Source organism: Thunnus maccoyii, chromosome 12, assembly GCF_910596095.1.
Source record: "Thunnus maccoyii chromosome 12, fThuMac1.1, whole genome shotgun sequence".
NCBI lineage: Eukaryota > Metazoa > Chordata > Actinopteri > Scombriformes > Scombridae > Thunnus > Thunnus maccoyii.
The window spans coordinates 32,108,382-32,180,470 of record NC_056544.1 but is presented as its reverse complement, the minus strand read 5'-3'; the positions used below and the strand labels follow the sequence as shown (position 1 = coordinate 32,180,470).

At 39.1% G+C, this 72,089-nt stretch overlaps 1 protein-coding gene, 1 long non-coding RNA gene and 5 gene segments (V, D, J or C); 5 read left to right on the top strand and 2 right to left on the bottom strand.

Moving 5' to 3' along the window:
• Nucleotides 1-10,601: 10,601 nt before the first annotated feature.
• On the top strand, nucleotides 10,602-13,330 carry LOC121909132 (myosin-10-like). Its single transcript, XM_042429560.1, has 9 exons — nucleotides 10,602-10,878; nucleotides 10,962-11,003; nucleotides 11,172-11,234; nucleotides 11,429-11,470; nucleotides 11,556-11,618; nucleotides 11,852-11,914; nucleotides 12,025-12,087; nucleotides 12,298-12,426; nucleotides 13,012-13,330. Exons 1-9 carry the CDS (start codon nucleotides 10,623-10,625, stop codon nucleotides 13,293-13,295), a joined length of 1,005 nt encoding a protein of 334 aa, XP_042285494.1. The 5' UTR covers nucleotides 10,602-10,622; the 3' UTR covers nucleotides 13,296-13,330.
• A 4,261-nt stretch (nucleotides 13,331-17,591) lies between these two features.
• On the top strand, nucleotides 17,592-20,130 carry LOC121909142. The gene is made up of 3 exons (XR_006099372.1): nucleotides 17,592-17,710; nucleotides 18,390-18,488; nucleotides 20,055-20,130. It is a non-coding gene; the product is annotated as an uncharacterized LOC121909142 (long non-coding RNA).
• Nucleotides 20,131-32,398: 12,268 nt separating this feature from the next.
• On the bottom strand, nucleotides 32,399-32,904 carry LOC121908847. The segment is given in 2 exon segments: nucleotides 32,399-32,736; nucleotides 32,853-32,904. Coding segments are annotated over 2 exon segments (390 nt in total).
• Nucleotides 32,905-33,100: 196 nt separating this feature from the next.
• Nucleotides 33,101-34,815, top strand: LOC121908846. The segment is given in 3 exon segments: nucleotides 33,101-33,122; nucleotides 33,399-33,476; nucleotides 34,328-34,815. Coding segments are annotated over 3 exon segments (429 nt in total).
• Nucleotides 34,816-42,380: 7,565 nt separating this feature from the next.
• Nucleotides 42,381-47,529, top strand: LOC121908845. The segment is given in 3 exon segments: nucleotides 42,381-42,518; nucleotides 42,641-42,941; nucleotides 47,526-47,529. Coding segments are annotated over 3 exon segments (360 nt in total).
• A 16,589-nt stretch (nucleotides 47,530-64,118) lies between these two features.
• On the top strand, nucleotides 64,119-65,026 carry LOC121909138 (the record flags this gene model as incomplete). The annotated part of the segment is given in 2 exon segments: nucleotides 64,119-64,405; nucleotides 64,701-65,026. Coding segments are annotated over 2 exon segments (369 nt in total), but the record flags the coding sequence as incomplete, so codon positions are not given.
• A 6,649-nt stretch (nucleotides 65,027-71,675) lies between these two features.
• The window catches only part of LOC121908843, a 486-nt gene continuing 72 nt past the window's right edge, over nucleotides 71,676-72,089 (bottom strand). The window contains 1 exon segment of the V gene segment in view: nucleotides 71,676-71,998. Coding sequence covers nucleotides 71,676-71,998 — 323 coding nt within the window.

Below are 72,089 nucleotides of genomic sequence, written 5' to 3'. Positions count from 1 at the left end.
CTACAAATACTACAAACAACCAACTGGTATTGATGAGTTTTACTGGTATCGACAATATCCAGGAAAACCACTAGTATTCCTCATCTCTCATTCGGGAGCTGGAAGTACAATAAATGCTCCAATCTCTGGACTGGAGATTTCAGTGGAGGGAAAACAAATCCATCTGCAGATCTCCTCTGCTGCAGTGACAGACTCTGCTCTGTACTACTCTGCTGTGAGGCCCACAGTGACAGCAAACCCACAGTCTCTGTACAAAAACACAAGCTGACACACTGACAAGCTGCTGGAAGCCTTTTTTCCACACTGTTGTACTGAACTTTTTACCTCCACTAGAGGGCCACATTATCAAGTAGGCGGTGCACTACTTCTGCACTGTGTTCAACCATTCTGTCAATAATAACTGCTGCTGTGAAGAGAACAATTCTCAGACTGAATGTTGAACATCAGATAGTTTCTCCTGTTGATTTAAACCTTGTTGTAGAGATGGAACATTGGCTGTGGATTATTCTTGCTGCTCTTTTCTTTGGTAAGACAGAAAGCAGAATGTGTTTCCTTTCTCAACAGTTTTTAACACAGAACTGAGCTATAAGTGCTTTAAATGTCCATCATGGAGGGAACAAGTTATTTCTGCCACCATTTATAACTTTTTTAGAAAAAAAGATGTAGTTCAGTCTGACAGACAGCAGTCAGTAAAAAAACAGACTATTCTAGATGTCTCAGTGTCTGCTAGGTAACTCTTTAAAGCTGCCGATTGTTCTCCTTTAATCAATCATCTTTATTGATTCATCTCTTCCTCTGCATGTTCTGTTCTTCCCCAGAGTGTAAAGGACAAGACAGCGTGACCCAGCCAACAGGAGATGTCATTGATGCTGAAGGAGACACAGTTACACTTGCTTGTACATTTGAGACCAGTAGAACAAGTCCCACTTTGTTCTGGTACAAACAAGAAGTAAATGATTTCCCAAAGTATATTTTGCGACGAGATACCTTTGGAACAGGAGATAATGCTCCTGAGTTTGTGAGAGAAAGATTTAATGCTACAATCATCAAAACATCAGTTCCTCTGAAGATCCAGAAGCTGCAGCTGTCTGACTCTGCTGTGTACTACTGTGCTCTGCGGCCCACAGTGACAGGAAACACCAAAACTCTGTACAAAAACCTTTGGAGCAAAGACAACAGAATACTCCACAACATCCACTAGAGGGAGTCACACACTGTTAAACTTCAGTGGTTTCTTATCAAACAGTCTAGATTCTTTTCCCTCATGAGACACAGTTGTGATGAAGAGTTTTACAAATGAATGTCATTTGACATATGAGTCTCCTCCTACTGACTGCAGAGGTGGCTGCATGGCAGAGAGCTGTTTGATTCCAGCTGTGAACATCAGACCAAACACAACTCACAAAACAACTCAACACTTATTCAAACTCAACATTCACTTACAGCATTTCACTTGTGTAACCATGGAAACACTGGCTGTCATTTTACTGTTTTCAGCTCTTGTAGGTACGTATGTTTTTGTCATTGTGTGATATTTTCCAAATGATGGATATTTGACTCTGGAACAGAACTTTAATACAACATGTTTCCTTCACTAGGTAACACCTTGGAAGATGATTTCTATAGAAATCAGTCAAATGAACAGTTGATCAGTTTGTGTCCACAGAGTAACACTGTACAGTTGACATTTTCCACTGTCTTCTCCTCTCAGCCTCATGAACAATGTTAGTCTAATGGCTTCATTTTCTCTACTTTTTCCAGGACTAATAGCTGGAGACACAATCTCTCCTGTAAAAGATGAAGTCAGTGGAAGAGAAGGAGAATCTGTCACACTCACATGTACCTATCAGACAAGTTATAGCAAGCCTGTGCTTTACTGGTACAAACATCATTCTGACCTTCAGGCACCTCAGTTTATACTCTGGAAACAAGAAGGGAGCAGAGCTGAATATATTCCTGATAAACAATATAAATCCAAAACATCAGCTACAACAACTGAGCTGACCATACAGAGTCTAACCCTGGCAGACACAGCTCTCTACTACTGTGCTGTAGACACACAGTGATAGAAAGTGTAGAAGAGGCTGTACAAAAACCTGAACACAGATATCTGACTACTCTTCAAAGAGGAGGGAAGTGGTATTCAAACCACAGCTTCATATCAGATGGTTTCTGCTAATTCCTGTTTTATCAGAGTCACTGTGGTTACAGCTGCTAATGAAACACTGTGGGAGGATTCACATGAGCAGCAAATCCACATCAATGACAAACCAGCTGGATGATGCTTCAAACACAAGACACCATTTCAGAGACAAAAAATATTAAATGAAAAAAACAAATAATAATAACAATAATAATAAACTTTATTTATATAGCACTTTTCAAAAACAAGTTTACAAAGTGCTTCACAGACATAAAACAAAATACACAATGCAATTACATATCGAAAAGCTAAAAGACAGTAAGAAATGGAAACAAAGGACCAAATAAACAAATAAAAAGAACAAAAAAACCTAATTAAATGCACTTGTATAAAAATGAGTTTTTAAAAGAGTTTTAAAAGAGGACACTGAGGTAGCTTGTGTGATTTCCAGAGGAAGGTTATTCCACAATTGGGGAGCTCTAACAGCAAATGCCCTTCTACCCCGTCTCAAGCTTTGCCCTGGGGACTGAGAGCAACAGCTGGTCCACAGATCTTAGAGAACAAGCTGGGGTGCAAGGGATGAAGGTCAGTGATATAAGATGGGGCTAGGCCGTTCAGAGATTTAAAAACAAGCAGTAAAATTTTAAAATCAATTCTAAAAACCACAGGTAACCAGTGCAATGAGGCGAGAACAGGGGAAATGTGATCATATTTTCTAGGTCCTATAAGAACCCTAGCCACAGTATTCTGTACAAGCTGTAGGTGGTTGATTGATTTTAGGGGCAGTTCAGCAAATAAGGAGTTGCAGTAATCTAAATGACTAGAGACAAAAGCATGAATGAGTATTTCAGCATCACTGAAAGAAAGAAAAGATCTAATCTTTGCAATGTTCCTGATTTGAGTGATAGCTGATTTGGTGATTTTGGTAAAATGTTTAGAAAAATTCAAGTCTGAATCAAAGATTACACCCAGATTTCTGGCCTCATGGGTGCACTGCAAACCCTGGGAAACTAAGGTCTTGCTTATAGAGTCCCTGTGTGCTCTGGGCCCAAACACCATCACTTCAGTTTTGTCATTATTGAGCATTAAGAAATTATTGGACATCCAAGATCTAATACTTGAAAGACACGTTGTGAGTGAGGTAAATGAGGTAATGTCTGATGGATTTATGGATAGATATATCTGTGTATCGTCTGCATAAAAATGGAAGGAAATATTGGAGTTGTGAATGACTTGACCCAGTGGTAACATGTAAATGGAAAACAGTAAAGGGCCAAGAACTGATCCTTGAAGAACGCCGCAGCTGATAATTGAGAATTTGGAAGAGACATTTCCAATTGAAACTGAGAATGTTCTGTTGTCAAATAAGACTTAAACCAGTCTAGAGCAGTACCAGTCACGCCGATGCAGTTTTCTAGTCGATTAATTAATATTCCATGATCGACTGTGTCAAATGCTGCAGAAAGGTCTAAAGTACCAGAACAGTCCAGCAGCCAGAATACAAATTCATTCTAATGTCATTTAAAACTTACTTTAAAAGTGCAGTTTCTGTGCTATGATGAGTGTGAAAACCAGCCTGAATCTTTTCAAAGAGAGAGTGGTCATTCATAAAAGAAATAAGCTGAGAGTAAACCACTTTCTCCAGCGCCTTGGTGAGAAAGGGTCATTTGGATATGGATCTAAAATTATTCAGATTAGTGGTGTCAAGATTTGATTTTTTGAGAAGGGGGTGAAAAACAGCAGATTTAAAAATCGGAGGCACAATCCCTGAAGACATAGATTTGTTAAAAATTGTTAAAATATCTGAGGATAAAAAGGCAGAAAACTCCTTTAAAAATCTAGTGGGTAAAACATCAGAGGGAGAGGTGGAAGATTTCATGCCATTGATTATCCTCAGTAAATCTAACTTAAAGAATTAAAAAACTGATGCACTTCACAGTGTGGCAAAATAAGCAGAAATGGTATGATTTGGGCTCTAATGTTGAAAACTTTATTGACAAAAAACGAATGAAAACTCACACCTTTCAATTGAGGAGACTTCTATGGAATTGGGAGTTAATGGTACTAAAAAGTAACTCGTTGGGGATTTGCAGCAATAAGATGAGGGAAGAGTTTTGATCTTTTGTCCTTTACAGTGTAATTAAATTCTTTTAAAAGCTCTTTCATGGCATTAAAATCGTGTCTTAATTTGGAAACTTTCCATTTCCGTTCAGCACGTTTACATGCCCTTCTAATGTTCTGGACACACTCATTAAACCATGGAGATGGTTTTGTCAAAATAGGACTTTAGACAATTGAACAGGTGCTACAGTGTCCAGTGTAGCAGCACAACGTTGCTAATATTTAGAAGCCAGCTCCTCTACAGAGCAGGAATAATCTAAAGGGTCAAGCTGCTGTGAAGCATGATGGGTATTGCAGAAATTCTCACAGGTTTGTGGCGTGATGGGTCTAAAATAGCGAGGGCCTCTAGTGTTAGAAACCATAGGCACTAATGGGATGTTAAAAAGGATAGCTGCAAGGTCAGAAACATGCTTGTTTAAGGACTGTAGATTTACTGGATTAATGCCATAGGTAATAATTAGGTCAAGAGTATGACCATGTTGGTGAGTAGAGCCAGAGACATGCTGAATACAGTCAAAAGTACTGATAAGATCAAGGAATTCAGATGCACGTTTGTCACTTTGGTTGTCAAGGTCTAAGGTTTGACCACAGCTGTGAGTTGGTTCATTGACATGTTGTATGAAGCTCAGATCTTCCAATAGATGTGAAAAGTCAGAAGCCTTCTTGTCTGTGTTATTGTCAGTGTGTAAATTAGAGTCAGCAATGATGATCATATTGTCATAGTTAGAGCTGATGATAGATAAGAGCTCAGAGAGATCAGACAAGACATTTGGGCAATGCTTTGGTGGTCTACAGACAATAACTGCAAAAAGACATTTCAGTATGACAGCATGGTACTCAAATGAACTAAAATCATCTAAAGAAACATCCCTCAGCCTCAGAGCATCGATACATATGGCGGCTGTCCCTCCGCCCCTCTTCCCTTGTCTAATGGAGTAGGAGAAATTATAAGTTTGCAGGTTAAATTTCATTAAGAGCATCTGTGTTTAGCCAGGTTTCAGTTAAAAATAGACAGTCAAACTGAGGCTCTACAATAAGATCATTCATTTAAAAGGTTTGACTGCTGAGGGACCTGATATTTAAAAGTGTTATTTGCAGATTTACTGTCTTGCTTTGATCTGTAAGTGGTTGGTAACAGCTACTGGATGTAGGGATGCATATGAGGTCTTATAAGAGACTGAGATTTGTTGAATTAGATTTTAAAATGGTCTATGAGGTCTTTCAGTTGCATGGACTGGAATCCTGCCTGGTGAGCAGATAGATGATACATGATGATCAGATAAACTTGAGGATATGTGTGAAGTATTTGTTGCAGCAGAACAAAGTCTGTGAAAAGTCTGATGGTCAATTTTACAGTCAGAGCCTGAATAAACACTGTGGGAGGATTCACTTGAGCAGCAAATCCACATCAATGACAAACCAGCTGGATGAGGCTTCAAACACAAACTGTGATGAAGTTCATGATGTCATTGATGGTTCAACAACCTATAGAGGTGATTTCCTGGCCCCGCCCTCTGAGGTTCAACTCAACCAATGAGATTCTTTCTGTCTGCAGAGCAGAAATGTTTGAGGAAGTAAAATCCCAATCAGCTTGATGCTGAGGAGAAGGGCTGTGCAGCAGAGAGGCTGTTTAGTTTCTTCATTCTACTGCAGTGGAAGAACATTGATCATCTGCTGTCTGTTTGGTTTCAACAACTCCAAAGACATGTTGCTTTACCTCTTTATACTTTTATCTCACTTTATAGGTGAGTGTTAGAAAAGAGAGGAAAGTCTCATTTTACCTGATGTATTAACCAGATATCTGTTTTTCATAGTTGGATGATTTTATGGAAGTAAATTCACAAACAAACCTGCTGATTGTTCTCATTTAATCAATCATCTTTATTGATTCATCTCTTCCTCTGCATGTTCTGTTCTTCCCCAGAGTGTAAAGGACAAGACAGCGTGACCCAGCCAACAGGAGATGTCATTGCTGCTGAAGGAGATACAGTTACACTTGGTTGTACATTTCAGAGTGGAAATCCAACTTTGTTCTGGTACAAACAGGATGGAAACAACAGCCCCAAATTCATCCTGAGCCGAGTTAACCTGGATAAAGGGAACACACCAGATGAGTTTAAAGAAAGATTTTCATCCACACTGGTTTCCAATTCAGTTCCTCTGCAGATCTCCTCTGCTGCAGTGTCTGACTCTGCTGTGTACTACTGTGCTCTGCGGCCCACAGTGACAGGAAACACCAAAACTCTGTACAAAAACCTTTGGAGCAAAGACAACAGAATACTCCACAACATCCACTAGAGGGAGTCACACACTGTTAAACTTCAGTGGTTTCTTATCAAACAGTCTAGATTCTTTTCCCTCATGAGACACAGTTGTGATGAAGAGTTTTACAAATGAATGTCATTTGACATATGAGTCTCCTCCTACTGACTGCAGAGGTGGCTGCATGGCAGAGAGCTGTTTGATTCCAGCTGTGAACATCAGACCAAACACAACTCACAAAACCACTCAACACTTATTCACACTCAACATTCACTTACAGCATTTCACTTGTGTAACCATGGAAACACTGGCTGTCATTTCACTGTTTTCAGCTCTTGTAGGTACGTATGTTTTTGTCATTGTGTGATATTTTCCAAATGATGGATATTTGACTCTGGAACAGAACTTTAATACAACATGTTTCCTTCACTAGGTAACACCTTGGAAGATGATTTCTATAGAAATCAGTCAAATGAACAGTTGATCAGTTTGTGTCCACAGAGTAACACTGTACAGTTGACATTTTCCACTGTCTTCTCCTCTCAGCCTCATGAACAATGTTAGTCTAATGGCTTCATTTTCTCGACTTTTTCCAGGACTAATAGCTGGAGACACAATCTCTCCTGTACGAGATGAAGTCAGTGGAAGAGAAGGAGAATCTGTCACACTCAGATGTACCTATGATACAACTTCTAGCTATCCTTACCTTTACTGGTACAAATATCATTCTGACTTTCAGGCACCTCAGTTTATACTCTGGAAAGGAGGAAAGAGGAGCACAGTTGAATATATTCCTAATAAACGATATAAATCCCAAACATCAGATACAACAACTGAGCTGACCATACAGAGTCTAACCCTGGCAGACACAGCTCTCTACTACTGTGCTGTAGACACACAGTGATAGAAAGTGTAGAAGAGGCTGTACAAAAACCTGAACACAGATATCTGACTACTCTTCAAAGAGGAGGGAAGTGGTATTCAAACCACAGCTTCATATCAGATGGATTCTGCTAATTCCTGTTTTATCAGAGTCACTGTGGTTACAGCTGCTAATGAAACACTGTGAGAGGATTCACATGAGCAGCAAATCCACAACAATGACAAACCAGCTGGATGATGCTTCAAACACAAGACACCATCAAACATAAAGTCACATAAAACTGTGTGTTGAACAAAAACCTGAAGTTACTCGTCGGGTTAAAAAGTGAATGTAATGAAAATATGAGAATGTTTGTTTCATACTGTCAGTTTTTATCATGAGTTGTTTCCATTAGACATTCAACAAGGGTGTCTGCTGCCTCCACTGTTTGAACTACGAGTGTGAATGAGATATGGTCACTGACTTCATGTTGTCTTCAGGTATTTACATTTGTTGACATAAGAACTGTCAGTTGTCAGTGTTTTACTATTATCTACCTGATAAAAGTTTTAAGTTATGTAAACCAGGACAGAAAAGACACAAACTTTCACTGTTTCCAGGTTTTCAAGCCTCTCATGAGCTGTTCTGGATAAGAATGTCAGCAGAAAAGACTGTTACAAGGATGTTTAATATAGAAAAACAGGGAATTCATCTTCATCTTTACCCAAAGTTGTGGGATATTAAATATGTAGATGAAGTATTTCTTACCTTTCTGTCCACTGTTTTATCCTTCAGGAGTGTAGCAGCTGTGAAATATAGGTGATCCCTCTGGAAACTAAAAATAAACTAAACAAGACACATAAATAAATGACCAAAAAACCTCTTCCATGGACGACCTGAACAAGTTCTGCTGTGAAATTATAATTTGACTTTAAAGTCAATCTTTGTCTTTTGATCTGAAAATCAACTTTTTAGGTAAATTAAAGATGTAAGCAGCGTTGAACGGGCCCTTGCGCCTCCGAGCACGTCAGGCTGCAGTGCAATCGAAGGGCTTCTGTCACGGGCATGTAGATGTCTTCAGACAGTGCAAGAAGGAGATAAACATCACTTCCTTTGTCCACTATTTTGCCTGCTGCTGGGGCTGCTTCACTGAAATTTCATAGGGGGCGCTATTCATCCAGTTTGCATCACTGATGGAATATTGTCATATAGACGTGTTCAGGCCGGGACTCTTATCAAACATGTAAAGTACACATGTCAATCAAACTTTGACCAGGTTGTGTGGATTAAAAGTCTTTACTTCTCTAAAAATAGACTTGATGAAAATTAGGAAGTGAATTTGTTTTACACACAAACTCATCAAGAGTTTTCAATTTACTAATTGAAATTCAAGTGAATGGACCCAAAACTTGCATAATTTTGATGACACAGGTGTGAACAAGACAGACATGTCTCACCCTGCACAAAATTCTCATCCTGTCAATCATGTTAGTGAATGACCACAACTCCTACAGTGACACTCTGTGGATCATCTATGCACCTTAGAGCTTTATATGGTGCAGCAGAGTCTTTACATATTTGGACACTACATGTTTTTTGTTGTGTTGGCTTTACTCTGCAGCACTATTTGCAATAAATTCTTTAAAAACACACTTTAATACACATCAGATGAGTTGTAGCCCTTTACAACCTGAGTCTGGGAAACAAACACAGTTTCTCTGTGTCCTCTTAGAAGGTTTGAGCCAGGTCATTGGTACTTTGCCAACATTGACACATGTGTGTGATATTGTGCTGTGCAAATACTTTTCACTCAGTGACTGATAAGGCTCTGGCGGTGAAGTGAGCTTCTCTTTTATGCAGTTTTGTAAAACCTTTTCAAAACCTTTTCACAGATATTTCTGTGTAGTTTCAAAAAAACAAGAAAATTATAGTCAGAGGAGCCTACTACTTCACATTCTCTGCATGGGGAAGACAGATAATGACTTGGATTGGTGCTAATCTCTACCACAATGGCAAGAGAGGGACATGGAATTCTAATTACAATGATGAACATGGCTATATCAGTGTGACTAATGCATTGGTTCTACAGCTGGAAAAGGAGGATGTGGTCTACATGGTTTTACCTGCAGACCATGGTATATGGGATGATACCTATGATCGTACTACCTTTAGTGGATTGTTTTGCATAGTTTGTAAAAAAGTCATACAATATATATATGTATATGAAAGGGTGCACATTGTTGCTGTGTTGGCTTTGCTCTGAGAGATTTGAAACAAAAGAATGACTATGAGGTTAAAATGCTGACTCTAAGCTTTAATTTGGGGATATTGAAACCTGAGTCTGGGAAAAGCAACCCATACACACAAAAAGATCAGAGACTGAAATCCCACTTATCAGTTGTTTAGTTCTGATGAGGATCTGATGATCATTCAACATTAAAGGTTCACAACTTTTCAAGTCTGTCTTAAAACAACAGTCAGGTGTCCATATGAGCAGTGAAAGAGGTTTTCCTCGCTGTAATCATTCCTCCTGTTCATACTGGATATGAAAAGATCCTTCAAATGTGCTTTCAATGGAAGTGATGGAGGCCAAAAGTCATTTTGTGCACAAATGTATTTAAAAGTCTGTGTGAAGCTTCTATTCAGCTTCAGCAGTCTGAGTTAGTCATATCAAGTGGATATCTGACACATTTACAGTCTTTGTGTTTCCCTGTTGAGCTGCAGGTGGAAGTATAGTAACAAAAAGAGGAACTTTGACACTAAAAAGACTGTAACGTTGAAAGATATCTACTTGACTTGACTCATTTGGACGCTGAAGCTTCATATTAGCTTCAGATAAACTTTTAAACATATTTCTGTACAGAAGGAGGACTGTGGATTTTGCCCCTATCACTTACATTATAAGTGCATTTTGAATTGATCTTCTAATGGTCAGTATGAACAGGAACATTTTAATGTTCATAAGGGCACCCGACTGTTGTTTTAAGAGAGACCTGAAAGATTGTGAGCCCGTCCTTTAATGTTGTTATTTTGAAGGAAAGAACATCATTCTAACTAGTTGTAGTCTGCAGTTCAGTGTTCAAGGATCTTTGGTGCTATTTTTACATTTGTTATCAGACACCTGGTTCATTCTCATACAGCACTTCAGTGACCTGTTTTACGTGTTTATAAAGACGGGAGCTGAGCGAGACGTGTCAGACTGCGTCTTGCTGTCTAAAGAGGTGATATTTCACAATGAGGCGTGCTGCAGCTTTTCTGGCGTTGCTGCTCTGTCTGTACTGGACGAGGGCTCAGGGTGAGAGTGGAGGGCTGACAGAGAATGATGTCACTAAGACAGATGTTCAGTCTGAGATCCTGAGTGTTAAAGCAACCAGTGATCAGACTAACATCACCCCTGATATCTGGGCTGAGCTGAAGGAGCTGAGAGACATGGTGGTCCAACACAGTGTGGAGCTGAAGAAGATGGAGAAGCTGGAGCAAGAGAATACAGGTTCATTCACATAGTGCTAAACAGACTCATGCAATGTTCACATATTCATCACTTTTAGGACTAATTTACTGCTTTTATTCCAGCCATACAGGCCAGACTGACAGCCAGTGAAATCAAGAATGCAGGTAGATATTTACATTTTATTAAATGATATATAATTCATTCATGTTTGTGATGTTTTTCCTGTCAAGCTCAAGAGTTGAATGTATCCAAATCTTTAAGGTGTTTACTGAGATTAATATCTAAGATTCAAAATGGAAAAAAAAAGAAAAAAACTTTAATTGTATTCACAGTTTTGGAGGCCAGAATGACCGCCAGTGACAACAAAGTGGAGGAGCTCGAGAGAGAGAACACAGGTAAAAAAAAGAAACATTTTAAAAAATGACATTTTATGATGGAAAACATGTTGTTGTTTTAAAGTCTATCAGATGTGAAGCCCAAAAGTGATGAAAGAGGAGTAAAAAGATCTATTTAGCAGGAACAAGTTTAACATATTGATGAATTTTTACATGTGGATGTTAATCTTAATTTATTTCCTCCTCTAATGCAGATCTTCTAGCCAGAGTAACAGCAACAGAAAATAAGAGCACAGGTAGGTTTACATAGTGATCAAGGAAAAATGTGAAACTGCAGATCATAGTCCTACTTTACAATAAGAGTTTTAAATGTTTTCACAGTCTTGGAGGCCAGAATGAACGCCAGTGACAACAAAGTGGAGGAGCTCCAGAGAGAGAACACAGGTAAGGAGTTTATTATGTTAGCAATGAGAACATATAAAGGGTAAGTTTCATTAATGATGTTTCGGTGGGAAAACTTTAAACATCACAGAGCACAGATGAGCTACAAAAATCAATAAAAAGCAAAAATAGCATCGTATGTTTGAAACATAAACATATACATATAATGTCATTTTACACTTGACTGTTGGTCGACTGTAAACCTTTCATAATAGTGACTAGAAATGTGTTCACAGATTTGAAGGCCAGATTGAACACTGCTGAAAATGTGGTGGAGGAGCTCAAGAGGGAGAACACCGGTAAGCTGCAAAACACACAGCTGCCAGTTTATTAGATACACATACAGGTATTTCAAGTTCCAGTTATGTAGTTTACCTCCTTTACAATAAAATGATGAATGTGTTCACAGTGTTGGAGGCCAGAATGAGCTCCAATGAGCTCCAGGTGGAGGAGCTCAAGAGAGAGAATGCAGGTGAGCTGCTTATATCATTAATAAAAAGTCAAAAAGTCATATTATGGTAGCAGTGAGAATGGCAACGGTAAATCAAGGCTCATCCTCTGTGCAGCAGGATGCAGAGTGACATGAATACAGTTATTAAATGAGGCAGAAGTGACATTTTGCAGCTGTTACTGATGTGAGAGGAAAATATTCTCTCTATGTGTGTCTTCCACATTCACACAGATCGACCAAAGGTGGCGTTTTCTGTCGGCCTTACTGACGCAGGAGCAGTTGGACCCTTCAATACTGCCATCACACTTAAGTTCAGTAAAATTTTCACCAACATCGGCCAGGCTTATAACCCAACTACAGGTACGTACACCTCTTTCACCTTCTCACACTGTTTTTGTTTGAATTATTACACAATCTCATAGATTTATGATCTAACTTATCATTTTTTTGGAATTGCCTTTTCATACATAACTTTTATTGCATCCCTAGTTGTCTAAGTGTGGAATATCTCTCCTTAAATTCTCTGTCTCTCCATTTTTCATATTTTTTCCATTTTTGTATTTCTTGTCCTCTCAGTAGGCTAGTTCTGAGTTGGAAGCTCTTCTAAAGCTCTTTCAGATAAAGTATGTTATACTGGGATATACATGATGCCATTTTGGTGAAGGGACTTTCTCTTTTACATAGTTTGCACATGTTTTAAAGTATTATGTAGTTATTTTCATTCTATTTGGCAGCTTCTTTTATTCTGATGGGTTCTTTCTGTGAAAGCTTTGATAGTTCTCACTTGTATTTGGTTTGGTTTGTGTTTTCACTGAATTGACTCGTCGATCAGATTTCTAACACAGTCTAACATACAAGGACTTGGCAACAAATCCCCAGAATTAGACAAACACCTATAAAGCCTGATCAAATCAATGAATAGACTGAATTCCTCCTTTGTTGCAGGTGTCTTTACAGCCCCAGTCAGAGGAGCCTACTCCTTCAGATTCCATGGGTTTGAAACACGGTCTTCACATTGGATGGGTATTGAACTGTATCACAATAACAAGAGAATCACTGTTAGTTATGATATAAATGACAACCATGGTTATGTCTCTGTGTCTCATGGGTTTATTCTCCAACTGGAAAAGGGAGATATGATCTATCTGGTTCTCCCCTCAAACTACATTGTTTTTGATAATGACTATAATGGTACCACTTTTAGTGGATTCCTACTTTTTGCTATGTGAGGTCTGCTGTAAAAACAACACAGTTGATTACATGATGTCACAACATTACACTATTAAAAATAGCAAATCCAAATAAGCTGTTTGTATGTGTGTATTTTTGTCTGGTTACATGAACAAGACACAGGAAGAAAAAGTTCTCTACTGACAATATCAACAACTTCTCCACAGTTTAAAAAACAAGGTACATTTTAGTGTTTGTTTCTTTTTTCAAAAATAAAACCTAAACCAAACCCATCCTGCAAAATTTGCCTGAAATTCATCCAAACCCAAACAGATCACACCCTCCGCTTCTTTATTTTTAATTCTTTTAATTTTTTCTTTCTTTTCTTCACATGCTGTCCCCTCTTACCTATCTGTGTCCTTTTATGTTTTGTAAACCAATATCATCTCCTGAAGTAGTGACAATATTCTCTGACTCCATACACAACTGTCTTATGAAGAGAGAACATAGCAACCTTTTTGTGAAAAACATTACAGTTTTGGAGACCAGAATAAACACAAGTGAAAATGTGGTTGCGGAGCTCAATATAGACATCATGAGTAAGCTACAAAAACATTATTAAAAAATAAAAATTGCATATAATGTTAGAAAACATGTATTTGCAATTTGCGACGTGCAAAAGTAACTGGAAAGGAGTCAAAAGATTTAACAGAAATGAAACATCTTGGGTTGTTAATCAACTAATCTATTTAACCTATTAATTTTTCCCCTCAATTGCAGATCTTTTGGTCAGAGAAAACTGAGAATAGGAATACAGGTAGGCCTACATAGTAATCAAGACAAAATGTGAAAACTGCAGATCATAATCTTATTTCACAATAAAGGTGATGAATGTGTTCAAAGTGTTGGAGGCCAGTATGAGCTTCAAGAGAGAGAACGCAGGTAAAAAGAAAAAGAAAAAGAAAATTACAGTAAAAATGTCATATAATTAGAAAACATGTTGTTTTAAAGTCTATCAGATGTGAAATCCAAAACTGATGAAAGAGGAGTAAAAAGATCTATTTAGAAAAAAGTTTGAAATATTGGTCAAATTTTACATGTGGATTTTAATCCTAATTTATTTCCCCTCTAATGCAGATCTTCTAGCCAGAGCCAGGCCTACAACCCAACTACAGGTAGTTTTCAGTACTGATGTGGGGAGAAGTTCTGACCCCTCATTGACTTTCTCTTCTGATGCAGGTATCTTCACATCTCCAGTCAGAGGAGCCGACTACTTCACATTCACCATGTGGGACAACCGTACTTCAGCTTGGATTTGTGCTTATCTTAATCACAATGACAAGAGAGTGATGCATAGTTCAGACTACAGTGATAACACTGGCCATATCTCTATGTCTAATGCTTTAATTCTTCAACTAGAAAAGGGGGATGTGATCTACATGACTCTCACCTTCAACTGCGGTGTTGCGGATTACAACAACAATCATACCACCTTTGATGGTTTTCTGCTTTTCCCTCTGTGAGTGCAGCTGTGAAGTACCCACAGTTAATATTACACAGTTTCAACATTACTTAAAAAATATAAGCATTTATAAAACACAAATCACTTGTCTGTGTTTTTGTCTGGTTACATGAACAAGACTCTACAAGTCATAGAACACTCTCACCTAAAATAGATATAAGAAGCATTTGCACATTTTATAAAGAAGTCAACTTTAACTGTTAAACCCATGTTAGTGAATGACCACAACTCCTACAGTGACACTCTGTGGATCATCTATGCACCTTAGAGTTTTATATGGTGCAGTAGAGTCTTTACATAGACTCCCACCCTTGCGCACGTCGGAGCGTGGTGCAGTCGAAAGGCTTCTGTCACGGGCATGTAGATGTCTTCAGACAGTGCAAGAAGGAGATAAACATCACTTCCTTTGTCCACTATTTTGCCTGCTGCTGGGGCTGCTTCACTGAAATTTCGTAGGGGGCGCTATTCAGCCAGTTTGCATCACTGATGGAATATTGTCATGTAGACGTGTTCAGGCCGGGACTCTTATCAAACATGTAAAGTTTGGTGCAGACTGGAGCATTTACAATAAAGTTATAACAACTTCGGTGAAACATCAAATCTCAACGGTGTGAGGATGAGAATTTTGTGCAGGGTGAGACATGTCTGTCTTGCTCACACCTGTGTCATCAAAATCATGCAAGTTTTGGGCCCATTCACTTGAATTTCAATTAGTAAATTGAAAACTCTTGATGAGTTTGTGTGTAAAACAAATTAATTTTCATGAAGTCTATTTTTAGGAAAGTAAAGACTTTTAACCCACATGACCTGGTGACAGTTTGATTGACATGTGTACTGTCAGGTGTGTAGAGACAATAAGTAACTGCAGCTGGACACAGAAAAATACTCATATATTTGAATGGAGAGTGTGAGTGAACCGCTAGGTGCTCGGGCCCTAATAAAGGAAAAACTGCAGTACAGAGCTACAAATTTTAGTGTTGATTTTATTTTTCTGCAGCACTTTATCACTAAACTGTCACTCTCACTCCATTTTTTCCCTTCCCCTCATAGGTCATCCCCACTACTGAATTATAAATATAAGACCTATAATCATTGCAAAATAAATGATAATAACACCAAACTTCATACAAAGTTTGTATATAATGTACTGTATGTATATAGACCTTTCTGCTGTATCCTACAAAAATGAGCTGCATTCAACCCCCCCCCCCCCCCTCTCCAATTCTCTCTCTCTCCCTCTCATTGGAGAGGAAAATTTTAGAGTACTCTTCTGGTGAAATATCCTCATAAATCCCATGACTTTGGCCAAATCTTACATTAGAAATCATATTTTAGTAGGACATTTCATGGTGAATCCATTGATACAGGTTTGAAAGTGTTCAGACTTATAGTTTAGACGTCAGAAGCCTGTTTGACACAAAGGTCATGCCTCCCCATTGCTTTACATTATAAGGGTGATGGGTGAATTTTTACATTTAATCTAATTTTTCACCACACCTGATGTGCATGCCAAATTTGATACGTTTACAGGCTCAAATTTAGGGTTTAAGTGACGTAATAATAAAGAAAGAAAGAAAGAAAGAAAGAAAGAAAGAAAGAAAGAAAGACACAAACAAACACAAAATACAAGAGGGTCTTCGCCCTAAATATAATTTTCAGATCTTTTTTTTGTTTTTTAGTCCTGACTTGTAACATAAATACAATGTTACTGATACTTGTGTTTGACTAAAATGTTCAATATTATATTTTAATTTTCTTATTGATTGATATTATATCAATCTGAAAAGCACCTTGAACACATTATTAGTCAGAGCTGTGAGAGCAGGGAGGAGGAGATTAAGGGAGGAGCAAAACTGTCACTGAAGTACAGAAAGACACAAACTTTCACTGTGGTGTTTCATACTAAACAACACACACAGTTTCTTCTTATCTTCAAGATGGTGTCAATGCAATTAAGTCTGTTTTCAACTTTGTTTCTGATCACACTAACAGGTAGGTGACACACTTCATATTTACTTCTATTGATGTTTGATTGAAAACTGAGCATGAAGTTGTATGTATTCATGTTATGAGTCTTTGACAACATGTTATAACAGAGTTATCTCTTCCTTTAGGTGTCAGCTGTCAAGAACTCACTCCAGTCAACAATGAAGAGAACAGTTTAGAAGGCAGCACTGTTACTCTGTCCTACAACTACTCCAAACAAGCTGATGGCACTGATCATTTCTTCTGGTACCGACAATATCCAGGAAAACCACCAGAGTTCATCATCTATCATTTAGGAACTGGAAAGATATTAAATGCTCTAATTTCTGGACTGGAGATTTCAGTGGAGGGAAAACAAATCCATCTGCAGATCTCCTCTGCTGCAGTGACAGACTCTGCTCTGTACTACTGTGCTGTGAGGCCCACAGTGACAGCAAACCCACAGTCTCTGTACAAAAACACAAGCTGACACACTGACAAGCTGCTGGAAGCCTTTTTTCCACACTGTTGTACTGAACTTTTTACCTCCACTAGAGGGCCACATTATCAAGTAGGCGGTGCACTACTTCTGTACTGTGTTCAACCATTCTGTCAATAATAACTGCTGCTGTGAAGAGAACAATTCTCAGACTGAATGTTGAACATCAGATAGTTTCTCCTGTCAGGAGCGTTGCAGTCGTGGGTGTTATGGATGATGTGACATTCGCACTTTCACAGAAAAATAATTCCGTCCCCACACTTTTTCCTGAGGTAGTCATTGATGAAATGAAACTGAGTTTCCCATACATGAAAAACATATTGGTCAAGTTAGATTAATTGAACAGCCATCCAGCCAAACAGCCATTTGACCAACCCACCAGGCCAGAGAAGAGTAAACAGTTAAAGTACAGTAAAGTTACGTTTGTGCATTCAGCAACCGTGCTTCTGTTTCTCGCTGCTGGTTGATGAGAGAATAACAGATCAGAGGTATGAAACAGCTATTTAACTAGTTAGTAATGTAGAATTTTCTTTTGTAACTGTCTTGTTATGTGATGTATCACCTCAGCTAACATCATTGAACATAAATGAAATAGGCTATCCTAAATGTGAGCCAGGTGGCAAATTTGTTTGTAAAGTCACTTCTATTGTAGTTTTAAATAGTCAAAGACAAAGGTGAGCTTTCATATTTAAGATGTGTAACATCTGTCTGTCATAGGGAAATGTGTTGCCTGCCTTATTGTAAAGTCTTAATGACCAAATTAATGTTTGTTAGCATGCTAATCGCTAATCGTGAGTTAAGCTAATCGCTAATTAGCCACCATGCTAGGTGGACTTTAGCAAGAATATGTACAAGTTACCTCTGTGTCCAGAATGTAAACTCACATAGTTTATGCTGTTTTAAGCTAAATGTCAAAGGAATATGTTGCTTTAGACGTCATAGTTTTACTCCTCATGTCAGAGAGTTATGTGTGTTTTACATTTAATATAAGTTAGAATGAGCTATAGTTTGTATTGTGTATTAAAGCTAGACCACAGTAATATTACTATTTATTATTGAGCTTAAAAAGGGTTCATATGGCTGTAGCTGTGGTCTGTGAGAGCTAGTTGCTCACTCTCTGCACTCACTAGCCTCAAATCACCTGCTTATGTGATTTTCTCCTGTTAGCTTTGAGGAAGACTTCAGATGAAGAGGAACAGCTTCTTCCCTGTGGCTGTTGGAGAGGAACTGACACCTGCTGATACAAAACCTCATGGACAACTTTTGGTATTTAATTTCCCAGTTAAAGACAATTAAAGGTCCCCTTTGGATTTTTTTTTTTTTAATTGAAGACAGTTTATGTTGCACTAGTCCCTGGACTCAGAAATGACTCTTTACTGATACTGATTTGTTAGCAGGGTTCAGTTTGTTATGCATCCATATACTATCCATTTCATTTTAATGGTAGTGTAAGTTTCCTTTAATTTCATGTCTATAAGGTGTGTGAGGAAGTAGATAAAGATACTCCGTGATTATCTTAAGTATAATAAGGATAACTATGCTCCAGCACAGCAATTCATACAAATAACTGGATGTAAGTAGTAAACTGCTATGAGACCCTAAATAAATTCTGCTGACTTGTTACACTCATATGGTCTCAATGGTAAGCTGAAGCAGTAGTTACAACTACAGTAGTAGAAAACATTGTTTAAATTCATGGCATTCATTTTGATTTGGCATGTTGAGACTGGAACAGGGCTCGAAGGCGGGGGGTTGCCGTGCTCATGTCCCACCTCTAGAACCCCCACACTTTTAAAAACGCTGCTCCACCCCTGTTTGGGGGCTTCCAACATACTGCAATCATTTTCTTAGCAGCTGTCAGACCTGAAAGCACTATACACTTCTGATGTTTAGAGACCTGAAGCGAGGAAATGATGTTCAAAACCAAAACTGGTATGAAATAAATGCTGTCAGTTTGGAGGCAACATCCTGCCAGAACTGGGCACCAGGCGGACATTCCCATGTGAAGAAATGTGTTGGGAGTCTTTAACAAGAACAAGGTGCACGAGGCATCACTGATAACTTTGATGACATAAAGCTTCAGGGGCGTCAGGTAAATTCTGTGCATATAATTATAATGAATCTGCTGATGGTCGGGATTCTGAGAGTCCAGATTAATGAAATGAAATCTTACTACTGTGTCTGAAAACAATTTCTTTTTGCATTTTCATAAACACGTCTAATGCAGGTCATAGTGAGCTTGATTATCATTTTGTCTACACAGAAGAACTTGACAAGAACGTCCTTTTTCTCCACAGTTTGTGTTCCTGTCATTGTTGATCAGATGTGGTGACAGACCTCATGTTAGCTCCAGGAGACGTTATATGATAGGACACTGAACACTTTGATAGAAACATCTCTTTTATATCTCCAAAACTAAATGAAACGTATTGAGACGATGATGATGATGATGGTGGTGGAATACCAGGGTGGTTCACTGATTAAAGAGACCTTCCTGTTTAAAACAGTTGACAGGTTGAATCTCCTCATGATGAGCTGCTCTGGATAAGAGCGTCAGCTAAACAGCTGAAATGTAAATGTGATGTAAATGTTGAGAGTTCCTCAACAGATGATAAAGAGGAAGGGCCAATGATGTGAAGGCCCAGATCCATCAGAGTATCAATGTTCTTCCTCTCTCTCCTCCCCTCTCACTGCAGACATGAAACACTGGCTGAGAAACATCCTGATTCTGACTCTCTGGCTAGGTAACTCTTTAAAGCTGCTGATTGTTCTCCTTTAATCAATCATCTTTATTGATTCATCTCTTCCTCTGCATGTTCTGTTCTTCCCCAGAGTGTAAAGGACAAGACAGCGTGACCCAGCCAACAGGAGATGTCATTGCTACTGAAGGAGACACAGTTACACTTGCTTGTACATTTAAGACCACTAGAACAGATTCCACTTTGTTCTGGTACAAACAAGAAGTAAACGATTTCCCAAAGTTGTTACTTCAACGCTTCTCTGGAACAGCAGCTAATACTGCAGCTGAAGAGAGGATTGATGCTAAAATCAACGAGACATCAGTTCCTCTGAAGATCCAGAAGCTGCAGCTGTCTGACTCTGCTCTGTACCACTGTGCTCTGCGGCCCACAGTGACAGGAAACACCAAAACTCTGTACAAAAACCTTTGGACCTCTGGTCCAGCACTGCTTTTTCCACACAGTCCTCCTGAACAACAGAACATCTCCTGCTGCTTCCATGACACAGAAATATAACAAACATAATCAGTAACAAGTTTTAGTTCAGGCAAACTGTTCTTTTTCATGCACACAGAAAGACATTTTCTGACATTTTAAATAATTGGAGCAAGTGTTTGGCCTGAGATAACTGTCAGGAGCTCCAAGTAAATATGATGAGTTTGTCAGAAGGCTGATGGATCTCAGTGTTCAACTCAAACTTAACAGAACTGAAAGCCGTGTTAAACTGTGATGAAGTTCATGATGTCATTGATGGTTCAACAACCTATGAAGGTGATTTCCTGGCCCCGCCCACTGAGGTTCAACTCAACCAATGAGATTATTTCTGTCTGCAGAGCAGAAATGTTTGAGGAAGTAAAATCCCAATCAGCTTGATGCTGAGGAGAAGGGCTGTGCAGCAGAGAGGCTGTTTAGTTTCTTCATTCTACTGCAGTGGAAGAACATTGATCATCTGCTGTCTGTTTGGTTTCAACAACTCCAAAGACATGTTGCTTTACCTCTTTATACTTTTATCTCACTTTATAGGTGAGTGTTAGAACAGAGATGAAAGTCTCATTTTACCTGATGTATTAACCAGATATCTGTTTTTCATAGCTGGATGATTTTGTGGAAGTAAATTCACAAACAGAAAGAACATGTTGGGTTTTTAATGCATTTTAAAATGATGAAAGATGACAGTAAAAGTCAAGAACCTCTGTTGAGTCTCTTAAAATCTCTTGCAGACTAACTGACATGAATGACTCATTTTGCAGCCATGGGTTCCATGAACAGCATAAAGCCAGAAAATACTGAAGAACGTGTTGCAGAGGGAGGAAACATCAACCTGACCTGTAAATATGAGGGTTCTATCAACAATATCCAGTGGTACCGACAATACCAGAGATCCAGACCAGAGTTCCTGCTCTACATCACTGAGGGGGGATTGATTCATCCAACTGTTTCTGATTTCTCAGCTCACATTAACAAAACAGAGAAAGAGAAACGTGTTCATCTGCAGATCTCCTCTGCTGCAGTGTCTGACTCTGCTGTGTACTACTGTGCTCTGCAGCCCACAGTGACAGGAAACACCAAAACTCTGTACAAAAACCTTTGGAGCAAAGACAACAGAATACTCCACAACATCCACTAGAGGGAGTCACACACTGTTAAACTTCAGTGGTTTCTTATCAAACAGTCTAGATTCTTTTCCCTCATGAGACACAGTTGTGATGAAGAGTTTTACAAATGAATGTCATTTGACATATGAGTCTCCTCCTACTGACTGCAGAGGTGGCTGCATGGCAGAGAGCTGTTTGATTCCAGCTGTGAACATCAGACCAAACACAACTCACAAAACCACTCAACACTTATTCAAACTCAACATTCACTTACAGCACATTTCACTTGTGTAACCATGGAAACACTGGCTGTCATTTCACTGTTTTCAGCTCTTGTAGGTACGTATGTTTTTGTCATTGTGTGATATTTTCCAAATGATGGATATTTGACTCTGGAACAGAACTTTAATACAACATGTTTCCTTCACTAGGTAACACCTTGGAAGATGATTTCTATAGAAATCAGTCAAATGAACAGTTGATCAGTTTGTGTCCACAGAGTAACACTGTACAGTTGACATTTTCCACTGTCTTCTCCTCTCAGCCTCATGAACAATGTTAGTCTAATGGCTTCATTTTCTCTACTTTTTCCAGGACTAATAGCTGGAGACACAATCTCTCGTGTAAAAGAACAAGTCAGTGGAAGAGAAGGAGAATCTGTCACACTCACATGTACCTATGAGACAGATTATGATGGTGCTTACCTTTACTGGTACAAACATCATTCTGATCTTCAGGCACCTCAGTTTATACTCTGGAAAGGAGCAGGATCAGTGAGTGATGAACAATATATTCCTGATAAACGATATAAATCCCAAACAACAGATACATCAACTGAGCTGACCATACAGAATCTAACCCTGGCAGACACAGCTCTCTACTACTGTGCTGTAGACACACAGTGATAGAAAGTGTAGAAGAGGCTGTACAAAAACCTGAACACAGATATCTGACTACTCTTCAAAGAGGAGGGAAGTGGTATTCAAACCACAGCTTCATATCAGATGGATTCTGCTAATTCCTGTTTTATCAGAGTCACTGTGGTTACAGCTGCTAATGAAACACTGTGGGAGGATTCACATGAGCAGCAAATCCACATCAATGACAAACCAGCTGGATGATGCTTCAAACACAAGACACCATCAAACATAATAAATGGACACTGAAAACACTGAAAAACAAACTCTTATTAAAAATTCAAGGTATCAGATTAGAATGACATCATATGTAACTGATTTATGGAAATGAATGTTTTGTCTATTAAACAGATTTAAATGATGTATATAAATGACACTTTAGAGGAGTTTTCCATTCAACACCATGAAACCAAATCACACAGCAGAAGTTCAGCAATGAAACAACTATTTCTGTTAAATAATGTTTGATGAGGGGGACTTGATGGGATTTCTTTCCTCCTCTTAAAAACCAGTGCCGAAGAACTCACTCCAGCTTGGCGTCCACTCTTTCAGTGCTTAATAGACTCCCACACTGTCCCTGCACTGTGGAAAAAACAGTTATCACTCCAGTCCCAAAGAAGTCTTGTCCAGTTGAGAACAATGATTATAGGCCTGTAGCATTAACCTCAATAGTGATGAAATGCTTTGAAATATATATTGTGTCTTTACTGAATAATGAGGTGAACCCAGAGTTAAAATCCTTGCAGGTTTTATAAACAAGGAAGGAGCACTGATGATGTCATCAGCAGTATCACCCACTTAGACTTAGACATTTGGTGCACGTTTACTTTTTATTGATTTTAGCTCAGCTTTTAACACTTTGCAGCCTTATTTATTATGAAATAAACTGAAACAGTTGAATGTCAATCCTTTTATTATTAAATGGTATTTTTCTTTTTTAACTGACAGAGTTCAGTATGTAAAGATAAATGAGGCAATATCTGACCCTGAACACATCAGCACAGGTGCCCCACAAGGATGTGTGAGCTCCCCACTTCCCTTCACGCTGTTGTGGATATTTTGAGCGATGGTCAGCACCTCAGTGGAGAAAAGTGAACACGAGCCTTTGATGTCTTAAAGCTGAAAAAGTTTATTGACATACTTGATCAAGGAGAACTGAAATAGCGAACATCGAAGTCATCTGCAACTCGGATGCTGTCTCTTTCCGTTCTGCCCTCTGAAAGTCTGAGTCTTAGTCTTTAACCCAAGCAGATCAGCCTACAATATGAAAAATTAGTCTCATTGGTTCACTAGTTTCTAAACAAGGAATTACATTTTACTCGTGTCAGTTTAGGTCACGTTGCATGAAATTTCAGGCCACTGTCAGGAGATTTGTTTTGAATGTCTGACTGCGTCAGTAGAATCTACGTATCCACCTATCTGTGTTGTCTAGGAAACCCTCCTCCGACCTCGGTGACCATGGCGATGCTGATTTACCCTCCATCAGAGAGGTTTCTGCTTTCCCCAAAACATCACAGACAGCTGGAGTCTCAAGGAGAGGAGAATATGTCCCATTCCTGCTTAAGAATTACAGTGTGACCTCAAGGCCCAGGCTTGACCCAATGCAACCCAATTAATAACCCCTGAAGAAGGAAAATTCCATAACACACGCTTTACATGAACGGCTGTGTGAGCAAAACTCCACAAAACTACATTGTAAAATTCTCTGATGACGCCACCATTCTGGGCTTATTACACAGTGATGAAGACACATCACTTTACCACTATGATATCAAACAGTTTGTGGATTAATGTGACGCTCACCATCTTATCTTGAATATAAATAAAACAGAGGAGATGATATTCGATCCAAAGTCAATTGGTGACCATAGTCCAACTATCATTCACAACACACCCAACAAACAGGTTTCCTCATACAAATATCTCGTTGTTCACACTGACAGCTCGCTCACATGGCATGTACATGTTGAAAATCTGCTCCAGGCTACAACAGAGGATGTACTTTGTGAGAAGGCTTAAACTCTAAACAGCAAACTAATGTTTTCATTTTTACCAAATGATTTTAGAAAGTTTGGTGACCTGTCAGCACTTTTTAAGTCTAAGCTTGCACATCTTATCCAAACAGACATGAAGATTATAGGTCAAAAAGAACAAAACCATCTTCAGTCTTTATGTGAAAAATCTGTGCTCAGAGAGGCACAGAAAATTCTGAATGATCCAACACACATCCTGAACTCTGAATTTGAAGTGTTGCCTTTCAGGATCCTGCAATGCAGACTGAACCGGTACAAGAACTCATTCATTCCATCCTCCATCAAGATATTAAATAGCTACAAGTAGTGGAGTTTATTCATCGTGCATAAAATATTAAATGGCTATAGTCAAAGAAAACTAATATCTTTTTTCCTCTGAGTGATTTATAATTGAATCAAAAAGGCTTCCTTGTAATTACTGAGTAATTAGTACAACTTACACAAGTCTCTCCTGACTGAACTGTTACTGAGGACGAAGTGATGATGTGAAAAAAAAAAACTGAAATTATTTTAATGTAAAATCACTTTTTGTATCCAACATGAGTGAAACATGATTTATATGATGGTGACTGCAGCATCAGAGTTTCCAGAGTTAAAGGTAGAGGAAGAGTAACTGAGAGAAGTAAAAATACAGATCTAAGAGGAGACGGAGAGATTCAGGGAGGAGCTAAGCTGTTACTGAACTATAGAAGAGAGACGAACTTCCATATTCAGCAGAGTTCAATACACAAACCACAAACATTACCTTCATTCAACATGCTGGCATTGGACTATTATGTATTTTCTTTACTGTTTCTAGTCATTCTGACAGGTATGAAAGTTTCTGCATGAAAAAAATTCAATTCCACTTTTGTCTGAATGTGATTCCTTGATCGTGACTTTAACATGTTATAACAGAGTTATCTCTTCCTTTAGGTGTCAGCTGTCAAGAACTCACTCCAGTCAACAATGAAGAGTACAGTTTAGAAGGCAGCACTGTTACTCTGTCCTACAAATATACTAAAGGAGCTGCTGATTATTTCTTCTGGTATCGACAATATCCAGGAAAACCACCAGAGTTCCTCATCTCTCACACAAACACAGGGGCTTTACTATCAGATCCAGTATCTAGACTCTCTGTTAATGTGATTAAAGATAAAACTCAAATGGATCTGCAGATCTCCTTTGCTGCAGTGACAGACTCTGCTCTGTACTACTGTGCTGTGAGGCCCACAGTGACAGCAAACCCACAGTCTCTGTACAAAAACACAAGCTGACACACTGACAAGCTGCTGGAAGCCTTTTTTCCACACTGTTGTACTGAACTTTTTACCTCCACTAGAGGGCCACATTATCAAGTAGGCGGTGCACTACTTCTGCACTGTGTTCAACCATTCTGTCAATAATAACTGCTGCTGTGAAGAGAACAATTCTCAGACTGAATGTTGAACATCAGATAGTTTCTCCTGTTGATTTAAACCTTGTTGTAGAGATGGAACATTGGCTGTGGATTATTCTTGCTGCTCTTTTCTTTGGTAAGACAGAAAGCAGAATGTGTTTCCTTTCTCAACAGTTTTTAACACACAACTGAGCTATAAGTGCTTTTAATGTCCATCATAGAGGGAACAGGTAATTTCTGCTGCCATTTATAACTTTTTTTAGAAAACAAGATGTAGTTCAGTCTGACAGACAGCAGTCAGTAAAAAACAGACTATTCTAGACATCTCAGTGTCTGCTAGGTAACTCTTTAAAGCTGCTGATTGTTCTCCTTTAATCAATCATCTTTATTGATTCATCTCTTCCTCTGCATGTTCTGTTCTTCCCCAGAGTGTAAAGGACAAGACAGCGTGACCCAGCCAACAGGAGATGTCATTGCTGCTGAAGGAGACACAGTTACACTTGCTTGTACATTTAAGACCAGTGGAAGTCCCACTTTGTTCTGGTACAAACAAGAAGTAAATGATTTCCCAAAGTTTATGCTGAGAGGTTTAATGTCTGGAACAGCAGCTAATACTGCAGCTGAAGAACGGATTGATGCTAAAATCAACGGAACATCAGTTCCTCTGAAGATCCAGAAGCTGCAGCTGTCTGACTCTGCTGTGTACTACTGTGCTCTGCAGCCCACAGTGACAGGAAACACCAAAACTCTGTACAAAAACCTTTGGAGCAAAGACAACAGAATACTCCACAACATCCACTAGAGGGAGTCACACACTGTTAAACTTCAGTGGTTTCTTATCAAACAGTCTAGATTCTTTTCCCTCATGAGACACAGTTGTGATGAAGAGTTTTACAAATGAATGTCATTTGACATATGAGTCTCCTCCTACTGACTGCAGAGGTGGCTGCATGGCAGAGAGCTGTTTGATTCCAGCTGTGAACATCAGACCAAACACAACTCACAAAACCACTCAACACTTATTCAAACTCAACATTCACTTACAGCACATTTCACTTGTGTAACAATGGAAACACTGGCTGTCATTTTACTGTTTTCAGCTCTTGTAGGTACGTATGTTTTTGTCATTGTGTGATATTTTCCAAATGATGGATATTTGACTCTGGAACAGAACTTTAATACAACATGTTTCCTTCACTAGGTAACACCTTGGAAGATGATTTCTGTAGAAATCAGTCAAATGAACAGTTGATCAGTTTGTGTCCACAGAGTAACACTGTACAGTTGACATTTTCCACTGTCTTCTCCTCTCAGCCTCATGAACAATGTTAGTCTAATGGCTTCATTTTCTCTACTTTTTCCAGGACTAATAGCTGGAGACACAATCTCTCCTGTAAAAGATGACGTCAGCAGAAGAGAAGGAGAATCTGTCACACTCACATGTACCTATGAGACAAGTGTGGAGGGTGGTGTTTGACTTTACTGGTACAAATATCATTCTGACCTTCAGGCACCTCAGTTTATACTCAGGAAAGGAGGAAAGGGGAGCACAGCTGAATATATTCCCGATAAACGATATAAATCCCAAACATCAGCAAATCCACATCAATGACAAACCAGCTGGATGATGCTTCAAACACAAGACACCATCAAACATAAAGTGACATAAAACTGTGTGTTGAACAAAAACCTGAAGTTACTCGTCGGGTTAAAAAGTGAATGTAATGAAAATATGAGAATGTTTGTTTCATACTGTCAGTTTTTATCATGAGCTGTTTCCATTAGACATTCAACAAGGGTGTCTGCTGCCTCCACTGTTTGAACTACGAGTCAAGTCAAATTAAATAAACTGTTATGTATATAGCACATTTCACACAACAGGCATAAACTCATTGTGCTTAAAAACAAAAGCAAAACAAAACAAAAGAAAGTAAAGATCATACATGACAAAAACATATAATATTACATTAACATTACATATATAAAATATAAGATAAAACATAAAATAAGGAGATGTTACATATATAAAAACATATCAGACAACATATAAACTTAGAAGGTAAGAAGGTATTGCAATAAGAGAATAGGGTGAGAAGGTATTATTATTATCATTATTGAAAAGAAATAACAATAATAATACTGATTATAAAATGAAGGTTTTACCCTTTAAACTAACTAAAAGCTTGTGAAAAAAGATGTTTTTAGTCTGCTTTTAAAGGAAGACACTGTTGTAACAGACCTGAGTTCATGTGGTAGAGAATTCCAGAGAGTAGGACCATAATGACTGAAGGCACCATGAGCTGATTAAGTAAGTAAGTAAAACTTTATTTATATAGCACCTTTTCTAACACAGGTTACAAAGTGCTTTACAGTGACGTTGGGACACAAAGAAAATAGGACACAAAAACCATGAAAGACACATTCAAGAACACATACAGACATCTCACACATAGGAACACAGCAAGCATACAGTCATCACCCAGAGCACACACTTGAATTTATCAAATGTTATGAGAAAACCATTTTAAAAAAAGGAGGTTTTTAGGTATTTTTTTGAAACAGTCAACAGATTCAGCTGATCTGATGGAAGTGGGGAGATTGTTCCAAAGTCTGGGTGCCAGGGCAGCAAAAGCACAGTCACCTTTGGTTTTTAGTTTGGCACGTGGTACGGCCAACAGGTTTTGGTTGGAAGACCTAACTGACCGCATGGTAGTATACGGGCTTAGTAGCTCGGATACATAGGCAGGAGCTAAACCGTGTAAGGCCTTGTAAGTGATGAAGAGAATCTTGAAATCAATCCTGAGCTTCACTGGCAGCCGATGCAGTGAGGCTAAAACAGGAGTGATGTGGGATCTGCGGCCAGTCCTAGTTAATAGCCTCGCTGCTGCATTTTGTACAAGCTGAAGACGTGACAGGTGAGCTTGAGAGTTTATTCTTGGTATAGTGAGGAGACCTTTACTTGATGATCTCAGGGGTCTGTCTGCTGTGTATTCAGAGAGCATGTCAATGATGTAGGAGGGAGCTAGACTGTTCATAGCTTTAAAAACAATAAGAAGTATTTTAAAATCAATTCTTTCTGTTCACAGCTTTTGGTTTTGGTTAATACTCTGGCTGCAGCATTCTGAATAAGCTGGAGTTTATTACACGCTTGCTTTGCCAGTCCAGCAAAGAGTCCATTACAATAATCTAGTTGACTTGAAATTAATGCATGAACCAACTTTTCAGAATCTGACTGTGATAGGAAAGATCTAACTTTGGATATATTTCTAAGATGATAAAAAGCAGTCTTAGAGATATCGGATACGTGCTTCTGAAAGTTAAGATCAGCGTCCAAAATCACACCCAAGTTTTTGACATGCTCACAGGGTTTTACCAACAGGGGAGTTAACAAAGAGTGAATCTGGTGCCTCAAAACCTTCAGACCTGCTAAAAGAATCTCTGTTTTGTCCTCATTTAGTTGTAAGACATTTTTGGCCATCCAATATTTGACATCAGTAAAGCACTGGATGAGATCATTCACTGGGTTAAGGTGGTTGGCAGAAACAGATATGTATAACTGTGTGTCGTCAGCATAGAAGTGATATGATATGTTGTATTGTTGAATGATGGACCCAAGTGGGAGCATATACAGATTAAACAGTAGAGGACCAGGAACTGACCCTTGAGGGACTCCATATGGAACGCTGACTTCATCTGATTCAAAGTTACCAACAGAAACAGAGAAAGAACTACCAGTAAGGTAAGAAGAAAACCAGTTAAGAACAGTGCCTCTAAGGCCTAAACAGTGTTCAAAGCTCTTAAGAAGAATTTCATGGTCAACTGTATCGAAGGCTGCGCTGAGGTGGAGAAGTACCAGAACAGAAACTTTATGGTTGTCAGAACTAATTTTAAGATCATTCACAACTCTGACCAGGGCAGTTTCTGTACTGTGGTTAACTCTAAAACCAGACTGATAAACCTCAAATAAATTGTTATATGACAGATATATGTGTAATTGTTGATATACAAACTTTTCAAGAAACAATTGTGAATGAGATATGGTCACTGACTTCATGTTGTCTTCAGGTATTGTTTAATACTTAACTAGAATAACTGTGACCTTCTATCAGCAACACTCAGCAGACCACAGCAGGAGGACGAGCCGGAGAACATTAAAGCTTCATGAAGAAACACAAATGATGCTGCACATGAAAATCTGACATTCCAACAGGACCCAGTTATATTGTTGTGTTGTCATATGTCTGTTTAAACCCATGTGCAAAGGAGTGCAAAAAAGTAGTAAATCCTGAATATATTTTAATAAGCTGAATAAAATATTGGTTGTTTTGCTAAAATGAACATTCTCAGGAACAAGTGAATGAAAAGAAAAAAGACAAAACATGAGTTATGGGGAAAAATTGGAGTCAAAACAAAAAACACCTTTGATTGTTTGCTGGATGTTTGTGTGGATCATCAGAGTTTCCAGAGTTGAAGGTAGAGGAAGAGTAACTGAGAGAGGTGAAAATACAGATCTAAGAGGAGACGGAGAGATTCAGGGAGGAGCTAAGCTGTTACTGAACTATAGAAGAGAGACGAACTTCCATATTCAGCAGAGTTCAATACACAAACCACAAACATTACCTTCATTCAACATGCTGGCATTGGACTGTTATGTATTTCCTGTGTTTTTTCTTGTAATTCTAACAGGTATGTTACATTTCATTCCTGTATTTTAAATTCTGAATCATTCATTGAATCTTTTACAACATGTTATAACAGAGTTATCTCTTCCTTTAGGTGTCAGCTGTCAAGAACTCACTCCAGTCAACAATGAAGAGAACAGTTTAGAAGGAAGCATTGTTACTCTGTCCTACACATACTACAAAGAAGCAACTGGTGGTGATAATTTCTTCTGGTATCGACAATATTCAGGAAAACCACCAGAATTCCTTATTTCTCATTATGGCACAGGAAATCCACTATCAGCTGCAGTACCTAGACTGTCTTTTAAAGTGAGTGAAGACAAAACCCAAATGGATCTGCAGATCTCCTCTGCTGCAGTGTCTGACTCTGCTGTGTACTACTGTGCTGTGCAGCCCACAGTGACAGGAAACACCAAAACTCTGTACAAAAACCTTTGGAGCAAAGACAACAGAATACTCCACAACATCCACTAGAGGGAGTCACACACTGTTAAACTTTAAGGATATTAAACAACAAATGTTTGAGGAACATCCACTAAAGGTGTCCTCTCTCTCTCTCTCTCTCTCTCTCTCTCTCTCTCTCTCTCTCTCTCTCTCTCTCTCTCTCTCTCTCTCTGCTGCTGTTTATCCTTCAAACTGAAACTGGTTCACACAACCTGAAGGTTTCGGTCCAGAAATTTACAGTTTTAATTTTAATATAATGAAACTAAAGTTTTACACTCTTGCTAACGGGTGATTTTAGAAATGATGAAGATGTGAACTATTAGTCTGGTTGTTGAAAATGATACATTGGAGTAAGAGAGAGCGCTTTCAACTTTTTATCTTTAGTTCTGAAACCTGTCTGTTGTCATGGTTCAGCAGTGATGCCTCTCTGTTGCCATGGTTACTGAGCTCAAAGAGGGAAGTGAAACACTGAAGAGCAGAAATGTGATCAGTCTCTCTCCCTGCAGTGGGTGGAGTCGCCCCCACCCTGACTTGTTGCCTAAACCCAACTACACACGGGACTCAGGATGCAAACCCGGGTCTCTGCTGCCAGAGTCCTGCATGTTGTACGCCTGCCATCCACTCCATCCTCCTCCTTCTGACTTCACAGCCATATATACCATACCATCATAAGGACGATACAGTTTAATACTAATGTATGTCAATGTTTAGTTGAGTTTTTTGCTTCTCAAACACACTGCTGGTCGACTCTTTTATGTGATATCTTTCCATGCAGATAGGTCTGTGAAAATGACTCCCGCTTCCTTTGTTGGGCTGACAAATCTCAGAGCTGTGTGTCTCAAAACCTGCACAAATAAAATATTTGATATTAAGGAAACAGCTTAACCACCTTGATTTTTTTCCCGCCCAAATACCTGACATGTTTCTGTTCCTTAATGATCTTGTTACAACATGTGAGCTGTTGTTACATATGTAATAACCACAGTATATCACCTGTTTTGATGGTTTTGGTTAAAGGTCATCAGCCATACTGAGCCATGGCTCACCAACAGTAGCAGACTGGCATATTCTCTCTTTTCAAAGAGGAAACACTGAGCTCATAATTAATGACAAACATGGGATCATTGTTGAGTTGATGCTAAGAAGCTGTGATGGTAAACTTCACTGATTTCAGAGGAATCGCCTTATAAATAAAACTGTTTGTGTGAGTCCTTTATTTCATTGTTTGAATATAGTTTTAGTTTTGACACACTTAATAAAGTGTGTGTGTTTGTGTGTGTGTGTGTGTGTGTGTGTGTGTGTGTGTGTGTGTGTGTGTGTGTGTTCAGTGAACTGTATCAGTCAGTTTCTGTTCAGTCTGACTGAGGGAGGTTTTTGTACGACGTTTTTTCACTGTGTGAACACACGCTGACTGTTGATAAAGTGGAGACTCTGACAGTAATAAACTGCTGCATCTTCAGCCTGAACTCCACTGATGGTCAGAGTGAAGTCAGAGTTTCTTCCACTGCCTGTAAAACGATCTGGAATCCCTGATGCTCGATTATCAGCAGCATAAATGAGCAGTTTAGGAGTTTGTCCATCTCTCTGTTGGTACCAGGCTAAGAAGTGGAGGCTACCATCGCCCCGACTATAAACATCCTGACTGGTCCTACAGCTGATGGTTGCGGAGCCTCCCAGAGCAGATGTCACTGCTGCAGGCTGAGTCACTGTGATCTGGCCTCTGGACTCTGAGGATACAGAGACAAAAACATAAAGCAGCGTCATGGTTTTGATGGTTTTGTGGGCTTCATTTCAGAGGGACGGATGTTCATAGAGGAGAGGAGTTTGATTCTCTGGACTTTACCTGTGAAGCAGCAGCAGAGGAGAGTCCAGATGAGGACGGAGATCAAAGTCATGTTGTTGATGAGGAGGATTTCTGTGGCTTCTGTTGTGATGAAGGACAGTTGTCAGTCATCCAGTGTTCAACTCTCAGGACTATAAACTCTCCCAGAGCACTGGAGCATGGTGCCGCTGATGCAAAGTGGCTCTCTAGGAAATGCTCTGACTGACTCCAACAGGGACTTGGATTACTCTGATGATGCTGTTTCATCAATGGATCAATCAACTTATCACAGTATTGATTAGGATGTGTCAGTGATTATTTTTATGTGGTTTGGACTTCATGTGTATTGACGACTGTTTTCTTTCAGAATATATTTTGTTACAGTTAAATGTATTACAACACAAATTTAACATTAATTCAAATTAATTTATATACGAAATAAAATCACATATTCATAAATTGGCGGCTCTGTGTTGTTGTAAGTTTTCGAGTTATTTCAGTAATTTTACTTCATTTTGGTGAGTTTGTTTGTGTCAAAGTCAGAGAGCCGTGTCTCTCTACACTGAGAGGTTTTTGTACGGCGGCTCAATGAGTTTGTATCACTGTGGTACACATTCGGTGGAGGAACCAGACTGGATATTGGAAGTAAGTTTCTGTTAAAATATTAAATACTGTATCATCAGTTAAGTTTATAATTTCTACGTCTGAACATTTGTAGTAGATATAAGTTTCCACTGTGCTGATCTAAAACACTTTAAAGTCTCAGTTTTATTGTTTGTTCCTCTTGTGTTTCCTTAAAGTTGAACTCAAAGCAGCTTTACTGAACTTTTTTTGAAGTGTTCAAGTTAATTTGTTAAATGTGAACAGCTTGAACTGCAGGACAGAGTAAAAAACAACAGTCCTACTTTAAAAATGATTTTAATTGCAGCCTTTAATTCTCTGTTTTAATTTAATCATTTAAATTCAAAGAAGATAAACAATGTGAAATGCTGTGAATCTCTGATCATTTAAAATGTCTCCAGTTGTCTTTTAACCTCAGTCTGAAATCATTTTGACAGATTTTTGAGGGTTTTTCATTTTTTGAATGTCTCAACATTTTCCGTATATTACGGTGGTCTGTTAGTTTTGACTGATGAATCTGATTAACTGTTGATCTTTTGATAGTTTTGAAAGTAAATATGTTGTTATACATTCAAACTAAATCATAGATGTCTGAATTATATATTCAAACTTTATGTCCTTATTTATATATAGTGTATAGTGTAAAATAAAATACATGAAACAGTCATATAAACGACTTAAAGGAGTTTCTGTCAGATGTTTTTTCTGCTCCACCAGTCACTCACTGACACACTGTTTCACTTCCCTCTGAGAAACCTCTCATGCATATCAGCACAGAAAGAGTCCTCATATGGCTCCACCCTCTCACAGTAAAGGTGTCCAAGTGTCTGGTGTTGGATTGACAGCTGTCCTCTAATCTGATCGGTGTCTCCTAGGTGATGTCCGTCCCACCCTGACGGTGCTGCCCCCCTCCAGCGAGGAGCTGCAGCAGGGGAAGGCCACGCTCATATGTCTGGCCAACAAGGGCTTCCCCTCAGACTGGAGTCTGGCCTGGAAGGTGGACGGCAGCAGCAGCAGCAGCAGCGGGGAGGAGAGCAGGAGCCCCGGGGTGCTGCAGAAGGACGGCCGCTACAGCTGGAGCAGCACCCTGAGGCTCCCTGCAGACCAGTGGAGGAAGGTGGGCTCTGTGACCTGTGAGGCCACCCAGGGCTCCCAGACTCCAGTCTCAGAGACACTGAGGAGAGACCAGTGTTCCCAGTCCTGACCTGACTCACTGGGACTCTGCTACTGGTTTTACTCTGCTACTGCTCTCACTCTGATCTCTAATCAGAACAGTGTAACATTGTGTAACTTCAAACTGTAACAACTGCATTATTGTAGTACTGATGACTTAGATGCTTCAAACAATAAACATTTTCTCTCTTGAAATCAAATATTTTTCTGTGGTTGTTTGACACCAACAATACATGCAGGATTATAACTCTTTCTTGATCTTAATCTTGGGATTATATAAAGTATTGTTACATATCTATGAAGTCTTTGAGTCTCAACTGACAGTGTGTCTGTTTAGCAGTGGTATCATAAATCATTATGTAAAACATGGTGTTAATGGAAGGATGAAAGGATCCCATAATTTTAAAATCCTTTCAAAATGTAGTTTACATTAATAGAGTTTTGAGGATTAGAAACAAAGCGCAGAGTATTGTCAGCAAAAGATGATATCACCTGGTTCTTCTTTTACACCAAAGGTTTCCATGTCAGTATGTTTGTTGCATGTTTCTTTAAGAATACCAAAAGAACACCTCTGATGTGTTTTTATTTATGTGCTGCATTAAAGTTCTTATTGAATTATCCCTGGTTTTGAGATGTTAAAATGTGCAATAATATGTTTTAATGTCTGAAAGGGTATTATCTTATTCAAAGAGAAAAGTAAAATATGTATTTGTAATGTTTTAAACAGATATAGGACTTTGTTTGCTCATATTTTAGTTTTCTAAACTGGTTTGATCATTTCATAGAAAATCACCCAGGCATCCTTTGACCTTGATGTAATTTATTATTATTTCAGTTTCATAAAGGGTAAATGTGCATTAAGCTGATATCCTGAATCCTGTCAATAAATTGACAAAAGTCTAAAGAATAAAAAATGAAGATCTGACATAGAATGCAGGACATAATCATAACAAATATGTAAAAATAAGAAAACATGAGTGTGATCTCTAAAGTTACACTATGTACATATACAGTAGGTACAATCATTGCACAAATGTAGTGCATACGGCCTGCCTCCCCATGTTCCCCCCACACTAGACCTCTGACCTTTTCATGTGTGTCTGACAGAAAAAAGGGAAAAAACTGCTAATAACACAAAAATGACTGTCTAAGATAATTTTGTTTCCATTAGAGTTCTTAAAAGCCTTCCTTAATTTCAGCTCCTGCCATGAAACCAAGAGATACCAACATTGATTCCCTCTGAGATCTGATTATTATTATTACACCAGAAGGAATATAGGATTTTGTGAAATATAATAAAATGTCATCGGCATATAGATAGATTTTTCAATAGTGTGACTGAAACAACATTTGAAATTTTGTGATGTTTCTAATGTAATGATGACAAAATGTAGAGAGTGGTGCAGAAAGAGGAAGTCCACTGCTGTTTTAATCTTAAAGCTGAATCTGGTTCACTGACAGTTTGGCCCAGAGGATAAATAATAAGAAACATCTTCACTGATTACTTTTGTAGACACATAACGGACCGTATTTTAAGTGCAGCGTGGTAGATCCTGGATGTACGGACTGTGCAGGCGTCTCCAGGCACTCCTGTTATTCAGGTTCATGAATGTGCCGGAGCACAAAGTGCAAAAGGGCTGGATGAAGGTGAATATAGAAGGGAGGGTGGGCTGATTATTTGTCAAGTCAATTATTATCAGACAGTCTAGATTTCTTGTAGTGATGATGAAAACAACAGAAATAGAAGCAATACAGATAAATAGATCATATCAACATTCTATAGAAAATATGACCATAATTTCTCTTCATGAACCGGTTGACATCACAGACTCAGAGTTTGATTGGTTTATTCTTATTATAAAACAAGTTTCTCTGTAGTTCTCTTGGATTTCTTGTGGTGAACCACAGGGTTCAATCCTGGGTCCTCTTATTTTCAGTTTACATGTTACTGTTGGATCAAAGAGTTAAGTGTTAGTGTTCCAGATCTTCCTACAATCCAGTGATTCTTAAACTGAGATCTTTTAATTTGCCCCTAAAATTCTGCCAAACAGGTGAAATCTGCTGAAACTGTCTGTTGATGTTAAACTTACTGCTCATAGTCTGTGTATAATATTTGATGCTGTGTTTTCCTTTAATCATCAGCTGGCTTAAATCGTACAGTGAAGAGGTAATGTTGTCTCCACTTTTGAAGCAAACCAATAGGTTCTTCTTGTGTTTGTAAAGCCTGAAAAGGTGATCAGCTACCTTTCTGCAACTCCAGTTAAAATGTAACCAGTCTGTTAACCAGGAGGAAGAGTAACTGAGAGAAGTGAAAATACAGATCTAAGAGGAGACGGAGAGATTCAGGGAGGAGCTAAGCTGTTACTGAACTATAGAAGAGAGACGAACTTCCATATTCAGCAGAGTTCAATACACAAACCACAAACATTACCTTCATTCAACATGCTGGCATTGCAGAATTATGTATTTCCTGTGTTTTTTCTTGTAATTCTAACAGGTATGTTATATTTCATTCCTGTATTTTTTAAATTCTGAATCATTCATTGAAACTTTTACAACATGTTATAACAGAGTTATCTCTTCCTTTAGGTGTCAGCTGTCAAGTACTCACTCCAGTCAACAATGAAGAGAACAGTTTAGAAGGCAGCACTGTTACTCTGTCCTACACATACTACACAAAACCAGGTGGTGGTGATAACTTTTACTGGTATCGACAATATCCAGGAAAACCACCAGAGTTCATCATCTCTCATTCAGGAACTGGAAGAACATTAAATGCTCCCATCTCTGGACTGGAGATTTCAGTGAAGGAAAAACAAATCCATCTGCAGATCTCCTCTGCTGCAGTGTCAGACTCTGCTCTCTACTACTGTGCTCGAGACACACAGTGATAGAAAGTGTAGAAGAGGCTGTACAAAAACCTGAACACAGATATCTGACTACTCTTCAAAGAGGAGGGAAGTGGTATTCAAACCACAGCTTCATATCAGATGGATTCTGCTAATTCCTGTTTGATCAGAGTCACTGTGGTTACAGCTGCTAATGAAACACTGTGGGAGGATTCACATGAGCAGCAAATCCACATCAATGACAAACCAGCTGGATGATGCTTCAAACACAAGACACCATCAAACATAAAGTCACATAAAACTGTGTGTTAAACAAAAACCTGAAGTTACTCGTCGGGTTAAAAAGTGAATGTAATGAAAATATGAGAATGTTTGTTTCATACTGTCAGTTTTTATCATGAGCTGTTTCCATTAGACATTCAACAAGGGTGTCTGCTGCCTCCACTGTTTGAACTACAAGTGTGAATGAGATATGGTCACTGACTTCATGTTGTCTTCAGGTATTTATAAATGGACACTGACTGACTGACTTCATCCTCTTTGTTCCCTGTTGGCCATCAGGTCACAATCAGCTCCTTCCATTGTTCACTTTCCTTGACAACATGTTGAGCTTCACCCCAAATACACACTGAAGCATTAAAACTCTGAAATTACTGCTCATTTATATTTTCACACATCAAAAACTCATAGAGACTCTGTGAGTGAAGCATAGAGACTCACTCATAGCAGCAGAACAGCAACAGCAACAACAACAACAGACACATGATTAGCAGCAACAAACAGCAACAGCTGGAGAAGGACAGAAGAAGGACGCCAACATGTCAGCATGGTCCGTGGGGTTTCCTGCGGATGAGAAAGCACAAAGAACTCTGGGGAAGAAGTCAATTTAGTAACATGCATTAATGGTAAAAGAAACATACAGATGGAGAAGAGGAGAGAGGAGCTCAGTGCATCAATGGAAGTCCCCCAGCAGTCTAGGCCTATAGCAGCATAACTAAGGGCTGGTCCAAGGCGAGTCTGGTCGACCCTAACTATAAGCTTTATCAAAAAGGAAAGTTTTAAGCCTACTCTTAAACATAGAGAGGGTGTCTGCCCCCTGGACTGAATCTGGAAGATGGTTCCACAAGAGAGGAGTCTGATAGCTGAAGGCTCTGCCTCCCATTCTACATTCGACTGTAGGAACCACCAGTACCACTGATAATAATGAGTTGCAATAATCCAGCCTAGAGGTAACAAATGCATGGACTATTTTTTCTGCATCTTGTTGACAGGATGTGCCTGAAGTGACAAAAGGCAGTCCTTGAAATTTGTTTTATGTGGGAGTTAAAGGACATATCAACAACTCCACCGTCTTTGCATTTGACTTCTTTCAAGGGAGGCAAGACAATCAAGCCTTAGAGAACAGTGACTCTGAAAGAGCCGTGGTACAAACTCATTCTCAGGTCACTTGAAACTGTTCAGATTAAAAATATTAAAGGAACAGCAGCAAGACCTCAAAAATGAACCTTTTATATGTTCAGGAACAAAGTGAGTCTGCAGCAGATGTAAAACATTAATTTAGTCTCAGTTTACTTGCAGTTTTTATCACAAAAACAAATAAAGAGGCAGCAGCAGGTTTAAAAGATTCAGGGTCTGATCTTACACCTGACGCAAAGCGACGCCAAGCGTGACGCAAGTGTCTTTGTTAATTTAAGACCGACGCAGTTGTTATTTTCCCATCCAGCGCCCACATTGTTTAAATAGCAAATGCACTTGTTCTCATCTGTCTGAGCAGCCATGTTGGCCTTAAAATGAGGTTTGGTCATTGTTGGTTCATTGGTATCATAAGGAAGTGGAAAGTGAATGTGTGATTGACCAACAAAAACCTGGTCTGAAGTCAATGGCGCAGTGTTTCACTGTCATTTTAAGGTTGCATTATCAAGATAGTAATATGCGCCTACATAAGCGGCAACACAAGGAACGTACAATCTGCTTTTTACACACACAAGAATATAAATAAAAGGATTACAATGTGAAATGATGGAAGAAATTATTTGACCAAAAAGTATTTAAACAGACCCATCAGGTTGAGGGTTTCTGTCAAGACCCAGAAAACAGATTTCAACAAGGGATCAGACATGGATTGACTTTCCTGATACATCAATACATGAGGACATGAGGAACACATGAGGAAATAAATGAGGTGAAAATAAAGATTAAACTAAGGAGGGAAAGAAGTCTAGACAGCTTCTAGCTGCTGCCAGCAGCAGGATCAGCACCTTGGACAGCTGATCAAGCAAGCTTTCTTTTTGGAAATTCAACATGGTTCATTAGATATCTAATCAGTTTGCTAATATTATGTGTGTGTGTTTTTAAGTTTTGGGCAGTAAGACATGTAAGAAGAGTGACATGTGACAGGAATGTGATTACTTTATTTCACTACCTTAAAGTGTAAGGGTTTCCAATGTTACACTCAGTAATTACATTACACTCACTAAGCTCAGTAACACTCTGTTACTTTGACTCTTTGGGAGTTCAACTTGTTTGCGTCTCACCTGCAGTTAGATGTAGAATAGATATCAGTTTTGTCTGTGTGTTCAGTGGAAGGACTGGTTCACAGTGTGTTACCATGGTGCAGGATATGCACGTTAGTTAAAATACTATACATACAGTTCAATAGTCAGAATATATATTTAGAGATACAGCAAATGCTCCCTCGGGTTTTGTTTTTTAGAGAATATGTATGTATGTAAACATGAATATTAAGAAAAGTGCCCCACAATGTGTTTTATGAGATTCCTTGTTTGCTTCATGCAAAGATTAGAGACTTTAATTATTCACCAGTTTAATATATTTTGGAGATGTATGGAGAACAATGATTTATTAACTGGGGTTTATCTTTGTGGGCTTCAAACATTTAAACAGATACATAATATACACTCACCGGCACACCTTGCTAGTACTGGTTTGGACCCCCTTTTGCCTCCAGAACTGTCTAAATACTGTGTGGCGTAAATTCAACAAGGTGCTGGACACATTCCTCCGAGATTTTGGTCCATATTGACATGATAGCGTCACACAGTTGCTGCAGATTTGTTGGCTGCACATCCATGATGCCAATCTCCTGTTCCACCACATCCCAAAGGTGCTCAAATGAGATCTGACTGAGACTGAGATCTGGTGACTGTGGAGGCCATCTGAGTACAGTGAACTCATTGTCATGTTGAAGAAACCAGTTTGAGATGATTTGAGCTTTGTGACATTGGCTGCTGGAAGTATAGCCATTAGAAGATGGTATACTGTGGTCATAAAGGGATGGACACAGTCAGCAGCAATACTCAGGTAGACTGTGGCCTTTAAACGATGCTCAAAGGGGCCCAAAGTGTGCCAAGAAAATATCCCCCACACCATTACACCACCACTAGCAGCCTGAATACAATATAGTATAATACAAGGCAGGATGGATCCATACTTTCATATTGTTTACGCAAAATTCTGAATGTTGCAGCAGGAATGGAGACTCGTCAGACTAGGCAACATTTTTCTCTCTTCTCATCCTCTGTTCTCCAATTTTGGTGAGCCTGTGTTAATTGTAGGCTCAGTTTCCTGTTCTTACAGGAGGGACAGCCAGTGTGGTCTTCTGCTGCTGTAGCCCATCTGCTTCAAGGTTCAACATGTTGTGTGTTCAGAGATGCTCTTCTGCATACCTCGGTTGTAACGAGTGGTTATTTGAGTTACTGTTGCCTTTCTATCAGCTCCAAGCAGTCTGGCCATTTTCTTATGACCTCTGCCATCAACAAGGCATTTTCATGCAGAGAACTGCCACTCACTTGATATTTCCTCTTTTTCGAACCATCCTCTGTAAACTCTAGAGATGGTTGTGTGTGAAAATCCCAGTAGATCACCAGTTCCTGAATTACTCAGACCAGCCTGTCTGGCACCAACAATCATGTCACGTTCAAAGTCACTTTAATCACCTTTCTTTCCCATTCTGATGTTTGATTTGAACTTCAGCAGATCATCTTGACCATGTCTACAAGCCTAAATGCACTGAGTTGCTGACAAGTGATTGGCTGACTAAACATTTGTGTTAACGAGCAGTTGAACAGGTTTACCTAATAAAGTGGCTGGTGAATGTATATAGAGACAGATGTAGAGGTCTTGTCTTGGTGCTTATAACATTGGCATGAGAGGAGGAATAGGTGGAGGGAGGGGCGACTCACAGAAGAAGAGAACAGAAGAAGACTCCCGTTGTCAGAGGCAGTCGATACCTGAACCACTAAACACAGATACTGTCTGTCAGATGTTGTCACTGCATTGTTGTGATATTTTGTTGTTTTTTGTGACCGTACTAAAAGGGAGGTGAAACAATACAGGAATAATAAATGTCTTTAACAATGTGAGAAACTTGTGGAGCAGATAATCTGATTTTAACTTTGTGTTTAACATCAAGTTATCTCTTCCTTTAGGTGTCAGCTGTGAAGAACTCACTCCACTAGAGGGAGTCACACACTGTTAAACTTCAGTGGTTTGTTACCAAACAGTCGAGATTCTTTTCACAGGTGAGAAAAATGAAGGAACAATGAAGGCAGAAAGATAGAAGAATGATGTAGACTGTCCTGATAGCTATGAAGTATGGTTCACATCAATGAGAGAGTATCACACAGTAACTCTTCTGACAACAACACTAACAGCTGAGAGGCTCCCACCAAGGGTCCACTTTCTCCTCACTGCTGTTTTATCCTAAAGGACTCAATCAATATACAACACAGTCATTAACTCCATGTGGTAAAACTGTCAACTGTCAATCAGTGTAATGCTATTAGCTATGAGCTAATCAGTATAATGTGATATGAAAAGTACATTGAACACATTATTAGTCAGAGCTGTGAGAGCAGGGAGGAGGAGATTAAGGGAGGAGCAAAACTGTCACTGAAGTACAGAAAGACACAAACTTTCACTGTGGTGTTTCATACTAAACAACACAGACAGTTTCTTCTTATCTTCAAGATGGTGTCAATGCAATTAAGTCTGTTTTCAACTTTGTTTCTGATCACACTAACAGGTAGGTGACACACTTCATATTTACTTCTATTGATGTTTGATTGAAAACTGAGCATGAAGTTGTATGTATTCATGTTATGAGTCTTTGACAACATGTTATAACAGAGTTATCTCTTCCTTTAGGTGTCAGCTGTCAAGAACTCACTCCAGTCAACAATGAAGAGAACAGTTTAGAAGGCAGCACTGTTACTCTGTCCTACACATACTCTAAACAAGCTGCTGGCAATGATTATTTCTTCTGGTATCGACAATATCCAGGAAAACCACCAGAGTTCCTCATGTACATCTCAGGCAGTAACATCAGAAAAACAGCAGACTCTCTCAAGTCAGCAAAAAGATTCTTTACTGATCTGTTTGAAGAAAAGCGTGGAGTCAAACTGCAGATCTCCTCTGCTGCAGTGTCTGACTCTGCTGTGTACTACTGTGCTCTGCAGCCCACAGTGACAGGAAACACCAAAACTCTGTACAAAAACCTTTGGAGCAAAGACAACAGAATACTCCACAACATCCACTAGAGGGAGTCACACACTGTTAAACTTCAGTGGTTTCTTATCAAACAGTCTAGATTCTTTTCCCTCATGAGACACAGTTGTGATGAAGAGTTTTACAAATGAATGTCATTTGACATATGAGTCTCCTCCTACTGACTGCAGAGGTGGCTGCATGGCAGAGAGCTGTTTGATTCCAGCTGTGAACATCAGACCAAACACAACTCACAAAACCACTCAACACGTATTCAAACTCAACATTCACTTACAGCACATTTCACTTGTGTAACCATGGAAACACTGGCTGTCATTTTACTGTTTTCAGCTCTTGTAGGTACGTATGTTTTTGTCATTGTGTGATATTTTCCAAATGATGGATATTTGACTCTGGAACAGAACTTTAATACAACATGTTTCCTTCACTAGGTAACACCTTGGAAGATGATTTCTATAGAAATCAGTCAAATGAACAGTTGATCAGTTTGTGTCCACAGAGTAACACTGTACAGTTGACATTTTCCACTGTCTTCTCCTCTCAGCCTCATGAACAATGTTAGTCTAATGGCTTCATTTTCTCTACTTTTTCCAGGACTAATAGCTGGAGACACAATCTCTCCTGTACGAGATGAAGTCAGTGGAAGAGAAGGAGAATCTGTCACACTCACATGTACCTATCAGACAAGCTATACTCCTGACCTTTACTGGTACAAACATCATTCTGACCTTCAGGCACCTCAGTTTATACTCTGGAAAGGAGCAGGATCAGTGAGTAGTGAATATATTCCTGATGAACGATATAAATCCCAAACATCAGCTACAACAACTGAGCTGACCATACAGAGTCTAACCCTGGCAGACACAGCTCTCTACTACTGTGCTCTAGACACACAGTGATAGAAAGTGTAGAAGAGGCTGTACAAAAACCTGAACACAGATATCTGACTACTCTTCAAAGAGGAGGGAAGTGGTATTCAAACCACAGCTTCATATCAGATGGATTCTGCTAATTCCTGTTTTATCAGAGTCACTGTGGTTACAGCTGCTAATGAAACACTGTGGGAGGATTCACATGAGCGCCTCTTTCATGACACGTTTTCTTCCTCGATCACTTCTCTTCTCTCTCCTACACTTGAAGAGGGCTGACAGTGAAACTCTGCTGACCATAATGCGTCACATTATTTAATGACAGCAGTAACACACACCTGTTGCACTGTACAGACAGAAGTAGTAGTCAGGAAACAGCAGCCATGATGTGCTGATCTGGGAGGCAGAAGTGACAAAACTGCTGCTTTTCTAGACAGTTAAAGTGCATCAAGACACAGCCAGTGTGTCTAATTTCACAGAGGAAACAATAGAGGCCGATGTTCTGACGCAGATCATATGCTGCCGGCAACAATACAATGAGAAGTTAACCACTCATGTCTCATATACAATAAATGTAAACAACACTGATGCTGGGCAGACGAAGCTAAAGTTAGCTCACTTTGGAAAAGGAAACGTTACTGCAGCTCAGTTAACAGCCACATTTAGAGCAGCAGCAACTGAAAACAAAGAGGTTTATTTCAGTTTGCATCACAAACATGGTCAGGCAGCACTGGTAGACTTGTGAGTTTAAGAAGCATCCAAATCTCTTTCTGGTTGAATTATATAAGTGTTGTGGAGTTATGAAAGATTAATCAGATGCCTTTTTGACAACAGACTGCTTTTAAAAACTGTTATGTCTTCACACAGTTTATACAGTGTGTGATTGGTCCATCACATTCCAAACTAGAGCTGCAACTAACCATTATTTTCATTATCAATCAATCTGTTGATGTTTCATATCCATTAATAGATAAATTGTTTTGTCTAAAAAATTCCAGAAAATTGTAAAAAATGTGTCATAATTTCTTTGTAGGAATTTGTGCACTAAATATCTTTATGAATTATGAGTTATTATTGTGCACAACTCCAACATTAAATTATTCGTCCAGTGACATAACTCATATTAGAGTAGGTATAATAACGGGGAAATAGTCCTCCTTGTTGCCCGCACAAGAAAGGTCCATTAGAATTATGATTGTTATTAATCTTAGTTATGATTTTGCAAGAGTATAAGGTCTTTTAAGGTTAAGTGACTGAGATGCAAGCACAAGACAATAGAAACAAGTTCACTTTAGTTACATTCACATTTATTACTAATAATAGTACTAAACACTACAACATTTTACAAACAAGACACAAGAGGGAAAGAGAAACTGGTACACAAGGCTATGGCTAGTGAATGATTGAAATGCATGATGCAGAGTTATCTATTGTGTAGTTGGTATGAGAGACCTGATAAACAGATGAGATGACTGTTACCTGAGAAGCAGTGAGTCAAATCAATGGTACCACAACTGAGTTCTGAATTGCCAATTGAAATGAGAAATCATGAAAGCAGCAGGGTTTAAGCAAGTTGATGAAGGTTTTGTATGAATACTTGCTTGCTCTCTGGGGTGGCTTCTTACGGAGAATCGAGTCTGATGTGCTGGGGTGAGGAGCTGGAGTCTGGATCTTGTAATGATGAGTAAATCGGCCAGTCCGAACTTGAAAGCTCCTGGTTTATGCTCTCATGCTCTCCTCGGCTTGACCCTCAACTCATGACTCTAGATTCTGAGGTTTCACCTCCTGTTGTTCTGAGTCACATCTTCAGACTAGCAAACTTCAAGCTTCACACTGGCATGACAGAAAGCAAGAATACAAAATCAAAAGTAAGAAGAAACCAGCAGCCAGCCTGGACAACCAGCCTGGAAAAACCAGCCAGCAACCAGCAAAAAGCAGCAGCCTCAACAAAACAGCCTAGAGTCTCAGATAAGACACTGTTTTAAAGTTTTGGTCTGCCCGCCCAGAAGGTGCATCCTGGTCAGTCCCAGGGGTTGCAGAGTTCTGGGGGGGCACAGTCAGTCCCCTCCTGTTCATGGACAGGCAGGTTCAACTCCTGAATACGGTTACTCCATTAATCAAAGTATTTACAATTAAGCAATTGCATGATTCTTAATTTTACATGTTTGATAGTAGCTTTAGTGTGTGTGTGTGTGTGTGTGTGTGTGTGTGTGTGTGTGTGTTCTGGTAAATGTCTGTGAGTGTCTGTATGTCACTGGAGCATGACATATTGTGCAGCATGTCTTGTGCCTTATGCTGGTTTGCCCAGTGATCAGTTCTTGGGTTGGTCATTCAAGTCCTGAAAATCAAAATCCACAGTGGGATTAAAGTTGGTGCCAGCTCGTCTCTGTGTGTGACTGGCTGTTAGGGGTGAGTTATGATAACCTATGGTGGGGGTCTTTTATCCAGATGGTACCATCAGTACACATTGGGATGTGAAATGGTCTCTCCATCTTGCTGGCTCTTGTAGCTTGAAGGATCAAAGATGGTTTGGGTCAGTGGTCTGGTTTGGTGACCATGCAGGAGATGGGGGTTCATTATCTGATCCTTTCTGTTTGCAGGAGGTGGTTTAGATGATCTGGTCAGTGAGGAGTCTGGGACTCTCACTTATATATTATTGGCCAGCATTGCTGGGGGGTTGAAGACAGAGTTGGTCTGTTGCTTGAGGATTGTGCTGTCTGCCTTCAAAACATGCAGGGACTTTACCCTACATCTCTAAGACTATGTTGACTTCTCCACAGTCTGACAACCAAAGAAATCCAGTGTATGATCATGTATGAAACAGAAAAGCTTCAAATCCTCACATTTAAGAAGCTGCAACCATCAAATATTTGGTACTTCTGTTGAAAAAATGGCTGAAATTATTATTTGATTATCAAAATACATGCTGATTAATTTCCTATTGATTGACTGGTTGATTGATAGCTGCAGATCTATTCCAAACACTGAGGGAGTGTTTGCTGTATCGTATAACACTGAGGCCTCTAGTTTCATGGTGGGAAACTGTTTTAACAGAATCTCCCCTTTGTGCTGGTGCAGCACTGCTTTTTCCACACAGTCCTCCTGAACAACAGAACGTCTCCTGCTGCTTCCATGACACAGAAATATAACAAACATAATCAGTAACAAGTTTTAGTTCAGGCAAGCTGTTCTTTTTCATGCACACAGAAAGACATTTTCTGACATTTTAAATAGTTGGAGCGAGTGTTTGGCCTGAGATAACTGTCAGGAGCTCCAAGTAAATATGATGAGTTTGCCAGGAGGCTGATGGATCTCAGTGTTCAACTCAAACTTAACAGAACTGAAAGCCGTGTTAAACTGTGATGAAGTTCATGATGTCATTGATGGTTCAACAACCTATAGAGGTGATTTCCTGGCCCCGCCCTCTGAGGTTCAACTCAACCAATGAGATTCTTTCTGTCTGCAGAGCAGAAATGTTTGAGGAAGTAAAATCCCAATCAGCTTGATGCTGAGGAGAAGGGCTGTGCAGCAGAGAGGCTGTTTAGTTTCTTCATTCTACTGCAGTGGAAGAACATTGATCATCTGCTGTCTGTTTGGTTTCAACAACTCCAAAGACATGTTGCTTTACCTCTTTATACTGTTATCTCACTTTATAGGTGAGCGTTAGAACAGAGATGAAAGTCTCATTTTACCTGATGTATTAACCAGATATCTGTTTTTCATAACTGGATGATTTTGTGGAAGTAAATTCACAAACAAACCTGCTGATTGTTCTCCTTTAATCAATCATCTTTATTGATACATCTCTTCCTCTGCATGTTCTGTTCTTCCCCAGAGTGTAAAGGACAAGACAGCGTGACCCAGCCAACAGGAGATGTCATTGCTGCTGAAGGAGACACAGTTACACTGACTTGTACATTTGAGACCAGTTACTCAGGTCCCACTTTGTTCTGGTACAAACAGGATGGAAACAACAGCCCCAAATTCATCCTGAGCCGAGTTAAACTGGATGAAGGGAACACACCAGATGAGTTTAAGGAAAGATTTTCATCCACACTGGATTCAACCTCAAAATCAGTTCCTCTGCAGATCTCCTCTGCTGCAGTGTCTGACTCTGCTGTGTACTACTGTGCTCTGCAGCCCACAGTGACAGGAAACACCAAAACTCTGTACAAAAACCTTTGGAGCAAAGACAACAGAATACTCCACAACATCCACTAGAGGGAGTCACACACTGTTAAACTTCAGTGGTTTCTTAGCAAACAGTCTAGATTCTTTTCCCTCATGAGACACAGTTGTGATGAAGAGTTTTACAAATGAATGTCATTTGACATATGAGTCTCCTCCTACTGACTGCAGAGGTGGCTGCATGGCAGAGAGCTGTTTGATTCCAGCTGTGAACATCAGACCAAACACAACTCACAAAACCACTCAACACTTATTCAAACTCAACATTCACTTACAGCATTTCACTTGTGTAACCATGGAAACACTGGCTGTCATTTTACTGTTTTCAGCTCTTGTAGGTACGTATGTTTTTGTCATTGTGTGATATTTTCCAAATGATGGATATTTGACTCTGGAACAGAACTTTAATACAACATGTTTCCTTCGCTAGGTAACACCTTGGAAGATGATTTCTATAGAAATCAGTCAAATGAACAGTTGATCAGTTTGTGTCCACAGAGTAACACTGTACAGTTGACATTTTCCACTGTCTTCTCCTCTCAGCCTCATGAACAATGTTAGTCTAATGGCTTCATTTTCTCGACTTTTTCCAGGACTAATAGCTGGAGACACAATCTCTCCTGTAAAAGATGAAGTCAGTGGAAGAGAAGGAGGATCTGTCACACTCACATGTATCTATCAGACAAGTTATACTAATGTTTGGCTTTACTGGTACAAACATCATTCTGACCTTCAGGCACCTCAGTTTATACTCTGGAAAGGAGCAAAATCAGAGGATGGTACTGAATATATTCCTGATAAACGATATAAATCCCAAACATCAGCTACAACAACTGAGCTGACCATACAGAGTCTAACCCTGGCAGACACAGCTCTCTACTACTGTGCTCTACACACACAGTGATAGAAAGTGTAGAAGAGGCTGTACAAAAACCTGAACACAGATATCTGACTACTCTTCAAAGAGGAGGGAAGTGGTATTCAAACCACAGCTTCATATCAGATGGATTCTGCTAATTCCTGTTTTATCAGAGTCACTGTGGTTACAGCTGCTAATGAAACACTGTGGGAGGATTCACATGAGCAGCAAATCCACATCAATGACAAAGCAGCTGGATGATGCTTCAAACACAAGACACCATCAAACATAAAGTGACATAAAACTGTGTGTTGAACAAAAACCTGAAGTTACTCGTCGGGTTAAAAAGTGAATGTAATGAAAATATGAGAATGTTTGTTTCATACTGTCAGTTTTTATCATGAGCTGTTTCCATTAGACATTCAACAAGGGTGTCTGCTGCCTCCACTGTTTGAACTACGAGTGTGAATGAGATATGGTCACTGACTACTGAGCATGTGCGGGAACGCTATTCTGTTAACAGAGCTTCGCTAGCTTCTTGTGCTACATATCACTATCTATTAACATGGTACTACATTATGAATTTCTTGAAGAATTTCAGTACAAGTTACAGTACATTTCTCAAACAGGTTGTAGCCACTGTAGGTCTTTGGTTATTGGCCATGATTAATGCTTCTTAACTGTTTAAAGTTAACTAGTGTGCAGCGTCTGCTTAACAAACCTGATCTGGATCCAACTGTATGCAATCATTTCAGGTCTAGCTCAAAATGACCTTTTATTTCAAAAAATATTTTGAGTTGTTGGATCTTAGCTCAGATTTCGATGCAGTGGATCATGGAGTCCTCAGTGACAGGCTACAACGGTGGGTTGGCCCATCTGTGTCTGATTTAAGCTGGTTTATATCATATTTATCAAATAAATAATTATTTGTGATGGTTGCTAATGATATGTCTGATGCTGCTGTCTTGAGTTATGGAGTGCCTCAAGGGTCTGTTATTGGTCCTGATCTTATTTTCTATTCATATACTACTGTTTTAACATATCTTTTAACTTTTATGCAGATGACAAATTCAATGATGATACAACAGAGGTTTTGAGGCACTATTTAACTATATAACTAAATCTTTACTTCAAGATTCAAGATTTAGTTTATTGACATTTTCTTGTGTATTTGCATACACAAAAAACAAAATGCTGTTCCTCCCAGCTCACAGCAATGTAACAACAACATAAAGGATAAATATCTACTGTGTATGCAAAAATTATATTTAAAAAATGATAAAAGCACATGAATCCCAAGAGAAAAAAACAAAAAAGGAACAAGCAGTTAGCAGCACAGTTTATTAAAGTGCATTTAGAGAGAAAAGTACATGTCTCAATTGGATGTAGACAGCTCTTGCATGTCAACGACTGACCAGCACTGATGGGGGAGTTATATAATCCATTATGCTGTCCAGAGAACATTTGGCAACATGATTGTTGTTGCATGACCGGTATGTATAGGTTAACAGTTAGCCTAGCTTGCACTCATCTGCGCTTGCTTTGGGTCCACTGGGTGCAGGAGACCAAACGCCATCAGCTGATTTAGCTCCCAGCCAGTATTTCTCAAAGCAAAAGTCTTTGTTACAAATGTCCAAAAAAACTGATATAGACATATTATAGACATATTTCCCCTACACCCCACAGGATGTCACAGATGTAGACGTAGACATGGACAACGATACTGCAAGTCGGAACTACGAGAGGCCGCTGCAAACGTTGGTTGTGCCACCATCACACCAGTTCATGGAGAGAGAGAATACCACCAACAAGGACCCCTTAATTTCTCTTCTTGTCTCTTTCTCTTCTTCACAAAATAACTCTTCTGTTAGCTTCCTCAGTGCAGTTTCTCCTTTGGAATGTAGGTAACAGTAGCAGGTAGCAGTTGACAGCTAGCTAGCTGTTTTGATTTAAAAATATATCTAAAGATGATATTTCCTCTACTGTTAATTAATTTTGTTACCTCTTCTGTAGATTATCTTCTGAAGAGTATTTGAAGGTTATTTTGCAAAATGTCCCACTTTGTAGGTCCAAGTTTGAGATGTATTCAGGAGCCCATCTCTGGTGCAGCCACTCTCTGAGCTGTGAGAGCAGGGAGGAGGAGATTAAGGGAGGAGCAAAACTGTCACTGAAGTACAGAAAGACACAAACTTTCACTGTGGTGTTTCATACTAAACAACACAGACAGTTTCTTCTTATCTTCAAGATGGTGTCAATGCAATTAAGTCTGTTTTCAACTTTGTTTCTGATCACACTAACAGGTAGGTGACACACTTCATATTTACTTCTATTGATGTTTGATTGAAAACTGAGCATGAAGTTGTTTGTATTCATGTTATGAGTCTTTAACAACATGTTATAACAGAGTTATCTCTTCCTTTAGGTGTCAGCTGTCAAGAACTCACTCCAGTCAACAATGAAGAGAACAGTTTAGAAGGCAGCACTGTTACTCTGTCCTACAACTACTCCAAACAAGCTGATTATAATGATCATTTCTTCTGGTATCGACAATATCCAGGAAAACCACCAGAGTTCCTCATGTACATCTCAGGGCTAAATGTCACAAGACCAGCAGATTCTCTGAAATCAGAAACAAGATTCTTTACTGATCTGTTTGAAGAAAAGCGTGGAGTCAAACTGCAGATCTCCTCTGCTGCAGTGTCTGACTCTGCTGTGTACTACTGTGCTCTGTAGCCCACAGTGACAGGAAACACCAAAACTCTGTACAAAAACCTTTGGAGCAAAGACAACAGAATACTCCACAACATCCACTAGAGGGAGTCACACACTGTTAAACTTCAGTGGTTTCTTATCAAACAGTCTAGAGTTATTGTGGTGTACTACAGGGTTCAAACTGAGGTCCTCTCATCTTCAATTTACACATTTCCTTTGGGTTAAGATTTGTGGTTTAAAACAACAATTTCAGTCGTTTTACTGATAAAACTCGATGGTATATTACATTAAAATACAGTCATTATGGCAGCTGGTGTGTTACATGTTAAGTGCTGCTGTTTCAGACTTTCCTACAGTTCAGTGATTCTAGAACTGAGATCCTTCAACTTGTGAAAATTCTGTTGAAATCAAACCTTGTTCAGCTGTCCATTAATGTGAAGCATATTGCTCATAGTCTGTGTATAATATCTGATGCTGAGCTTTCCTTTCCTTATCAGCTGACTTCAGTCTCTACTGTAGGAGCATAACATCAGGTCCTTTGTGTTTTTGTAAACCCTGAAAAGGTGATCCATCCTTTAAATAATCACAGCTACATGTCTGGAACTCCCTGTATAAAGGGGTCACTAAAAAAACATTTCCCTCTTCCAGCTGATATAAAATCATGCTAACAGTCTGTTAACTGTGAGCAGGAATCTTTGGGAAACTCACAGTTTGGGTTGAACATCCACCATAGGTGTCCTCTCTCTCTCTCTCTCTCTCTCTCTCTCTCTCTCTCTCTCTCTCTCTCTCTCTCTCTCTCTGCTGTTTATCCTTCAAACTGAAACTGGTTCACACAACCTGAAGGTTTTGGCCCAGAGGACAAATAAGACACATAATGATCACTGATTACTTTTATAAAAACATGAGGCAATTCTCTGCATGTTGACGGTGTTCCTCAGTGACGGCGTATAAATTCAATCTGTGTTTCTCTTGTTGAAGCAAATGTGTGATGTGGACGCTACAGACAATAAACTTTATCTCCAACAGGCAGAGTGACATTCAAGAGTTAACAGAATGATGCCATGATGGCTTCTTATCCATATTTTACATTTATTCTCATCATGCATAAAATATTAAATGGCTATACTCAAAGAAAACTAATATCATTTTTCCTCTGAGTGATTTATAATTTAATCAGATAGGTTTCCTCATAATTACTAAATAATTACTACCTCATACACCTATTTCCTTTATCTATTTAATCTCTAATGAAAACCGTCATTTAGTACAAGTCTCCTGACTGAACTGTTACTGAGGATGAAGTGATGATGTGAAAAATATATTTCTGTTATAAACTGAAATTATTTTAATGTAAAATCACTTTTTGTATCCAACATGAGTGAAACATGATTTATATGATGGTGACTGCAGCATCAGAGTTTCCAGAGTTGAAGGTAGAGGAAGAGTAACTGAGAGAAGTGAAAATACAGATCTAAGAGGAGACGGAGAGATTCAGGGAGGAGCTAAGCTGTTACTGAACTATAGAAGAGAGACGAACTTCCATATTCAGCAGAGTTCAATACACAAACCACAAACATTACCTTCATTCAACATGCTGGCATTGGACTATTATGTATTTTCTTTACTGTTTCTAGTCTTTCTGACAGGTATGAAAGTTTCTGCATGAAAAAAATTCAATTCCACTTTTGTCTGAATGTGATTCCTTGATCGTGACTTTAACATGTTATAACAGAGTTATCTCTTCCTTTAGGTGTCAGCTGTGAAGAACTCACTCCAGTCAACAATGAAGAGAACAGTTTAGAAGGCAGCACTGTTACTCTGTCCTACACATACTCCAAAAAACCAAGTAGTAGTGATGAGTTTTACTGGTATCAACAGAGATACTGAAATGCCTAATGATATTAGAAAATGCAGATGTTACTACTAGTAATTCTTATACCTCTACAGATGCCATTAGTAATACTTACCAGCAACAACTTTTGTTTATTGTAAAGGTTAGCATACTTATGCTTACCCTCTGTGATACATTTCACGCTCTAATTTATAATTCTGTAGATTATATGTTACCGAACAGGGTAACGCAGCCCCATACTATGTTTTTTTATTGAAATCCCATCATTTCAGCTTAAGTTAGTTATAGCAACACAGGCATAATGTAGAGTATTAGGTTGCTACATAAGAGAAGAGAAAGAGTCCTGTGATGGTGATATAACTGGTAGGATGTCAGTATACACATCCTCCTTACTGGGATCAGTGATGTCACAGTGATGTCATTAAGGGAGGAGGGGCTTCCTCTACAGATGGGAGAAGCCCAGCTGTCCCCATCAGAAAGTAAGCAGACTTCAGTAAGTTGACTTTGAGGATTACTGAGCTGTTTATCTTTGAACATGTTGCTTTTAGCGCCAGCTCTGCTCCTCTGTATATTCACTGGTAAGTCACATTTTATTCATTTTATTAATTAGTTAAATTCAGTGGCAAGAAAATCCATATCTCATAATGTAATTAAAGCAGCTACATAGTTACTGAAGCACAGAACAAGAGGCCCAAGAAAATGTAAATGTGTTCACTAACTTCAGGATTTAAATATTTTCATGTAGGTGTCAGCTGTGAAGAACTCACTGCAGTCAAGAATGAAGAGAACAGTTTGGAGGGCAGCACTGTTACTCTGTCCTATGAATACCCAAAACTTTCATCTAGTGATTATTTCTTCTGGTATCGACAATATCCAGGAAAACCACCAGAGTTCCTCATCCAGCACTTAGGTTCTGGAGCAGTAGCAAATCCAAAACCTGGACTGGAGATTACAGTGAAGGACAAACAAATCCATCTGCAGATCTCCTCTGCTGCAGCTGTCTGACTCTGCTGTGTACTACTGTGCTCTGCAGCCCACAGTGACAGGAAACACCAAAACTCTGTACAAAAACCTTTGGAGCAAAGACAACAGAATACTCCACAACATCCACTAGAGGGAGTCACACACTGTTAAACTTCATAAATACAGTCTAGACCTCATATAGTTGTGATAAAACCAACAGAAAAATTAGCATATAGGTTCAGAGTCTGTATACAGTTACTCATTCAAAGACAAACTATAAATTGGCAGTGTGGTGCAATATGTCAGTTACAATCACCAAGTATTACAGTACAAAATGATTCATAGATACTATTCATCAGCTCAGAGATGCTGTCTGTTAAACATGACTCCAAGTCCAATATGTTCCCTTTAGTTGAGCTGTGAGGTGAGGTAGAAAGGGATTTATTGAGGAACAAAACTATGACTGAAGGACAGAAAAGACTCAAACTTTCACTGTGATGTTTAAAACAAAACAGGTTTGAAGCGTCTCATTAGCTGTTCTGGATCAGAATGTCAGCAGAATTCCTGAATACATACTTTGAATACAAGATGCTAAATGAAATATTCGTTTGAGGAAGGTGTAGTTTCTCTGCTATGACTATGTGCTGGATTTGTTCAAGGAGAACCTGCAGGTGATCGATCAGAATCATGCAGATGTCTTCAGTTTTTAAGTCGTTATTGTCACCACCACAACCACAATCCTTGTACAGCAGATGACTCAGTGGTTCTGTGTAAATGAACATAATAAATCAGAATAAACATGTCAGATATCTGTATGAAAATATAACAGGCAAATATAGAAAATGTAACTACATTGCTTTCTCAAAAGTATACATTTCCAGTGTACAAGGTTGTACAACTGGCAAACAGCAGATAAATAATGTGGCTGAGCTTTCCTTTCATTATCAGCTGACTTCAGTTGTACAGTGATGCAACACTTTTGTCTCTATTGTAGGAGCATAACATGAGGTCCTTTGTGTTTTTGTAAACCCTGAAAAGGTGATCCATCCTTTAAATAATCACAGCTACATGTCTGGAACTCCCTGTATAAAGGGGTCACACTGTTCCTCAGTGACAGCATATAAATTCAATCTGTTTTTCACTTGTTGAAGCAAATGCATGATGTGGACGCTACCAGTGGTGGAATGTAACGGAGTACAAATACTTCATTACTGTACTTAAGAACATTTTTCACGTATCTGTACTTTACTTAAGTAAAAAATATAGAGCATACTTTTGACTTTTACTCCATTACATTTTGCAGCTATTATCTGTACTTTCTACTCCACTACATTTCTAAAACGCACCTCGTTACATTTTATGATTGATCAGTCATCAAAATGTTGTCTTCACAAAAAATATTGGCTCTGCTTCTGCCTCGGAATTTTAAACCAATCAGGTACTGCTATCCCGGCCTCCAATGACAGCAGAGCGTGCATTTGGAAGCAGCAGTTGTGATTTGAACAACATTCAGTATGGACCCAGAGACTGAGCCCCCTGAGTCCAGCCACCCTTGGCCTTATTTAAAGGAAATGTTTAAATATATAGGCTCCAGGATTCATGGAAATTCCAGTGTCTCAACTGTCTGCCTCAAAGAAAAGAACTACTGGCTTTCAAAAAATTCACCTTCAAATCTAAAGAAACACATTGAGGTAAGCAGAGCTCTTGCTATGCTAAATTATTTTCTAAGGCTTATACATGTTAGCCAAGGTTAAATTAATTTTGTTTACTGACATCATGCTATGAATGCTCTAATCTAGCGAAGTACATGTTAATATACAGCAATTGCCAGAAAAGAGTACAACGGTGCTTTCATTATTTAGCTAACTTCCATGGGAAGGTAAGGTGGTAAGTTAGGTTAGCTTGTCATACATGCTAGCTAGATGTCATTTACAATGTAATATAGGGTCTAGCTTTTCTAGGTTGTGAAATCAGTATAAATGGACAACTTTGCTGAGATAGTGCAGGTAAAATTAGTAGCAGATAATTGAAATTAGTCTATGGGAAAATCAGCAACAAACGAGATCAACTGCTAATGTCAGTCAAAGTCACTAAACCAAAATCACCCTGACCCTTTTACAGCAGCTCTGTCTCTATATGAATCCTTCATAATGTTGTCACACACTTATAACAACAATTGGAACCTGTCGGTGGTAAAAAACAAACACTTCAGTGAACGTAATTTACCGCAGGCATAAGCTCGTTTGTTTTACATTAGCCGTTTAACGGTCGCGATTACAACATTCACGTTTAATATGGATCGGTTCCAAGAGTGTTGGTGGGGGGGCTGTGAGTTTGCGGACCAGCACTGTCCAGTCAATTAATGTGAAACAACTTTTAGCACCACTCCTCTCCTCCGTTGGTTTTCCAGACAGACTTAAAGCCACACCGCCATCTACTGTCTGTATCGGAGTATATAACACCAGCTGTTCACTGACGGGTGCACTTATAAGTGAGTGAGAATGAGATGCACATCTCCAAAAATTAAAAATTAATATGTGGCGGAGAGCGTTTATAATGAATCTGTGGGAAATCTGTATCTGTTTTTAAACAAATATTTTCTCTTTGTTAGGATATGTTCTACTATATTGTTGATACAGTGAAAAGAGGTAGAATCATATTTTCAGTGGAGTATTCCTGTAATATCGTGATATAATACCATTACCATAAAAAATTTATACAATGATATAAATTTTAGGTCATAACGCCCACCCCTAGAATTAAGATTAATTAATTAACTAATAATATATTATTATTATTACAAACTAATTAGTCAAACTAATTACCAGTACTAAAATTGTCATTGATTAATAGCTAGTCAGTTACTAGCCTAGTTTTTGCCATGTCAACTCTGGATACAGTTTTTTTCTATAATGCAGCCAACAGAGTCTAATGTTTTGCTTTGAATAGATTTACAATAAAATAAATGATGTGAAGATATAACCGTCTTCTTTATGGGTTTTGCTAATGATATTAGAAAATGCAGATGTTACTACTAGTAATTCTTATACCTCTACAGATGCCATTAGTAATACTTACCAGCAACAACTTTTGTTTATTGTAAAGGTTAGCATACTTATGCTTACCCTCTGTGATACATTTCACGCTCTAATTTATAATTCTGTAGATTATATGTTACCGAACAGGGTAACGCAGCCCCATACTATGTTTTTTTATTGAAATCCCATCATTTCAGCTAAAGTTAGTTATAGCAACACAGGCATAATGTAGAGTATCAGGTTGCTACATAAGAGAAGAGAAAGAGTCCTGTGATGGTGATATAACTGGTAGGATGTCAGTATACACATCCTCCTTACTGGGATCAGTGATGTCACAGTGATGTCATTAAGGGAGGAGGGGCTTCCTCTACAGATGGGAGAAGCCCAGCTGTCCCCATCAGAAAGTAAGCAGACTTCAGTAAGTTGACTTTGAGGATTACTGAGCTGTTTATCTTTGAACATGTTGCTTTTAGCGCCAGCTCTGCTCCTCTGTATATTCTGACTGGTAAGTCACATTTTATTCATTTTATTAATTAGTTAAATTCAGTGGCAAGAAAATCCATATCTCATAATGTAATTAAAGCAGCTACATAGGTGTTTTCATGTAGGTGTCAGCTGTGAAGAACTCACTGCAGTCAAGAATGAAGAGAACAGTTTGGAGGGCAGCACTGTTACTCTGTCCTATAAATACCCAAAACTTTCATCTAGTGATTATTTCTTCTGGTATCGACAATATCCAGGAAAACCACCAGAGTTCCTCATCCAGCACTTAGGTTCTGGAGCAGTAGCAAATCCAAAACCTGGACTGGAGATTACAGTGAAGGACAAACAAATCCATCTGCAGATCTCCTCTGCTGCAGTGTCTGACTCTGCTGTGTACTACTGTGCTCTGCAGCCCACAGTGACAGGAAACACCAAAACTCTGTACAAAAACCTTTGGAGCAAAGACAACAGAATACTCCACAACATCCACTAGAGGGAGTCATACACTGTTAAACTTCAGTGGTTTCTTATCAAACAGTCTAGATTCTTTTCCCTCATGAGACACAGTTGTGATGAAGAGTTTTACAAATGAATGTCATTTGACATATGAGTCTCCTCCTACTGACTGCAGAGGTGGCTGCATGGCAGAGAGCTGTTTGATTCCAGCTGTGAACATCAGACCAAACACAACTCACAAAACCACTCAACACTTATTCAAACTCAACATTCACTTACAGCACATTTCACTTGTGTAACCATGGAAACACTGGCTGTCATTTTACTGTTTTCAGCTCTTGTAGGTACGTATGTTTTTGTCATTGTGTGATATTTTCCAAATGATGGATATTTGACTCTGGAACAGAACTTTAATACAACATGTTTCCTTCACTAGGTAACACCTTGGAGGATGATTTCTATAGAAATCAGTCAAATGAACAGTTGATCAGTTTGTGTCCACAGAGTAACACTGTACAGTTGACATTTTCCACTGTCTTCTCCTCTCAGCCTCATGAACAATGTTAGTCTAATGGCTTCATTTTCTCTACTTTTTCCAGGACTAATAGCTGGACAACAAATCTCTCCTGTACGAGATAAAGTCAGTGGAAGAGAAGGAGAATCTGTCACACTCACATGTACCTATAAGACAAGTGCAGGGGGTGCTATGCTTTACTGGTACAAACATCATTCTGACCTTCAGGCACCTCAGTTTATACTCAAGAAAGGAGGAGGATCAGCGAGTGGTGAATATATTCCTAATAAACGATATAAATCCCAAACATCAGCTACATCAACTGAGCTGACCATACAGAGTCTAACCCTGGCAGACACAGCTCTCTACTACTGTGCTCTAGACACACAGTGATAGAAAGTGTAGAAGAGGCTGTACAAAAACCTGAACACAGATATCTGACTACTCTTCAAAGAGGAGGGAAGTGGTATTCAAACCACAGCTTCATATCAGATGGATTCTGCTAATTCCTGTTTTATCAGAGTCACTGTGGTTACAGCTGCTAATGAAACACTGTGGGAGGATTCACATGAGCAGCAAATCCACATCAATGACAAACCAGCTGGATGATGCTTCAAACACAAGACACCATCAAACATAAAGTGACATAAAACTGTGTGTTGAACAAAAACCTGAAGTTACTCATCGGGTTAAAAAGTGAATGTAATGAAAATATGAGAATGTTTGTTTCATACTGTCAGTTTTTATCATGAGCTGTTTCCATTAGACATTCAACAAGGGTGTCTGCTGCCTCCACTGTTTGAACTACGAGTGTGAATGAGATATGGTCACTGACCTCATGTTGTCTTTAGGTATTTACATTTGTTGACATAAGAACTGTCAGTTGTCAGTGTTTTACTATTATCTACCTGATAAAAGTTTTAAGTTATGTAAACCAGGACAGAAAAGACACAAACTTTCACTGTTTCCAGGTTTTCAAGCCTCTCATGAGCTGTTCTGGATAAGAACGTCAGCAGAAAAGAATGTTAAAAGGATGTTTAATATAGAAAAACAGGGAATTCATCTTCATCTTTACCCAAAGTTGTGGGATATTAAATATGTAGATGAAGTATTTCTTACCTTTCTGTCCACTGTTTTATCCTTCGGGAGTGTAACAGCTGTGAAATATAGGTGATCCCTCTGGAAACTAAAAATAAACTAAACAAGACACATAAATAAATGACCAAAAAACCTGTTCCATGGACGACCTGAACAAGGTCATCCCAGTCCTTCCCTGTTATTAGCGGTGTTCCTCAGGGCTCTCTCTTGGGCCTCCTTCATTTTATCATTTATCTCTTACCACTTGGCCATATTCTCAGAAAATTTGGAATACAGTTCCGCTGCTATGCGGATGACACCCAGCTCTACCTGTCTACCAAACCTACTTCCACTCTTGCATCCTCTTCCTCTTCCGCTTGCCTGCTGGAAATCAAATCCTGGCTTTCACATAATTTCCTCAAACTTAACAGTGATAAAACAGAGATTCTCCTCATGCGTACAAAATCTACTTTATCCAAACTCACCAGTTTTTCACTGACTATTGATTATTCCACAGTCACCCCTTCCCCCCAGGTTAAGAGTCTGGGTGTCATCCTTGACAGCACATTATCCTTTGAGCCACACATCAATAATATCACCCTGTCTGCTGACTTCCACTTACACAATATCTCTCATCTCTGTCTGTCTCTTACATCCAACAGTACCGCAATTCTCACTCATGCTCTGATTATATCCTGTATCGATTACTTCAACTCTATCCTTTCTGGTCTTCCTCACAAGTTCCTCCATAAACTTCAACTGGTTCAAGATTCTGCCGCCTGTATCATTACCAGAACCTCTTCCAAAGAACATTTCACCTCTGTTCTCCAGCAACTATACTGGCTTCCTGTTAAACACCGTATTGACTTTAAGATTCTACTTCTCACCTTCAAGGCCCTTCATAAGTTAGCACCTCTGTATCTCTCTGACCTCCTTCACACCTTCACACCCTCCTGTACTCTCAGATCATCCTCTGCCATTCTCCTCACTACACCTCCTGCCTGCTTGACAACCATGGGGTCCAGAGCCTTCAGCTGTGCTGCCCCTCACCTCTGGACCTCTGTCTCCCAGACATACGCAACACTGATTCTCTCCCAACCTTCAAATCCCGTCTCAAAACGCACCTTTTCAAAGTGGCTTATTCCCTCTGATTGCTTTATTCAAATCAACTTTGCATTGATGATGATTTTATACTTCTATTTACTATTTTAACCCTATTTTATATGATGCTGCTTTTTTGGATTTATTGATGTTGTTTTCACTGCTGTGTGTTTGTAAGGTTTTTTTGTAGCAGTGACAGGAAACACCAAAACTCTGTACAAAAACCTTTGGAGCAAAGACAACAGAATACTCCACAACATCCACTAGAGGGAATCACACACTGTTACACTTCAGTGGTCTAAGTGTTTGTTTTATAAAACTGAAACTCTGATGTTAATGAGCTGAACATGAATATCAGAGATATGATGCAGCAACAAACAACCAGACAGTTATACATATATAATAACAGTATAATGAACACAAAGTAGTTTATTTGTGTTGACTGTTCAATGCAGTGATTTTTGAGATGTAAAAAAACAATTTTCTGATATCAGTTAAACTCAAAGAGGAACAACAAGATCCTCCAGTGTGGACAAATTTGACAACAGAACATCTCAGATACAGTTTGGATCATTTCTCAGAGGCTCATTTGTTATTAATACACAAAAAAATGTGATTGTTGGAGTTGAACCTCGCTGATCACAGAATGTCAACAGCTGGTTTCAGAGCCCCGTCCACTGAAGTTCAAGTTTGTTATGAAACAGTCTGGATTTGTTCAAATGATAAAATTCTCAGGAAAAGTGCAGAAATTAAGATGAAAGAATGATGGAGAGTGATAAACTTACTACTTAAATACCCTTTAATAATTCAAATTCAAAAGCCAGACATCAAATTTTATAAAGACCTCCAATCTAGTGACCCCCACTCCTACCAGTACAAAGCCCTTCAGTGCCAAGAGTTGAACAAAGATTAGAGTCCCCTCTGCCAGCTGGTCCTGAAGCTCTGCCCTCACACACCAGGGCTTCAGGACAGACACCAAACAATCTGGCCCAACTCAATCATCTCAAAACAACAAGAAGATGATATCAAATATTGGAACCAAACCACCGAATCACAAAGTCAATTAGAATTGTATTTGACCCTAAAGAGAGAGCACATGGTGGCAGAGTACCTGACCACCGTGACTGATAGAAAACTAAGGAAAACACTGACAGACTGAGTGGACACAGCCGGGCCATAGAAACAGGTCGTCACAGGCAGAACAGGCTCCCCAGGGAGGCCAGGCTGTGTTCACTTTGTCATAAAAGAGAGGTTGAGACAGCATCTCACTTCCTGTTATACTGTGAGAAATATAAGGATTTAAGAGAGAAAAAATAAATCATATATATCCTGAGTTGATCCATCTCCCCGACCCTCAGAACCTGCCTCTATGTGGGGAGAGAAGTCAGTGTGCAGTAATAGCTGTAAAATATGTTAAATATTGTCATACTTTAAGAGAAACAAACTCTGTACTACATGTTTCTGTGTGATTACATCTGTAAAAAAAAAAGCCTTTTATTATATTGCATTTGATATGATTGTTGATATTTGCATATTGTATATTTATTGCTAATCATCTGTCAATGTCAATAATTTTCTGTAGTGTTTTGGTAATATAGGTTTGTGATCTGTCATGTCAATAAAGCTTATTTGAATATGAATTTGATATGTAGTTGTATGGTGCAACACTGATGACAATAAGGTTTTGGGATGTTAACTTTGTATGTGAGCTGTTGTTGACATAAGTGAGAGTATCACACAGTAACTCTTCAGACAACTAATCTAACAACAGAGAGGAAACCACCAAGGATGTCCTTTCTCTCCACTGCTGTTTGATCCTTAAAGCTCAAACTGCTTCACACAACCTGACAGTTTGGTCCAGAGGATAAAAAACAAGACACAGGATCAATAATTATTTTCATTGATTATCTAAAAGCAACAGATTTAGGTTGAAGCTGACGTTTAACTGCTTAAATTCCAGCAGGTACAATGACATTCACCAAAGTAGAGAAGTTGTCCTGTAACACTCATTGAGACATTGTGTGTATTTGAAGTAAACTAACACTCAAGACTTTATATAATGTCAGAATTCAGAAGCTCAGTTTCTTTAAGTTTCCTCAGAGACACTTTGCTTTTCATCTCTCCCTGATCTCACTTTGGTTGGTTTGGAACAAGAATCATCAAAAATCTTCAACTGTTATGTAATTTCATCTCAACACTTCCATAATCAGTAGAGCAAATCATTTCTACATGAGACTTTTTTATAACTTGTATGTTGGTTTCATCTGTTTGACTCAATGATAATGAAGAAACAAACACTATTTATATCCAACATGAGTGAAACATGATTTATATGATGGTGACTGCAGCATCAGAGTTTCCAGAGTTGAAGGTAGAGGAAGAGTAACTGAGAGAAGTGAAAATACAGATCTAAGAGGAGACGGAGAGATTCAGGGAGGAGCTAAGCTGTTACTGAACTATAGAAGAGAGACGAACTTCCATATTCAGCAGAGTTCAATACACAAACCACAAACATTACCTTCATTCAACATGCTGGCATTGGACTATTATCTATTTTCTTTACTGTTTCTAGTCATTCTGACAGGTATGAAAGTTTCTGCATGAAAAAAATTCAGTTCCACTTTTGTCTGAATGTGATTCCTTGATCGTGACTTTAACATGTTATAACAGAGTTATCTCTTCCTTTAGGTGTCAGCTGTCAAGAACTCACTCCAGTCAACAATGAAGAGAACAGTTTAGAAGGCAGCACTGTTACTCTGTCCTACAAATACTCCAAAGCTGCTGCAGCTGATGATTATTTCTTCTGGTATCGACAATATCCAGGAAAACCACCAGAGTTCCTCATCTCTCACACAGACACAGGGGCTTTACTATCAGATCCAGTATCTAGACTGTCTGTTAATGTCAGTAAAGAGAAAACCCAAATGGATCTGCAGATCTCCTCTGCTGCAGTGACAGACTCTGCTCTGTACTACTGTGCTGTGAGGCCCACAGTGACAGCAAACCCACAGTCTCTGTACAAAAACACAAGCTGACACACTGACAAGCTGCTGGAAGCCTTTTTTCCACACTGTTGTACTGAACTTTTTACCTCCACTAGAGGGCCACATTATCAAGTAGGCGGTGCACTACTTCTGCACTGTGTTCAACCATTCTGTCAATAATAACTGCTGCTGTGAAGAGAACAATTCTCAGACTGAATGTTGAACATCAGATAGTTTCTCCTGTTGATTTAAACCTTGTTGTAGAGATGGAACATTGGCTGTGGATTATTCTTGCTGCTCTTTTCTTTGGTAAGACAGAAAGCAGAATGTGTTTCCTTTCTCAACAGTTTTTTTTAAACACAGAACTGAGCTATAAGTGCTTTTAATGTCCATCATAAAGGAAACAAGTTATTTCTGCCTCCATTTATAACTTTTTTAGAAAACAAGATGTGGTTCAGTCTGACAGTCAGCAGTGATTAAAAAACAGACTATTCTAGATGTGTCAGTGTCTGCTAGGTAACTCTTTAAAGCTGCTGATTGTTCTCCTTTAATCAATCATCTTTATTGATTCATCTCTTCCTCTGCATGTTCTGTTCTTCCCCAGAGTGTAAAGGACAAGACAGCGTGACCCAGCCAACAGGAGATGTCATTGCTGCTGAAGGAGACACAGTTACACTTGCTTGTACATTTAAGACCAGTGGCACAAGTCCATACTTATTCTGGTACAAACAAGAAGTGAATGATTCCCCGAAGTATGTTTTGCGACGTGATAATTATGGAGCTGAACATAATGCTGCTGAGTTTGAGAAGAATAGATTTGATGCTACAGTTAACGGGACATCAGTTCCTCTGAAGATCCAGAAGCTGCAGCTGTCTGACTCTGCTGTGTACTACTGTGCTCTGCAGCCCACAGTGACAGGAAACACCAAAACTCTGTACAAAAACCTTTGGAGCAAAGACAACAGAATACTCCACAACATCCACTAGAGGGAGTCACACACTGTTAAACTTCAGTGGTTTCTTATCAAACAGTCTAGATTCTTTTCCCTCATGAGACACAGTTGTGATGAAGAGTTTTACAAATGAATGTCATTTGACATATGAGTCTCCTCCTACTGACTGCAGAGGTGGCTGCATGGCAGAGAGCTGTTTGATTCCAGCTGTGAACATCAGACCAAACACAACTCACAAAACCACTCAACACTTATTCAAACTCAACATTCACTTACAGCACATTTCACTTGTGTAACCATGGAAACACTGGCTGACATTTTACTGTTTTCAGCTCTTGTAGGTACGTATGTTTTTGTCATTGTGTGATATTTTCCAAATGATGGATATTTGACTCTGGAACAGAACTTTAATACAACATGTTTCCTTCACTAGGTAACACCTTGGAAGATGATTTCTATAGAAATCAGTCAAATGAACATTTGATCAGTTTGTGTCCACAGAGTAACACTGTACAGTTGACATTTTCCACTGTCTTCTCCTCTCAGCCTCATGAACAATGTTAGTCTAATGGCTTCATTTTCTCTACTTTTTCCAGGACTAATAGCTGGAGACACAATCTCTCCTGTAAAAGAACAAGTCAGTGGAAGAGAAGGAGAATCTGTCACACTCACATGTACCTATGATACAACCGATACTACTCCTTGGCTTTACTGGTACAAACATCATTCTGACCTTCAGGCACCTCAGTTTATACTCCTTAAAGGAGGAAAGAGGAGCACAGCTGAATATATTCCTAATAAACGATATGCATCCGAAACATCAGCTACAACAACTGAGCTGACCATACAGAGTCTAACCCTGGCAGACACAGCTCTCTACTACTGTGCTTTGAGACACACAGTGATAGAAAGTGTAGAAGAGGCTGTACAAAAACCTGAACACAGATATCTGACTACTCTTCAAAGAGGAGGGAAGTGGTATTCAAACCACAGCTTCATATCAGATGGATTCTGCTAATTCCTGTTTTATCAGAGTCACTGTGGTTACAGCTGCTAATGAAACACTGTGGGAGGATTCACCACATGAGCAGCAAATCCACATCAATGACAAACCAGCTGGATGATGCTTCAAACACATGACACCATCAAAAATAAACTGACATAAAACTGTGTGTTGAACAAAAACCTGAAGTTACTCGTCGGGTTAAAAAGTGAATGTAATGAAAATATGAGAATGTTTGTTTCATACTGTCAGTTTTTATCATGAGCTGCTTCCAATAGACATTCAACAAGGGTGTCTGCTGCCTCCACTGTTTGAACTACGAGTGTGAATGAGATATGGTCACTGACTTCATGTTGTCTTCAGGTATTTACATTTGTTGACATAAGAACTGTCAGTTGTCAGTGTTTTACTATTATCTACCTGATAAAAGTTTTAAGTTATGTAAACCAGGACAGAAAAGACACAAACTTTCACTGTTTCCAGGTTTTCAAGCGTCTCATGAGCTGTTCTGGATAAGAACGTCAGCAGAAAAGACTGTTACAAGGATGTTTAATATAGAAAAACAGGGAATTCATCTTCATCTCTACCCAAAGTTGAGGGATATTAAATATGTAGATGAAGTATTTCTTACCTTTCTGTCCACTGTTTTATCCTTCGGGAGTGTAGCAGCTGTGAAATATAGGTGATCTCTCTGGAAACTAAAAGTAAACTAAACAAGACACATAAATAAATGACCAAAAAACCTCTTCCATGGACGACCTGAACAAGGTCATCCCATTCCTTCCCTGTTATTAGCGGTGTTCCTCAGGGCTCTGTCTTGGGCCTCCTTCGTTTTATCATTTATCTCTCACCACTTGGCCATATTCTCAGAAAATTTGGAATACAGTTCCGCTGCTATGCGGATGACACCCAGCTCTACCTGTCTACCAAACCTACTTCCACTCTTGCATCCTCTTCCTCTTCCACTTGCCTGCTGGAAATCAAATCCTGGCTTTCACATAATTTCCTCAAACTTAACAGTGATAAAACAGAGGTTCTCCTTGTTGGTACAAAATCTACTTTATCCAAACTCACCAGTTTTTCACTGACTATTGATTATTCCACAGTCACCCCTTCCCCCCAGGTTAAGAGTCTGGGCGTCATCCTTGACAGCACATTATCTTTTGAGCCACACATCAATAATATCACCCTGTCTGCTGACTTCCACTTACACAATATCTCTCATCTTTGTCTGTCTCTTACATCCAACAGTACCGCCATTCTCACTCATGCTCTGATTACATCCTTTATCGATTACTTCAACTCTATCCTTTCTGGTCTTCCTCACAAGTTCCTCCATAAACTTCAACTTGTTCAAGATTCTGCCGCCTGTATCATTACCAGAACCTCTTCCAAAGAACATTTCACCTCTGTTCTCCAGCAACTATACTGGCTTCCTGTTAAACACCGTATTGACTTTAAGATTCTGCTTCTCACCTTCAAGGCCCTTCATAAGTTAGCACCTCTGTATCTCTCTGACCTCCTTCACACCTACACACCCTCCTGTACTCTCAGATCATCCTCTGCCATTCTCCTCACTGCACCTCCTGCCTGCTTGACAACCATGGGGTCCAGAGCCTTCAGCTGTGCTGCCCCTCACCTCTGGACCTCTGTCTCCCAGACATACGCAACACTGATTCTCTCCCAACCTTCAAATCCCGTCTCAAAACGCACCTTTTCAAAGTGGCTTATTCCCTCTGATTGCTTCATTCAAATCAACTTTGCATTGATGATGATTTTATACTTCTATTTACTATTTTAACCCTATTTTGTATGATGCTGCTTTTTTGGATTTATTGATGTTGTTTTCACTGCTGAGTGTTTGTAAGGTTTCCTTGTGGCAGTGGCAGGAAACACCAAAACTCTGTACAAAAACCTTTGGAGCAAAGACAACAGAATACTCCACAACATCCACTAGAGGGAGTCACACACTGTTAAACTTCAGTGCTTTGAATCTTCACATATTTGACTCAGCCCTACAAAAGACTCATCTGTATCCAACAGGTGTGAAACCTGGATTATGATGGTGACTGCAGCATCAGTGTCATTTCCACAGTTGAATCAAAGAAGTGTAACAGAAGGGATGAATGGGTCCGACTCTTTCTCTCTTGATAAGGATTCCTGTCTCTCAGCTCAGAGTATCTGCTGATGCAGAGTACTGATCCCATAGCAGTGCTCTCTTTTTCCCACATTCAAATCTGTGCACCCCACTGCTTGAAGCTCATTGGAACGACTTCAACATGAGGTCACATGAGGTCATGGATTGCTGATGTGACTGAATGAATATAACTGGTAGTGAAAACACTGAAGTATTATAATGACATGGAAGAAGAGACTGTATTACATGTAGATTGGTCTCATCACGGCAGATACTTGATCTGATGAAGCACCTGAGTATTACTGCAGATACTGATGTAGTGTGTCAGTGTTTGTCTGTTCAAGGCTCCATTCTGGGGCTTTTTCTCTTCAACATCTACAAGCTGCCACTAGCTCAGGTTATGGAAAACAACTAAATATGTTACTAGTTATGCAGATGATACACAAATTTACATAACCATATCACCAGGGGACTATGGTCCAATACAAGCACTGAGTAAGTGCAAAGAAGAAATCAATGATTGGATGTGCCAGAATTTTCTTCAATTAAACAAAGACAAAACTGAAGTAATTGTTTTTGGAGCCAAGGAAGAACGTTTAAAAGTCAGCACTCAGCTTCAGTCGATAATGTTAAAAACTACAAACCAAGCCAGAAATCTTGGTGTAGTCATGGACTCAGACCTGAATTTCAACAGCTACATTAAGACAATTACAAAGTCAGACTATTGTCACCTGAAGAATATATCAAGAATTAAAGGACTTATGTCTCAGCAGGATTTGGAAAAACTTGTCCATGTATTTATCTTCAGTAGACTCGACTACTGTAACGCTGTCTTCACAGGTCTCCCCAAAAAACAATCAGACAGCTGCAGCTGATTCAGACGCTGCTGCTCGAGTCCTCACTAAGACCAAGAAAGTGGATCAAATCACTCCAGTTCTTGGATCTTTACACTGGCTTCCTGTCTGTCAAACAACTGATGTCAAAATACTGCTGTATGTTTATGAAGCACTGAATGGTTTAGGGCCAAAATACATTTCTGATCTGCTGCTTCATTATGAACCATCCAGAGCTCTCAGGTCATCTGGATCAGGTCTGCTTTCTGTCCCCTGAGTCAAAACTAAACATGGAGAAGCAGCGTTCAGTTTTTATGCTCCACATATCTGAACAAACTCCCAGAAAATTGCAGATCTGTTGCAACTCTCAGTTCTTTTAAATCACAGCTGAAGACTTTTCTGTTTGACTTTTATTAAACCAAATTTGAGGGTCAATATTTTACACTGCACTGTAACTTTTATTCTCCTGTTTTATCTGTCTTTTTCTTTTTTTTAGCTTCTTTTTATTTCCAAATGTAACACTTTTTATTGTATTTAAATGTCTTTTTACTTGTGTTGCTTTTATATTCTGTCTTGATGCTTTTTATGTTCTATGTAAAGCACTTTGAATTGCCTTGTTGTAGAAATGTGCTTCACAAATAAACTTGCCTTTCCTAACAGAGAGAACTATAAATACAGAACTACAAAGAGACGGAGAGATTCAGGGAGGAGCTAAACTGTTACTGAACAATAGAAGAGAGACGAACTTCCATATTCAGCAGAGTTCAATACACAAACCACAAACATTACCTTCATTCAACATGCTGGCTTTGCAATACTCCGTATTTTACTTACTATTTCTGGCCATTCTTGCAGGTATGTTGGATTCTGTATTTTATAAAAGTTTAATACTAATAGTATCTGAATGTGATTCATTTACTGAGACAACATGTTATAACAGAGTTATCTCTTCCTTTAGGTGTCAGCTGTGAAGAACTCACTCCAGTCAACAATGAAGAGAACAGTTTAGAAGGCAGCACTGTTACTCTGTCCTACAAATACTCCAAAGCTGCTGCAGCTAATGAATATTTCTTCTGGTATCGACAATATCCAGGAAAACCACCAGAATTCCTTATTTCTCATTATGGCACAGGAAATCCACTATCAGCTGCAGTACCTAGACTGTCTTTTAAAGTGAGTGAAGACAAAACCCAAATGGATCTGCAGATCTCCTCTGCTGCAGTGACAGACTCTGCTGTGTACTACTGTGCTGTGAGGCCCACAGTGACAGGAAACACCAAAACTCTGTACAAAAACCTTTGGAGCAAAGACAACAGAATACTCCACAACATCCACTAGAGGGAGTCACACACTGTTAAACTTTAAGGATATTAAACAACAAATGCTTGAGGAACATCCACTAAAGGTGTCCCCTCTCTCTCTCTCTCTCTCTCTCTCTCTCTCTCTCTCTCTCTGCTGTTTATCCTTCAAACTGAAACTGGTTCACACAACCTGAAGGTTTTGGTCCAGAAATTTTATTTTTTAATTTTAATATAATGAAACTAAAGTTTTACACTATTGCTAACGGGTGATTTTTGAAATGATGAAGATGTAAACTATTAGTCTGGCTGTTGAAAATGATACATTGGAGTAAGAGAGAGCGCTTTAAACTTTTTATCTTTAGTACTGAAACCTGTCTGTTGTCATGGTTCAGCAGTGATGCCTCTCTGTTGCCATGGTTACTGAGCTCAGAGAGGGAAGTGAAACACTGAAGAGCAGAAATGTGATCAGTCTCTCTCCCTGCAGTGGGTGGAGTCGCCCCCACCCTGACTTGTTGCCTAAACCCAACTACACACGGGACTCAGGATGCAAACCCGGGTCTCTGCTGCCAGAGTCCTGCATGTTGTACGCCTGCCATCCACTCCATCCTCCTCCTTCTGACTTCACAGCCATATATACCATACCATCATAAGCATGATACAGTTTAATACTAATGTATGTCAATGTTTAGTTGAGTTTTTTTCCTTCTCAAACACACTGCTGGTCGGCTCTTTCATGTGATATCTTTCCATGCAGATAGGTCTGTGAAAATGACTCCCGCTTCCTTTGTTGGGCTGACAAATCTCAGAGCTGTGTGTCTCAAAACCTGCACAAATAAAATATTTGATATTAAGGAAACAGCTTAACCACCTTGATTTTTTTCCCGCCCAAATACCTGACATGTTTCTGTTCCTTAATGATCTTGTTACAACATGTGAGCTGTTGTTACATATGTAATAACCACAGTATATCACCTGTTTTGATGGTTTTGGTTAAAGGTCATCAGCCATACTGAGCCATGGCTCACCAACAGTAGCAGACTGGTATATTCTCTCTTTTCAAAGAGGAAACACTGAGCTCATAATTAATGACAAACATGGGATCATTGTTGAGTTGATGCTAAGAAGCTGTGATGGTAAACTTCACTGATTTCAGAGGAATCTCCTTATAAATAAAACTGTTTGTGTGAGTCCTTTATTTCATTGTTTGAATATAGTTTTAGTTTTGACACACTTAATAAAGTGTGTGTGTGTGTGTGTGTGTGTGTGTGTGTGTGTGTGTGTGTGTGTTCAGTGAACTGTATCAGTCAGTTTCTGTTCAGTCTGACTGAGGGAGGTTTTTGTACGACGGTTTTTCACTGTGTGAACACGCGCTGACTGTTGATATTGTGGCGACCTATGCAGTAATAAACTGCTGCATCTTCAGCCTGAACTCCTCTGATGGTCAGAGTGAAGTCAGAGTTTCTTCCACTGCCTGTAAAACGATCTGGAATCCCTGATGGTCGCCGATTAGCATAGTAAATGAGAAGTTTAATAGTTTCTCCATCTCTCTGTTGATACCACTCCACAGAGTCAGAATTAATAACAGTCTGACTGATCTTACAGCTGATGGTTGCGGAGCCTCCCAGAGCAGATGTCACTGCTGCAGGCTGAGTCACTGTGATCTGGCCTCTGGACTCTGAGGATACAGAGACAAAAACATAAAGCAGCGTCATGGTTTTGATGGTTTTGTGGGCTTCATTTCAGAGGGACGGATGTTCATAGAGGAG

Coding starts and splice junctions, on each gene's coding strand:
- LOC121909132 (XM_042429560.1), top strand. CDS start 10,623: ATGAGGCGTGCTGCAGCTTTTCTGGCGTTGCTGCTCTGTCTGTACTGG. Junction 10,879..10,961: donor GCTGGAGCAAGAGAATACAG/GTTCATTCACAT, acceptor CTTTTATTCCAG/CCATACAGGCCAGACTGACA. Junction 12,088..12,297: donor GCTCAAGAGAGAGAATGCAG/GTGAGCTGCTTA, acceptor ACATTCACACAG/ATCGACCAAAGGTGGCGTTT.